This window comes from Pinus tabuliformis, chromosome 4_2 (genome assembly GCF_031772625.1).
Source record: "Pinus tabuliformis cultivar Carrire ecotype Pingquan chromosome 4_2, CPIR1, whole genome shotgun sequence".
NCBI lineage: Eukaryota > Viridiplantae > Streptophyta > Pinopsida > Pinales > Pinaceae > Pinus > Pinus tabuliformis.
In genome coordinates this window covers 1,162,150,477-1,162,222,565 of record NC_142304.1, presented here as the reverse complement: position 1 = coordinate 1,162,222,565, position 72,089 = coordinate 1,162,150,477, and the positions used below count along the sequence as shown (strand labels likewise).

At 38.7% G+C, this 72,089-nt stretch overlaps 2 protein-coding genes across 6 annotated transcripts; both read right to left on the bottom strand.

The window, feature by feature from the left end:
- Positions 1 to 27,692: 27,692 nt before the first annotated feature.
- Positions 27,693 to 41,830, bottom strand: LOC149173796 (uncharacterized). 5 transcript variants are annotated; one of them, XR_016259156.1, is made up of 6 exons: positions 41,132 to 41,830; positions 40,904 to 40,948; positions 40,367 to 40,462; positions 39,973 to 40,069; positions 30,670 to 30,827; positions 27,693 to 30,549 (listed from the first exon to the last, which is right to left on the bottom strand). XR_016259156.1 is itself a non-coding variant. In XM_089424743.1 (3 exons), the coding sequence occupies exon 1, from the start codon at positions 33,733 to 33,735 to the stop codon at positions 30,997 to 30,999; it is 2,739 nt and encodes a 912-aa protein (XP_089280869.1). In that variant the 3' UTR covers positions 27,693 to 30,549; positions 30,670 to 30,830; positions 30,985 to 30,996. The 5 variants fall into 5 exon arrangements, 2 of the variants coding, with proteins under 2 accessions (XP_089280869.1, XP_089280870.1); XR_016259158.1 differs by lacking the exons at positions 39,973 to 40,069; positions 40,367 to 40,462; positions 40,904 to 40,948 and having other exon boundaries at positions 41,132 to 41,819; XR_016259157.1 differs by lacking the exons at positions 39,973 to 40,069; positions 40,367 to 40,462; positions 40,904 to 40,948 and having other exon boundaries at positions 30,670 to 30,830; positions 41,132 to 41,815.
- An 11,257-nt stretch (positions 41,831 to 53,087) lies between these two features.
- Positions 53,088 to 56,332, bottom strand: LOC149173795 (heat shock protein 81-1). The gene is made up of 4 exons (XM_089424742.1): positions 55,983 to 56,332; positions 55,455 to 55,596; positions 55,039 to 55,319; positions 53,088 to 54,844 (listed from the first exon to the last, which is right to left on the bottom strand). The coding sequence occupies exons 1-4, from the start codon at positions 56,112 to 56,114 to the stop codon at positions 53,282 to 53,284; spliced, it is 2,118 nt and encodes a 705-aa protein (XP_089280868.1). The 5' UTR covers positions 56,115 to 56,332; the 3' UTR covers positions 53,088 to 53,281.
- Positions 56,333 to 72,089: the final 15,757 nt, after the last annotated feature.

Below are 72,089 nucleotides of genomic sequence, written 5' to 3'. Positions count from 1 at the left end.
TCATCCAATATGAATGTATTTTGATTATGGAATTATTATCAAGCCGACCTGCAACTTATGTAGGCTCAGGAAGCCCAAACGTCATGTCTATTCAACCTATATTTTTTTGGTATAAATAGAAGAGTATTTGATGTCATTTGGAACACACCTCATGAGTAGTCTCCTCTCCACGTCCAGGTTTTTGGTGAAGGAGAGAGACACCATGAGTGATACGCTGGTCTTCAATTGATGCCCTAGCTACTGTACGTTACCCTAGCCGCAGGGATCTAGCCGTAGTAAACGAGCCCTCATACGCAGCTAAAGGAAAGGCCCTATCCGCATTAAGGAGACTCTAATACGCTGAAATTCCCAGCAATATATGCACAGGAGGGAAACTTTACGCAATTAGACATCCACGCAGTATACGCTGTCATGAAGACAATGTATGCACAGTTTTGGAAAACCTATACGCTGAGCAGGCAATGTAGATATCTATGTTGTTCTTTACGCAGGGCTGAAAGATTCATACGTAGTCATGGTGACATTTACTATGTTGTTCATATACGCTGACACATATACGCTGTTCATATGACACTTATACGCAGAGCACAGGGTCATGATAATGAAGCCGCAGTAAGTAACGAAGTTGCTGTCAAGGTAAAGGAATCCGCAGTAGTGTATGGTGCAGTCATGGCACGCAGAAATCACTGACACTCTCGATGTATGCGGATCTGGCAGTGTAGATCATATGAAGGGATCCGCAGTAGGGTATGGTGCAGTCATGGCATGCAACAATTGTTGACACTCTCGATGTATGTGGATCTGGCAGCATAGATCTGGGCACAGAGACTCTAGTCATGCAGTTTCATGAAGACTTATTCATGGAGACAGTTAGCAGTCAATGGAGACTCTACACGATGCGGGTCATGGAGACATCAAAGCATTGTCATGGATATACACAGTGATGGAAATATCCATACGTTGTCATGGAGACATAACAGTCTCAGGCATACTTGTGAAGACAAGAGTCTGTGACACTCTTTGTCTCGGCCTACAGTCATAGTCCCGTCATAATCATGATGAGAAGGATTCCAGTAATCCCACAGAAATGCATGGCATAGTGATCTCAGTCATAATAAAGGATGGCTAGAATGAACGGTCTAATATCATGATGATACACATCTATAAGGGCAGCAGCATAATGATGATGCACATCTACAAGGGCAGCATCATGATGATGGATAAGATCATGGACATGGGCAGCATGATGATAATCATGATTAGTACAGCATGGTGCAGTATGAAATGGTGTAGCAAGAGGATCATATGCAGCACAATGATAGGTGAAGGAGTCACCTTGGAGAATCAGTTGAAGCAGAATGTTTTCAACTGATCTAATCGTTATACGAAATGATCTATGCTAGATCTAGATAAGTCAAAGTGTTGACTTCTGTTGTAAATGTACTATCTTTCTCTCTCTCTTTCTCTGTTGAACTTTGAAGAACATAAAAGAAGAATTGAACAAGGGTTTCCCCACATTGTGGGGTTTGTCCCTGGTTGGCGCCACATCTTGTGTCCTCTTGTCTTGGCTTGTCTTCTGCGATTTATATTTATGTTCTATCTACAGTTTATCTTTAATGCTAATGTGATTGCTAACTGTGAAAATTTAAATAAATTGCTCTAGCATAGAACATACCTAAAACTAACATTTATTCTATCCAAATTTGAAATAATCTCTCCATTAAGCCCCATATACTTGATTCTATTTTTCCATTCCCCTATTTTTTATTATTTGTGGTAGTATTTTTATCTCTGAATTTCAACCATTGACTTCTTGATTTCAGTCTCTAGATGTCCTCTTCTTCCTTTAATTTCCTATGCAATTTTTCAAAGGATTTTCTCTCTTTAGCAAGAAAATCCTTAGTGACCAGAGCCTCTTCCATTTCCAAAAGGATTCCCTCCATATTAGATTTGATCTGCCCCACTTTCCTTTTCTAAGATTTGGACCTTTCCTTCACCCACTTTTTTATTTCCTCTTTTAAGCCCTTGATTTTATACTCTCATATGAAGATAAGAGAACCAATAACCCACCTTGACATTGCTTAATGCACTAATGGCTTAAAATATTTATCATCCATAAACAGAGGGTTAAAACAAAATGGGATGGGACCCTTTAAATCTTTCAACTCTAAAAGAGGTTTAACCATATGATGGTGGGAACCACCCTAGGCCAAGTGAAAGGAAGAGGGAGAAATTTTTTGAACCAAAAGATCACTCCCTACTAGGAATCAATCCAATCTTATAGCATTGTGTCCAAGGCCAACCCCTTTGTTGCTCCAAGTAAATTTTGAGAGTTTAGACTTGATATCCACCAAGTCTAATTGGGAAATCAAATCCTCCATCTTTTCCTGAAACTGATTTCTTACAATATTGCCACTTTTCTTCTCCACTAGTTGTTGGAAATAATACTGAGAGGGGGGTGAATCAGTATTAGAAAATCAATAATTTTTCATTTCCATAATTAGATTCATATACGCTACTTCAGTTAAGGGAACTCGCGTGTACACGCAACTGTGTTTAATGCAACTAGCGTATATCCAGCAAACTTATGATTCAGTTAATTCATCACATGAGGATCTTTAATCAGTGCATCAGAAAAACAATAACCATGTGCAGTAAAAACAAAACAGATCATCACACATAAGAAACACACATGAACACCAAGATTTAAGGTGGAAACCCAATGTGGGTGAAAACCACCTGTTGTTGTCGTCTCTGTCTTCTTTTAATAATAAGGAAATTTGTTTACAACATTGTACTGGTGCAGAGTCATACTAGTACGTAGGCTTCTACCTACAAAATGCTACAACCTTTTCTCGTTCTCCAGCTTCTACTGGAAGGGAGCTACAACCCCCTAGCTCTTGTACTAACTGATATGTTTACTAGTACGTAGGCACTGACCTATAGAAAGCTACAACCTTCTCTCTTCCTCCAGGGACCACGTTTCATAAATTTTCAGATTAGATGCTCCTAGTACACAACAATACACATGAAGGCCTCATTTCATCCAATTTTCATACTCGACCCATCAACAACATTGAAGCTCAAAATCAATCACCACTGCAATACAACTATCAAATATATATGCATCAACCAATCACTGAAACTCAATCATTACTTTCTAAATCAACCAAACACAATCAATCACTGACAACCTCTGAACCTCTGAATCAACCATTCATTCATACTTAATCAACTTCAACAAATCTAATGGAACAGATAGATCATTGTAACCAGTACACAGATCTGAACCCAGAATACTGCATCATCATTCAGAACCAGTTGTGACCTCAAAAACATGCATCAAAGTGTATACGCAACTTGGAACAGTCGAACCAGCGTGTATACGCAACTTCATCAAAGTGAACCAGCGTATAGATCTGCAAATACTTACTTAAAACTTCGCTGCACTTCCCGACTTCAGACATACCCAGATCATCACATATAAAGGATAATACATGTGTTAGCAACCAGATCTAGCCCATCAGATCACATAATGATAAGTCATTATGATCCTGATCCATTATTAGATCACATCCATCATCACTGAAGCAAATCACAATCATTCAATTTGGACATTGTTACCAGAATGCAGTCACCCAAACATAAAGCAAAACCCAAAACTCTACATCAACAACCAGAACCAATTGTAACTTCAAACATCATAGTTCACAAGGTATACGCTATTTTGATGTGTCAAACCTGCGTGTATACGCGCTTTTACCAAAGTCAACCAGCGTATACATCTGTAAATATTCATTCATAATTTTGCAGCTATTCCAGACTTCAGTAATACCCAAATCATAATATTTACAGAACGACACATGCATCAGTATACAGATCTAGAATAAACATGATCAAACCATATAAAGATAATTCATTCCAAGCCTTAAGATCCCGATCCATCATTAGATCTTGTCCTCCATCAACCGCTAAGGTTCCTCCTTGGCTCAGATCAAGCAAAGCATCATAAACCCATAACCTGCATACCGAATCTCACACTTTGTCAAATATTCGATGCTTATCTTCCTTGGCCTAATGATCTTCTCCTCCTTATATAGTTTTAGGTCTTTGTCAATACCATGGACCAAAACCACTTAGGACCAATACCTTGGATCAAATACCTAGGGTCATTACCTCATATCAGAATACCTTGGACCAATACCATGGATCAGAATACCATGGACCAAATACCTTGGACCAAAACTTATTTTTCCAACATGTACGTGCTTTCCCTCTTGTGAAAGTGCGTGTGTACGTTATACGCTCCTTTTGTTCTGTTAACCCGCGTGTATACACTCCTTGGTCAATGGTGAACCTGCATATACCTCTCTTTCTTCATTTTGTGAAGATTGATCTGTACTTCTTTGTTGTTTACCTGCTATACTGTGATCTTTCATCTAAGTGAGTTGCCTTCCAAACTGATTCCTTGAAGATGCCCTGCATTTCATCACATCTATAAATACCACTTCCATGCATTCTGTCACATCTGATATCTCTTCTATAGATTCATCTAGTTACCATGTACAAGTGATTTGTTCTGCTACAAGTGGGTTGCCATCAAGTACAACACATGCATCATAATGCCAACAATCTCCCCCTTTGGACTTGATGGCAACAACAACACCAAGTCACTCTCCCCCTTTGACATCAAGGGAAAAGGGAGGACCAAGATATTCTCCCCCTTTGATATCAAGAGAAAAGGGCGGACCAAAATTAAGCCTTTCATATCAGAATAGCTGAGTATTAATCATGGTCCCCCTAGGCACATGCTGAATTCTCTGATTCAACTCCCCCTTTGTTCATGTTGAGACGTACTGTATCATCCATGCTCCCCCTGAGCACATGCAAAGTCTGCAAATATTTTCAAGAAAAATAACATGACTCTATAACTCAACTATGTGAGTTTGACCTTCCTATCACCAATGACTCATACATACATCCATTCTGCCAACCAAGTGGGGATATACTAAACTTGACTCATCCACCCAACCAAGTGGAGATGTACCAATTATTTATAGATAACTGAAATATAGCAATTATTACATCATCCTTCCCATGCATAGTGGGGGTACAAATTACATCATAAGACCAAAAGGGACTCATCAAAATACTACACAGACAGAGACAAATTATTACATCATGGGTCTTGATATGACCTTTACATTGAATGATATACATGACATTTATAATAGAGACCAAATATCTAAACAAGACCATGATAGTCATTAGCAACTATCATACACCATGTATGATATGCTCCATAAGCATCTGTCAACAGCATTCAGACCAGTAACCTATATATGTCCATCATTAGTTCCCAAGATATGACAGTGTAATATCATCAACCTGTTACAAAGTATGTCTACATATAGATATCAATTCATCCTTTTGATCTCAGCAAGATCAACTTGTTTCGTTTCCTCTGTAGAAAGAGCCTTTTCATATCCTTCCATGAATCAACTCAGCATATGTCATATCTCCAAGCAGTAGCACATCATCATATGTATGTGAAAACACCATAGTCATCATCTATGATCATAACATCATCATCAAGAACTGCATGATCATTCCACAAGAACCTTCAATATATCAATCATGTATCATCACTAGGGAACATCCCACATTTGATAAGCATCAACCATGATAATCATATGTGAGTATCAACCTATCATTATGTTAATAAACCATCATCATTATGTGGTTAAGTAAGCCATGTCTTCAAATAGCTATGTCTTCATGCGACCTGCAATAACACCATTCTCTTGGCCAACCAACAATATGCAACTTAAGTAATCATCCATGTATCCATCATATTGTATATCCATCAAGAAAATCATGAGCTCATGGTCATTTGTCAAGATTTCTTGATATCATCAACAGCAACACTCCTCATCCATGTGAGAGCCAAGAACTATAGGAATCATGCATCATAACTGCACCATATGAACTTTATGCATCTTTGAAGGCATGATGACAGTAGCATAAAGGAAATGAGTGGCTCATCATCAAATAATGAAGTTGTGTACTCAAGCTTTGTACTTCTCCTTGTCCTTGTGAAGATCACCATGTAAGAAACATATATGTACTGTATACATCATCAAAAAGTCATCCACAATCATCCATAAATATGATCTGAATAACAACTATGTAACCCCAATCAATACAAGTATCATCTGAGATTTCATCATGGGAAACTTATAATCGTCACATAGCAAGATGTATCAATTTAAACACTTTAGCCACATAAGCATCATCATCATTGAAAAGACTTCTAAACGTAATGCCAACAATGCTTTGTTAGAAGCATAGCATGTTCTCCCCCTTAACATGTTCCACCTGTTCACTGTCAGATTTGATCATTGCATATATCAATAAGAAGTATCAATGAATCATCATCAATTAGATATACATCAAGTTATCAACAACTTGTTAGGATCAAGACACTTCTACAGACTGTAGTCATCTACGACATAAAAGATAACTGATAATTTTCTTAATCATATCACATCAGTTTTTCTGAGAATGTCCCACAGCATTTTTCTTCAAACTACATATACGCGACTGTGCGGCTTAGAACTCGCGTATATACGTGACTTGTCTTCATGAAACTTGCGTATGAGATTTAGAACATTGAAGTTTCATACTTTTAGCTTCCCTTGAGTCTATCATGTCTGTACATTGTGCTATGCCACATTTTTCTGACTGTACTTCCTTCTTCTTCCATATCTTCGAGTGTGATGATGTTTTCTCCTTTTGGTATGGTGCCCGAAATTTTCTCCTGCATTCCTTTGCTATATGTCCAAACTTGTTACATGCATAACATCTTACATGTTTCATATTTCTTCTATAGCAGTTAATGGCTTTGTGACCAAACATATTGCAAGAAAAACAATATCCCTTAAAGTACCTATAAGTTGATGATCTTTCTGTGTGATGGTCTTGAACCATTCTACTTCCGCATCTTGCTGCAGCATGTCCAATATTATGACATATAAAACATTCAACCTTATTCATCTGAGGAAATAACCGACTGTCGCTTCCACATTTAGGAGTAAAATATTTTCTTTGAAGAATTTCTTTCCTTGGTTTTTGATGGGGTTGACCTCTGATCTTCTTGTTGAGCATTTCAGGTTTTACATTAGAGTTCCTTGCCTTAGCTTGTGAGCTAGATTCACCTTCAACAGATTCATGGAAACCAAGACCATATTTGATGGCAGGAGACCTTTGACTACTAAGAATATCATCCAAAATCTTAGTACTATCTTGAAATCGTAAGAGCTTATCCTTTTCTTCTAATTTACCTTTTAGTATATTTACCTCAACCTGATATTTCTCTTCCTTTTCAAGATACTGCTTCTTCATGATTTCTTTAGTTTTTCTTCCTTCTTCCATCTGTTGCCTTAATTCAAGAACTTCGTTTTCTTGTTTTTCAAGAGCTTGGAGTATTTCTTCATTCTGCTTATTTGATTTTTCAAGATCTTCTTTTAGAGAGAGGATCTTAGCTTCAAGACTTTCATAGTAACTAGATCTATCTTTGAGTTTCTTGATTGTTGTGCTCCTTTCATTTACTTCAATTCTTAATGATGTCACTTCATCTTGCAGCTTTTGACATTGATCTTCCTTTTCCTTGAATTGTTTCCTTACCTTGTTTCCTTCTTCTAGTTGAGCTTTTAGTTTGGTAGCTTCTTATTTGAAGGCACACTCCCTTTTTTCCAATAGATCTTGTTGATCTCTGATTTTGTTTGTGAGCCTTTTAAATTTTGCCTCTATTTGATACCTTTCTTTGTCACCCATAAGAGCAAAGTCAATTGTTTCGCTATCACTTTCATCATCTTCTAATGGACAGAGAAATGCATCACCAGAGGATAACAAATTCATACCTGATAGTTCATTTGCTTGTTCATATTCATTCAGGTGATTCTGAATCTGAAGAGTTGCTTCCACATAATCCCTAATCGACTCTCCCACTGTCATAGTTCTTTTGAGATGTCTTTTTCTTCTGAGACGCTTTCTTATTTAGCTTCTTTCCCATTGTTCTACGGATCTCCTTCAAGCGATCAAGCTTCTACCAAAGGACCTGCTCTGATACCAATTGTTGGAAATAATACTGAGAGGGGAGGTGAATCAGTATTAGCAAATCAATAATTTTTCATTTCCATAATCAGATTCATATACGCTACTTCAGTTAAGGGAACTCGCGTGTACACACAACTGTGTTCAATGCAACTAGCGTATATCTAGCAAACTTATGCTTTAGTTAATTCATCACATGAGGATCTTTAATCGGTGCATCAGAAAAATAGTAACCATGTGCAGTAAAAACAGAACAGATCATCACACATAAGAAACACACATGAACGCCAAGATTTAAGGTGGAAACCCAATGTGGGTGAAAACCACCTGCTGTTGTTGTCTCTGTATTCTTTTAATAATGAGAAAATCTGTTTACAACATTGTACTGGTGCAAACTCATACCAGTACGCAGGCTTCTACCTGCAGAAGGCTACAACCTTCTCTCGTTCTCCAGCTTCTATTGGAAGAGAGCTAAAACCACCTAGCTCTTGCACTAGCCGATATGTTTACTAGTACGTAGGCGCCGACCTACAAAAATCTACAACCTTCTCTCTTCCTCCAGGGACCACGTTTCATAAATTTTCAGACTGGATGCTCCTAGTACACAACAATACACATGAAGGCCTCGTTTCATCAAATTTTCATATTGGACCCATCAACAACATTGAATCTCAAAATCAATCACCACTGCAATACAACTATCAAATATATCTGCATCAACCAATCACTGAAACTCAATCATTACTTTCTAAATCAACCAAACACAATCAATCACTGACAACCTCTGACACAACTGAATCAACCATTCATTCATACTTAATCAACTTCAACAAATCTAATGGAATAGATATATCACTGTAACCAGTACACAGATTGAACCCAGAATACTGCATCATCATTCAGAACCAGTTGTGACCTCAAAAACATGCATCAGAGTGTATACGCAACTTGGAACAGCTGAACCAGCGTGTATACGCAACTTCATCAAAGCAAACCAGCGTATAGATCTACAAATACTTACTTAAAACTTCGTTGCACTTCCCGACTTCAGACATACCCAGATCATCACATATAAAGGATAATACATGTGTTAGCAACCAGATCTAGCCCATCAGATCACATAATGATAAGTCATTATGATCCTGATCCATTATTAGATCACATCCATCATCACTGAAGCAAATCACAATCATTCAATCTGAACATTGTTACCAGAATGCAGTCACCAGAACATAAAGCAAAACCCAGAACTCTGCATCAACAACCAGAACCAATTGTAACTTCAAACATCATAGTTCACAAGGTATACACTATTTCGATGTGTCGAACCTGCGTGTATACGCGCTTTTACCAAAGTCAACCAACGTATACATCTGTAAATATTCATTCATAATTTTGCAACTATTCCAGACTTCAGTAATACCCAGATCATAATATTTACAGAACGACACATGCATCAGTATACAGATCTAGAATAAACATGATCAAACCATATAAAGATAATTCATTCCAAGCCTTAAGATCCTGATCCATCATTAGATCTTGTCCTCCATCAACCGCTAAGGTTCCTCCTTGGCTCAAATCAAGAAAAGCATCATAAACCCATAACCTGCATATTGGATCTCACACTTTGTCAAATGTTCGATGCTTATCTTCCTTGACCTAATGATATTCTCCTCCTTATATATTCTTAGGTCTTTCTCAATACCATGGACCAATACCTTGGATCAAATACCTAGGGTCATTACCTCAGATAAGAATACCTTGGACCAATACCATGGATCAGAATACCATGGACCAAATACCTTGGACCAAAACTTATTTTTCCAACATGTATGCACTTTCCCTCTTGAGAAAGTGTTGTCTACGTTATATGCCCCTTTTGTTACATTAACCCTTGTATATACGCTCCTTGGTCAATGGTGAACCTGCGTATACCTCTCTTTCTTCATTTTGTGAAGATTGATTTGTACTTCTTTGTTGTTTACCTGCTATATTGTGATTTGTCATCTGAGTGAGTTGCCTTCTTAACTGATTCCTTGAAGCTGCCATGCATTTTATCAAATCTATAAATACTACTGCCATGCATTCTGTCACATCTGATATCTCTTCTGTAGATTCATCTAGTTACCATGTACAAGTGAGTTGTTCTGCTACAAGTGGGTTGCCATCAAGTACAACACATGCATCATAATTCCAACACTAGTGAATTGTAACATTAAATTCCCATCCTAAAATGTATTTGGGATTGAGAAGAGTTTCCATTTGTCCTAAAAAAGAATTCCAACATTATACCTTGTCATGATACATATTTGGCATGTAAATGTTTACTATGTTACAAATTTTCCCATATGGGAGATGAATTTATTTGGATTGGATCATTATATTGTTTTTCATCCATCTTGATGTATTTGGAATGGAAAAAGTGGAGGAATCAGCTCATGGGACGGTTTTTACCAACGGGACCCAATTTGGGAAAACGGGGTCTAAAACTTTCCAAGGGCGTTTTGAGGCATTAAATGACATTTTTTGGGGTAAAATTTTACTATTTAGGTGTATCGCCTTTTCATGTTCTACACACAGAGATATTTCCAACAGCCTAAGAAGTGCGTCAATCGAAATTTGTATTCAAAAGTTATGCCACTCCAAAGTTGACCTTCTTGTTTTCACACCTATAATTCGGTAGGATGTTGTGTCAACCCCCATTATTCATGGAAAAGGGGCTAGCCATGTTTTTTTTATGTAAAATACTCTAGAAGAGTCTATATCGTAACTAGTTAAGAGTTGATGTAGTCAAAATTAATCACTAGTAGGCTATCGGGTTGTTTTATAACTGGGCCACTAGGAGGAAGAGGCATTCCATTCTTTCGAGAGCATTCTGTTCCATAGTTGAGCAAAGATATCTAGGAGAGAAAGGAGGTAGAGCACACAGAGAAGATATGTGCACTGTAGCAGCCCACGGGCCACATGCATTACTTCTTTGTACCTGCAACCATATTTCCAGATAGAGAAAGAGAGTGAAGCAGCCTCACCTTCTAGTTTGGTTTTCTCCCGAAAGGGTTTCCTAGAGAGAATATCTTGTTTCTTATGCATCCGTGTGTGATTATTTTTTCGTTCTCTACTTTTCTGCATAATTTCCATTCGCATGCATGCACTAATTATAGTTAAATCTACAAATCTAGAATTTTAATAAAACTATAATATTGTAAAAAATCAGTATTTTAATATATTATTATTAGATATGTTGTGATGAAATATCCAATGGAATATCCACGGCAGTTTACAGATCATTTGGTATTAGACCAAGTTTATTTGGGTATTTTGTGGAAATTGCAAGGATCTAGATTGGCGGGGCTGAAAATCGAAAACCCTAATCATGGTCGACAAATCTATAAATGAACCTCGTGATGTTGCAGAGGTGAGGTTTACGCAACTGGAACAACAAGTCGCGGATATCAACTACAATGTAAACCTCCTCATGGAGGCCTCGAATAGAAATTTGGCATATTTGGAGTAGATAGGAGTAGGAATGTATAGGACAAGTCAGAACGGGGATCAGAAGATTGAGGAGAAACGGAGAACCAGTCAAAGAAAGAATTCGGAAAAGATTAATCTGGTTCAAGTGTCATGAACCAGTCCCTGTTTAAAATGGAAGTAAAAGTCGACATGAATTTATACCATGGTGAAATCGACACTCTGAATTTGAACCACTGGTTGTAGTAACTGGAATTTTATTTCAGCATCCATCAGATCGAGGAAGGGAAAAATATCTCATTCGCGTTGCTAAAATTAGAGGGCCATGCAATGACTTGGTGGGAGGGCTACATGAAAACCCTGAGGTTGGAGGGAGAACCTCCAGTGACGAAGTGGGAATATTTCAAAAACCTCATTAAGTCACAGTTTTATCCCATTGGGTACGTGGAAGACCAGTGGATCTAGTGGCATTACTTCAGGAAAAATTCAGGCCAAAGCGTGTAGGAGTACACCATGGAATTCAGAAATATGGCGATAATGTTGGGTATCTCTCCAAAGAACGCAGTTGTACTCCTCAAGTATTTGGAGGGTCTGCACTGCCATTTGTGTGAGCAAGTGATGTTTTTCAAGCCAAAATTGGTGGACGAGGTTTGTGTACAGGCACAGTACCTGGGGAACATAGGCCTGAAGAGAACACAATCAAGTGGATCAAAGCAGAAGGAACAACATGACACTTCTAAGGAGGGGAAGTAGAAGCAAAAAGGAGGAAATGATAAGAAGATGGAAACCACAACACACCAGTGCAAAGATCCTAGCAACCACTGCAACATCGATGGCCATATAGAGGAAAATGTTTGAAGTTGCATCCACAGTTAAATTCAAAGAACAAGAAGAAGGATAATAAGAAGAAGAATCTCATGGCCACTAATTCGAGCAACCAAGTTGAAAGCAACTCAGATGTGGATGAGAATATCGTATGTACGTCGGTGTAGAAGGCGGTGCATCTGAGTAGCCTTCAACAAATAGGAAGATAAAGAATTGACCAAACTCTTCCATATAAAGATACAGGTCAAGAAGACAAATATTCATGCTTTGTTTGACTCAGGATCACAAGAGAATCTCATTACAACAGAGCTAGTCAAGAAGTTGGGGTTGGAAGCTTGTGATCATTCAAACCCATATCCACTGGGATGGGTAAATAAAGATGCAGAGATGAAGGTAACAAAACAGTGTAAAATTAGATTTTCTATCAGTGTTGATTTTATAGATGAAGTATATCTAGATGTGGTTCCCCTTAATGTATGTGGAGTCATGTTTGGGAGACTTCCATACATGTACATGCGTGATGAAATATTCATGAGGAGAGCCAACCAATACCGGCTCGTCAAGGATGGAAGATTGTTTATCATCAACACGCACAAAGGTAAGTCAAAAATTTCACTCGTAAGTGCCAACCAAGTCAAGAACTTGATTAGTTCCAGCAATAAGTATGTTTTATTGTTTTTAAGAGAAAGTCAGTACATAGAGGGGTTAATAAGAGGCAATGCATACCTGGAGGGGTGTACGAAGAAACAAAAACAAAAATTAGAGGAGTTGTTACAGGCATACAGGGATGTGTTCTGAGAGCCTAAAAGGTTACCACCTAAGAGAGAAGTGGAGCACGAGATCTAGCTATTGTCAGCTCCCCATTACCAAATATAGGTTTGTGCAGGTAGTCTATTATAGAAGCGAATGAGGTGAAGAAACGATTGCAGCAGCTACTGGAACAGGGTGTCATTCAACCGAGTACATCACCATTTGGGTCACCCATCATCATTGTGCGGAAGAAGGATGAGACTTGGCGGATGTTATAGATTATAGGGCGTTAAATAAAATCACGCTCAAGAATAAATACCCCTTGCACAGGATAGATGATTTGTTGGATTAGTTATAGTAAGAAAAAAACTTCACCAAACTGGACTTGAAGTCTGGATATCACCAGGTTTGATTCAAAGAAGAAGATACCTGGAAGACCGCCTTAAAAACCAAGCAAGGTTTGTTTGAGTGGTTAGTCATGTCATTTTTCCTATGTAATGCACCAGCTACATTTATGATAATAATGAATGATATACTGCGCCATTTTATAGATTCATTTGTTATTGTCTATTTGGATGATATACCTATACTGTATAGTGCTACCTGGGAGGAGCACATGTCACATTTGACATAGGTGCTGGAAACATTAAAGAAGCACCAGTTACTAGAAAATCTCAAGAAGTTTGAGTTTGTGCAACAATATTTGGTGTATCTGGGGTATGTGAACGGTGAAGGAGAGCTAAAGATAAATCCTTCCAAGATGGAGGCCATCATGAAATGGTTGGTGCCTAATAATGTTTCTGAGGTCAGGAGTTTCAATGGGGAAACACAGTACCTAAGGAAACTCATAGCCTCATTTTCAACAGTAGCAGCACCAGTCCATGCCATAACAGCAAGTGGTAAGAGTTTTAAGCGGGGAAAAGGTCAGCAGAGGGATTTCAAGGAGCTAAAGAAGAAGATCAATCAAGCACCAATTCTGGCATTACCAAACTTTCAGCGACCCTTTGAAGAGGAGACAAATGTGAGTGGGTATGTTATGAGAGCTATCTTGATGCATGGAGGAAGGCATGTATGTTACCATTCTGAACTGTTTCACGGGGCAGTCCTTAACTACCCTACCTATGACAAAGAGCTCTATGCCATGGTGAAAACTGTGAAGAAGTGGAAGCACTATCTAATGGGAAAGGAGATAGTAATCCACACAGATAACTAGCCATTACAGTACTTATAGGCCCAGAGTAAGCTACAACAAACCAGGCATTACAATTGGATGAGGTTTTTACAAGAATTTCATTTGGTGATAAAATATAAGAAGAGAAACAGAAATAAGTTGCACGACATGCTTTCAAGGCCACCCACATCAAAGATCACAACTTTAGGGACTCTTATGCACATGGAGCCATTCACCCATGATGCATGCATAGAAGCATATTCAGAGGATGAGGACTTCTAAGAGGTGTATCAGCAGTTGCAAAGTCAAAGTCATGTGCACGATGGTGACAAAATCGTTGACTACCATCTCCAAGATCGGTTACTCTACAAGCTAGATAAGTTGTGTTCCTAAAGGTGAGCAACTACAGTTGATTAGACAGGCTCACACCTCCAAGGTTGCAGGGCACCTTGGTGTAGGGAAGATTGTCTCTAACTTGCAGGGGTACGTGTATTGGCCCAAGATGCAAGAGAAGGTAGTTAGGTACATAAGAGGATGTATGCTTTGTCATACCAGCAAGCCTAGAAATAGGAAACAACATCTATATCATCCCTTACCTGTACCTACTCATCCTTAGGAAAGCATTTCCATGGACTTTGTGGGAGGTTTACTGAAAACCAGGAAGAAACATGACTACCTGTTTGTGGTGGTTGACAGGTTCAACAATATGTGTGTTTTAATTCCCTGTAAAAATACCATCAGTGGGAAAGAAGCAACAAACTTGCTCTTTGGACAGGTATGGGTGCACTTTGGGATACCAAGGAGCATTACTTTAGACAGGGATACAAGATTTCTCAGTGCATTTTGGACTACATTGTGGGAGAAGATAGACACAAAGTTGAATATAACTACAGCATCCATCCACAGACAGATGAACAAACAGAAGTAGTCAACGGGACTTTGGTGTAGCTTCTGAGGGGATACAACCAGAAGCATCTAAAGAATTGGGATGAAAATCTGGTATATATACAAGATTCTTACAATAGAGCAGTCCATACTTCTACAATAAAGTCCCCATTTGAAACTTGTTTTGGATATTTTCAACCTTCACCTTTGAATATTGCATATGGGAAATAAGGAGGAATGAGGGAAGATCTTGCAGGAGATTCTTTGAGGGTTGAAAAAATTATATAAAAGATCAGGTAGATCCATCTACAAGTACTAGAAACACTGCAGAAGTCACAGAAGAAGTATAAGTCCAGGCATGATCAACACAAAATAGAAAAATCATTCAAGGTGGGCGACAGAGTATGGCTACAATTGAATAAGGACAGGTTGCAGGGGCCGAGTAAGAAAATTGAGGCTTTGAGGTATGGTCCCTTTGAGATACTGGAAAAGGTGGGTGATAATGCCTATTGACTCAATTTAACACCATATATGTGCATTTACTCAGTTGTGAATGTGGAGAATTTGGAACTCTATGAGCCTACCATGTTAGATCAAGAAGGAACATGTCCTACCTTCTATGGAGGATTTGGCACCAAACGTTCAGGCATAGTTCATAGAAGATACAATTTTGTAGAGGAGGTCCATAACTATAATACAGGGGCTACATGACCTTTGGCAGATTGGGTTGAAGGGACAACTTCTAGGAAAAGCTAAATGGTACACTAGAGAGAAGGTGGAGGAAAAATTCCCTCACCTCATTCAGTAAAAGATTTTAGGGACTAAAAGCCCCCCAAAATGGGGAGGTGTGATCAGGATTGGATAATTACATTATTTTTCATCCATATCGATGCATTTGGAGTGGAAAAAGTGGAGGAATCATATCAAGGGACCATTTTTACTGGCGGGACCCAGTTTGGTGAAACGAGGTCTTAAGCCTTCTAGGAGCATTTTTAGGCATCAAACAACATTTTTTTGGGGTAAAACTTTTCCTCTTTGGTGTAGCACCTTTTCATGTTGTTCTACACACAAAATCTTTCCAACTGCATAAGAAGCACGCCAATCAGAGTCTGTATGCAAAATTTATGCCACTCAAAAATTGACCTTCTTGTTTCACACATATAATTAGGGAGGATGTCGTGTCAACCCCCATTATTCATGGAAAATGGGATAGCCACATGTTTTTGATGTAAACTACTCTGGAATATTCTATATTATAACTCTTGTTAAGAGTTAATGTAGTCAAAATTAACCACTAGTAGGCTATCATGTTGTGTTATAATCGGGCCACTGAGAGGAAAAGGAATTCCATTCTTTCGGGAGAATTATGTTCCATAGTTAAGAAAAGATATACAAGAGAGATAGGAGGTAGAGAACACAAAGAGGATTCGTGCACTGAACCCATGGGCCACATGCATTACTTATTTGTACCTGCATCCATATTTCCAGAGAGATAAATAGAGCAAAGTGGCCTTACCTTCCAGCTAGGTTTTCTCCCGAAAGGGTTTCCCAAAGATCATATCTTGTGTCTTCTATGTGTGTGAGCTTATTTTTTTGTTATCTACTTTTCTGCATAATTTCTATTTGCATGCATGCATTAATTACAGTTAAATCTACATATCTAGAATTTTAATAAAATTGTAATAGTGTAAAAATTTGGTATTTTAGTATATTATTATTAGATTTGTTGTGAGAAACTGTCCAATGGAATATCCACAGTAGTTTACGTATCGTGAATCAATCTAGTAGTGATCCAAGATTGAGTTTTTTCTTCTTTTAGAAGATTGAAGGATGAGGTTGCCAATAGAGTGCAAATTCCACCTGAAGCACCCCTTAATCTTACAACCACTGATTTACTCTCTTTCCAAATTATTCATTTTGCTAGAGCTTCACGCTCCCCTAATTTCATCTCCTAGAGGAGGAGGACATGTGGATTCTCTAATCTAATGAAGCTTTTTATTTTAGATCCCCTTTTCTCACTTCCCATCCCCCTACAATTCCAAGAAATGGTATTCATTATTTTCTATAAGTTTTAGAGCCCCCACGAAGATGAGGGCCAAAGGAACTAGATTTCTTTTGATTTTTAGGGAATTTGAAGGAAGGAACATTAAGGAAGGAACATTAATCATCGATTAAGTTCCCTTTCCTTTATCGCTTTTCGCATGCGCTGACTAGAGCTCTTGATTAGATTTTCTACCAACTTGTAGAATTTGGGAAATCTAAACTCCTTTCCATTTCATTTTCCATTTTTTCATCAGCTAAGGGAAATAATCAAGTTGAGATTTCTCTACTTGTAGAGATTCAAAATCTTCTTTGTTTTTTGAACCTGCATCTTCCACGAGACATTTTGCACAAGGTAATCTTCTAGTTCTAAGCCTTTATTCCATCATGGGTTTCACCATCTCCCTTTTCTCCGTAAGTCTACTCTGATTCTTCAACTCCCTGAGATTCTCCTTCATCCTTTTCATTTTCTAATAAAATGAACTAATTTCCATGTTGATAAATATTCTTCCCAACTCCTATAGATGAATCTTTCCCCACATTTTGAGGACTTGGTGGAGGAGGGCCCATTTGGGGGGGTATCTTGGCTCCTTTGGGGATTTTTGCGTGTTTTTCCTCTTCTCTTCTAGATTTTCCATTGACACCCATCCTCCTATTACTTGAAGGCATCCTCATTTTTGGGGAAATTCTTGGCAAGTTCCCACACTCATGACATTATTTACACTTGAAAGGGATATGGTCATAATCCACCTAATGAATGAAAGGCCAATTATCTAATGTGAGCTTAATTGCTTCCGAAGGGCCTTTCTCAAGGTCTACTCATGCGTAGATATTATCACATCCATACATCGAATATCTTGGTTTACTCTATCTATGTATCTTCCCAACACATTTCAGATGTTTCTCAAAGTATCCTCATCCCAGTAGTGAAGAGGTAAGACAGACAATTTTACCCATAGTGGAACTATTAATGGAAAATCATTCTCACGATTGAGATTCAGGGTCCAACAATCTAAGTAAAGACTCTGAGCACCCATAAAGTAAGGGTTTCTATTAAATATAAGATCCTATTATTCTTTAAGTTCAAATAAAAAGGTGAAAAAACCTTTGCCACAAAAGGCACACTCAATATAGCTGGTTTTCAAAGACTTAATACCAATTTTTACAAGCTCATTGAAAGAAATGGCCATTGGAGATGACATCCAGGAGAAACAAGGAGGCGATGGGTTTGATCCCCCCGCAGTGGAAACCATTTTTGAAATTGTTGTATCAGCTGCAACACCCTCCAAAATTTTGGCCTACATCCAATTTTGGAGCCTTCCTTGGTTTTTTTCCTTGCTATTTGCAAACACTCAGGCTCATCCAATGAGCTGGTGTCGAGTCTTGACACCCTTTTTGCTTGACCGTTCTTCGGTCACCTTTTAGCATGTTTGTTGCAATTTCATGCTTGCAATCATGTTCTAGCTATGTTGAAGGTGTGTCTTCATGTGTACAAGTTGTATTCACTATATAAGCATTTGTCGCACTCACACACGAAGTTGTATGCAATGTCGCGCAAGTGTCGTCGCGGTCGTTCAACGATCCATCTCAAGTGTCGCACTTGTCACTCGCACCCATTGGTCAGTCACACTGAGCATGTTGTCTTGTTGGTTCGAGGTGTCTTGTCATTAAGTCATGTTGAGTATGTGTTCAAAAGGTCATGTATACACAAGTTCACTCACTCACACACTTAGTCATTTTACCAAAAATCTATCGACCGAACCACCCTCCATCAGTCGGACCTCCATTGAGCTTCACTGTGCAGTCTCAGCGCTCAGTGACCAAGTAAGGCTACCTAGAATTGCGTAGAGCTTGAGGCTGCCTCTCAGGCAGTCTGCACTACGCGATCCTGGAATTGACCTGGCTGACTATCACCCAGAACAGGGCAGAATCTTCCCAAGAAGCCATCTCAATTCACACTGCCCGCAAGCCAATCCATCAAGCCTCCCGCTAGTCAACTGGAGAGTTTCACCGAACAGTGACCCTATGCTTCACTCCTCCAAAAAATTGCGCAGAAGCTGTTAGCATGCTTGCCTCCGCTGATTGGAGAAATTGTGCAGACAAGAGGGACAGGCACCCACTTCTTGTCATTGCACTGTCTCTGAAAATTTCACAGTTCGTTCAGTCAGTCCCCCTACCAGCTGGCATGTTGCTCCTTCTGAAAATTGTGCAATTTTCTTGGACTGTCCACCAGCTGCCCAACACCCGCTCAACCCAGAAACTACGCAGACATGTCCTGCATGCCTGCCTCCCAGTTCTATGTAGTTTTGGCCAACAAGCTCCCACATCCCACTCCCAACCTCCCCTAAGAATCTACGCAGTTTTCATCACCAGTGTCCTCTACTGCCCGCACTACCTTCCCTGAAAAAATTACACAATTCTGCCTCCCATCTGAGCCAAATCCCGCAAAATTTCATTTTTATTCTAGACTACTCATCCCAGCCTCCAAGTGACCTCTATGCATTTTTTCTTGACAGTGCCCTGAAGCCCCATCCCGACCTGAAATGTGCTCTACACAGTTTCAGAGCCTTGTCCTCTCTCCCGATCACCTGCACCCAAAAATGAAAGATGATGCATCATGGTAGACCAGGGGATTTCTGGATTTGATTTCATCTCGTCATGAGTGACTACAGATACAAGTACATGGATGAGACTTGGCGAGACAACAAACGGGATGAACAAGGAGCGCATGCTAGGAGACTTGTTCGTGAGCAGATGAACACATGAAGCATGACGAATACCAACGAATGGGGATACATGCATGTGGAGTTGAAGCTATGTGGTGGTCAAGCGAACACTAAGACCATCGAAGACTTCGCACACCTTTCCATCTGGAGGTGAAGCTATGTTACACCAAGAGCGCACTCATCATTCAAAATCATTACAGCTCGACATGGACACCATCATCAGCATGAACATACCATCACTGTCATGTCGAGTCATGTCATGATTCATCTCGACCACATCACTATTGTGGGTCATACTGTTGTAATCAATGTAATCTAACGTGGAAGTCCAACAGACCCACATACGAAGTTGAAGAGTCGTGTCAGTTGAAGAGTCATGTAAGTCAAATAGTCATGAGGGAAGTCGAAGAGTCACAAGGGTCCAGTTCACCCTTAACTATATATAGCCTTCATTTGTACATACAAAGTACTTTTCACCTTGGCTCCTCCCACATAGCCTTGAGAGTTTGTAATATTTTCTTTAAGGAGCAAGCAGTGGCTCCAACACCCCGTTATCGGGGCTAGTGATGTAATGGTGTACGGATGTATCTTGGAACTTTCGCTTAATTCAAAAGCTTGTTAACAGAGCAGCACGTTTTCACACGTATTGTATTTGTTTGTAAGACTATTCTTTGGATGCTTGTAATGCATGTTGCTTTAACCTGTATTAAGAAAGTTGAACTATTTCGATTGTTTTAGTACATATGTTGGAAATGTGTTGTATCAGTTGTTAACGTTGTCTCACCCGTGTGGAATATTCTGTCAGACACTTGAAAATTTCATTCTCGTAAACTTGTTATAACAACCGTCGCACTTGTGTGGACTACTCCATTGGGTGTTGTATGTGCTATCTGTTCACCTTTGTGTTTGTGACTGTCGCATCGGTGTGGACTACTCCACCGAAAGTTGCGCATATCCTGTTGTGTTGTGCGTCTCTAACAGATTTGGGACTATTCCCTTTTGACTTGAGACTCACTCTCATTCTCTCCCTCAACAGTGAAAGAACTTTGACACAAGCGACACTAAACACTCAACAGGCACCCGAACCTCTTTGTTTAAATACTAAGTATACCACTCTCATGTGTTGAAAAGCAAGAGCTAAGGCATATCTTTAAGATAATGGAAGTTGGTCCATCATACCAGATGGGACTCCTACACCAAACGGTGTGAGGTCTAGTTGGGACTTCATATCAGGGAGATCCCCTTAATGTTGGCGAATCCGGCACCATCAACATTTATGGCGCTAGAAGGGCCAGATGAAAAGCTAAGCCCATTACACCTTGTTTGAATCTCTTACCAAATGGATCATACACAATTCGTGCTCCCGGGGTGTTTCTCTCATTTCTCCCTTAATCAATGATCAAGCACGGATGAGCTTCTCGATCACTTGTCCTTGTTAAAGCTTGACAGTGAGGATAGAACGTCCGTAACCAAGCACATTTCTGATTTTCTTCATTTCTGTGAATCTCGTGAAATCGATAGTGAAGAGCTTATTTGTGTACTTTTCTTCCTCACCCTTGAATGTCGTGCTAATCGGTGGTGTCATACCCTACCACCTTCTGTCCATTCCCTTCTCACTCTCCTCAAGGAGCTCCATCAAGCCTTCAATAAGTGTAACCACCAAGATGTCTATGAAAGAATCTCTTGTTTAAGAATGAAGCTTGGTGAATCAGTTGAGGAATTTGCTACCCGCTTCCTTCACCTTTGTCACGAAATTCCTGAACGGTTTGTGGACCTTGACTTCATGAGCCAAGAGTTGAAACACTTGGTTCATGTTTCCCGACATGGTGAACCTCCTGATTTCCCTTCTCCCTCGACTCTTGCAGACCATGAGGACCCTCAGTTTGCAGAGGAGGAGCCCAAAAGCCTATTTGTTCATTGTCCTCCTCCCTTTTCGGACTCAAAGCAGGCGCCCCCTCGTAGTGGTCACAAAGCTAAGAAACTTGCATAGCGGTCGCAAAGCTGAGAAATCTACGTGGCATGTTCCCAACTCATCTTCTTAGTCGTCTCCTGCTCCAATGGAGGAAATTCCAAAATGGCTTAAAAAGATTATGGAAAAGACTCATTCCTCCATTCCGCAAGAGGACATCACCATTCATAACTTAAGTCTCGAATATGATCTGCATCTCTACCATCCCCCATCATCTACAAGCCATGACTCCTTGTGCCATGAATCGCTTGATCAATCCGCTTCATAAGATAGTTGTGCGCATTCTCTTGATTCTCAAGCTGCTGGCTCAAATTATGGTCATGTGCAAGGCAGTCTCATTACACAGGCAAAGGAGCAGGAAGGTGAAGACACAATCAATTCCTCTTCTATGTTTCAAAATGGTTCACATCAAGACAATGAGCTTCCATTCTTGATCGATTCTCAATCCGCTAATCTTGGTGAAACATCATGCACAATTAATTCTTTCAATCAACCTCCAGTCTTGGGCTGTCATCACTCCCATGCTTCTGTATGTGGTGATGAATGCCCAAACACATCATGTGATATGTTGTTCTCTCATGTACGCTCTAACTCAGATCTGGAATGTGCATTGGTCAAAGAAGACATCCATATCGAAACTTCCTCTTCACCCCACTTTCATGTGTGTTGTACTATCCACAGCACATTGACATGCATCGAAAACTTTGCATTCTCTTGTTTCTTCATCCGATGAGTTATCTCCTTGGTCAACACAAGGAAGTGAGGTTGTCCATGATGAAAACAGTCTCAACGCACAGGACTCTTCACACTCATCGTCATCTTGTATGTTGCATGAAGAAAACTCGTCAAGGCATCTTGCTAAAGATGAAAATTTTGATGAAGCCTGTGACAGAGATGGTTTCCATCCTAAGAGCAGTTTTGAAATCAGCAACAATAGCCATCCTCAAGCCATGCATGATCTGGTTCACATCTCAAAATTCCATTTTTCAATTCTAGAAAGTTTCGGGAGGTTCCAGGGAGTCTAGGCACTTCAACGTTCATTGATGGGTATGTCAGGACCTCGCAACTCTGGTATGCCCCTCAAACCGAATCAAATATGGTTTCTCAGACACAATCTGTCTATCTGCATGGTTGCACTCGATGTGGATCCCCGTGTAAAAAAATGTTTACTATTCCGGGTGTGATATTTCAAAATTTCAAATTTTCACTAATGACCTAATCCACGAGTCTATTACAATGTGTCTGTCTTCATGCACTTCTCTTACATCCAATTTGGGTTGGGAGTGTCTGCCTCTCATGCAATCATGGAACTATGAAGTTGATTATCTCAAAGACTGTCTTTGTTTGGAATCATACTTTATAGTTGTTCTCTCTCGTGATCAACTCCTTGGTCTTCTTGCGAATCTTGCCCGTCAAATATGCCCGCTTATCACACTAGAAATCTCCCCATGTGATGATGAGCGCACAATCTACCACACGAATCAAGTTCCTCTCATTTCACCACACCCCAACTGAGTTCACACATTTACAATGTCGGCATCCTTTCTACATTTTTGGGATGACCATGATGCCTGCACAATTTTTCACCAGTTACAGGTGGGTGTTCTATCATATCTAGCACACAACGAACTTGGTTCCATCATTCAGAGCATTCGCAAGATTGTTCAAAAAATTTATTTGTTCATGTCAAACTGGGAATCTGGCATCTCGACCAACTGATTTGATATTTCTTCTATGGATATTAGAGATTGAGTAGATATTAGTGGGGTTAAATTATTGTTTGATTTTATGATATAAAAATCATATATATATAATTCAAAAATAATAAGGAAAGTGAAAATTTAGGGTTATGTACCACTTTTATTACATATTTATTAGGTAAAAAAAATTGTTAATTTTAGTTATGATGGCATTGAAGAACTAGCATATTTATCAACTTTGGGAAGGCTACAAATCACCACGTGGAATTTTATGCTTAGGGTATAACCTTTGTCTTGATTTTCTCTCCCCTAAATTATTGGTTGTGGGTGACTGCAAAATTATAATCAACATTTTGGAACCCCACTCAAACCCCAAATTGAACTCCATTTCTAGGGACATTTGGTATGAGTTGAGTTCCCTTTGGAGGGCATTTATGTTCCATTAAGGCATAACAATAAAATGGGAAATTAGATGGCTAAGTCTACAATCTATGAGGGAACTGTTGAGCTTAACCTTGTGTCATCTTGATCATTGTAGGGTCACATCGAGGTTCAAGTTATCATCTTTTGTTCGGAGTCTTTTAAATAAATCCATCATCATTTCAAATGGTTTGTTTTTCCTTTTGTCGTTCAAGGAAATGTACACTCCATATGATGTTAATTCGTGGTTGAATCCATTGGCTCTTGTTTGGAAATTATATGCACTTCACATTGTCGTCATGGATGATGGATGAAGAGTCAAGAGCACGACACTTTTCTTGTCGGAATCCAGTGTAAAACAATTCGAAAAATTAGAATGTTGGAGTGTTTGAATCATTTTTTTGATGGTGGAAATGGATTCAACACCAACAAAAACCCTTGGGGCACCCAAAATCCTTAAGTTTGACCGTTGTAACCAAGATTTTCAAAATTTTCTGCTGAATTGTCATAATCATGCATGAATTACCATTATTTTTTAAGCTAATTTGTGGGCTTCTTAGACTACGCTTACATAAATTGGTTCATACAAATCGTTTGTATGCTTCAAGGACTATTGTATCTAGTATGTGGCAAGAATGGCAATGCAGTGAAAGAAGATCAACACTCTCTCAATCGGCAATGCCAAGGATCTACAAGAGAGCATAATCCATCTCCAACTCAACACTAAGAAGCTCTTCATGCATATGGATTTAGTAATGGAGATCCTTAGACAATAGACAATTTCATATGTAAAAGAAGAAATTGATAATTTGCATAATTATATTGAGAGATCCATCTCCAACTCAGCACTTGGAAGCTCTTCATGCATATGGCTTTAGTGATGGAGATCCTTAGACAAGAGACAATTTCAGACGTAAAAGAAGAAATTGAAATTTGCATAATTAGATTGATAAATTCCAATTTCTTTCTCTAGGTCATTGGATTATTTGATTTTTGGTGAGATGAAATAATGTGTAATTTAGCTTGTAATTTTTTTAAATTTGGAAAACCCTTAAATCTTATCATAACTTAGAATTACAATTTTCCAATTTTTCACCCAACTTCAAACAAAAGTGATCCAAAACATCTATATATATAAAAAATGAAAAAGAAAAATGTGGGAGGCAAGCAAAGACCTTAATCTTAAAATAGATCACATGAAATGAAAATGTTTCTTAGGTGGTCTAGATCATGTAGATCTAGATTTTTTGGGGGTTAGTGAAGGATAGAAGCTTAAAAAACAAAACAAATCTAGATCATATAGATCTAGAATTTTTGGGGGTTAGTGAAGGGTAGAAGCTTTAAAAAAAGCCAAAAAAGGAACCTGTTGTACTCTATTTGGGTTGGCCAAGAAAGTAGAGTTGTTGCTTAAAGGAACTTGTTGTACTCTATTTGGGTTGGCCGGGAAAGTAGAAATTATCGCTTTTATGTAGATATAGAATGAGCAATGTCGTGTGCAGGGGATCTTATTTCATTTGTACCTACTAGAGCTGCACCATTAGGGAAGGAAATCGGTGTGTTGGATGATCTCAAACAGATGGTCGCTGTGCCAATCAATAACTCTTTCAATGTTCACTGGTTAGAAAATCAAAGTAATTCATTCTTGTTATTTTTTATGCTGCAAAATGCATTAAATAGAGAATCAAAATAATTCGTTCTTGTCATTTCTTATACTGCAAAATATATATTTGTATACAACTTATTCCCTAAATTCAATAACAGACAACATTATTGGAAACACATTTCAATCTTACTTTTATAAAGTTAAAATTTTAATTATATGTATTAAAAATTAAAACACCAAACATAATAACAATAAATTTTTTTATTTTTTTTTCTTTTATCCTCAATTCTTATAATACCGAAGAAAAAAAAAATTACATAATTTTTTTTTCGTTTTCTCAAGTATCTAGCTCATTTCTAGCTCATTTCTAATGATCCAAAAATACCCAAGTTTCTTTTGACTAGATCACAGAATTTTTTTCATTTTCCCAAATATCCAGCTCATTTCTAATGGTCCAAAAAGTGGATCTCCGCGATTTTATTACCTCATATATGATTTGTTTACCATTATTGTTTTGCATTTGGACTTTTCATTAAAAACCCATTGGAAACTCTATACTGTTGAAAAGCTATTGGAAATTTTTACTATTGAGTTTGAAATTGTTTATGATGGTCATCAGTGTCGACTAAACTAATTATATTATAGGAATGTTTATTTTTTTAGGTAGAAAAACACAAAATTTATTTAAAAACAAAAGAGGTTACATATATCTGAGTTCATACTGCTCTTGTTACAACAGAAGAAAATAAAGCTTCAAGATGACCAAGGATGATCGATAGCTAGAAAAACCCAGAGGAAAGTCTCCCTCTAGAATCGAGTAAGACCACAATAAAATGCCCAAGCAAAACCATCAAAAAATCGGATCAGACAGAGGGGAAGTCGAGAAAAAGAGAACGGCCTCCAGAAACAGAGAAAACAAGGATCGACAAGCAAAAATAAAACATAAAACACGGGGAGGAGACGACGAGAAAGAAAGGCAAAAGGACCATCGTGAGAGAACAAATGAGCCAGAACTGGTGGCCAAGCCCTGAACTAGGCATTCAAAAAGGATCAGACCAGATGAAGCAGAGACACCAAGTTTGGAAAGCTAATTAGCCAAAATATTCTGCTCCCGAAAGATGTGACACACTGATATAGAGGAAGAACATGCCTTCAAGGATGAAATCTGCTCCAGCCAATGGATTAAGGAAGGCACCAAAAGAGAGATGCCCAACCGCCCAAACAATGGCCACCTTCAAATAGCCAGCAATGTGGATCTCGTCCAACGCTAGCCATAAGGCACAGCACAACACAAGAGTCCCGATAAGGTTAAAACCTCCACTTTCATATTGGTGTCTCTGCCACCGGACCAATAAAAGTGGATTAAAGCCAGCGACAGATCAAGGAAGATGATGGCGCCACATCGGCACAAACCACCCACTGAAGCACCATCGAAGAACCTATAAGAAGTGTGTAGTGTGGCGGTTTATAAGACCAACTACGCCTGTTGAAAAAAGATTTCCGAGGGCCGATTTCCATCGAATCTGCCACGGCTCTCAAATCCGAGACAGTTTTCAAAATTCAATCATCCTCGTAGCGCCAGATGTCCCAAAAGATATTAAAGACAAAAGTTGTCTTTAGTAAGATTTTTTGGATTTTGGATTTTCTACCAGATGTCTCAAAAGATATCAAAATTGTTTTTAGTTAGATTTTTTGGATTTTGGATTTTCTAGAGATGGAATCTGGCAGAAAATTTGAAGTGAAATCTTAATTTGCGTTATTTACACTGGTTTTTTTTACTGTATATATGGATTCAGCATCATGAAAAATCCCTTCACTCATCAAACTTGTGATTTCAATAAATTACTATAAGATTTTAGAAAAGATAGATCAGAAAACTCACCGAAAAAACTTCCAAAAAATCACACTAATAACAACTCAAAAAATATATAAGAGAGCTTTGTATTCCAACTGTCTAGCAGACCAGCAACAAAGACAAAAAGTAATGGATGCTCTGTCCAAGTGTAAAGGGATCTAAAGGAAAGTAGTAACCTCCTCCCAAATGGAAATAGCAAAATTACAGAGCATAAATATGTGCACGGTGTCCTCACTAGCCGATCTGCATAAAGGACAAATACCGAGTCCCCGGAAGTCTCTCTTGGCAAGGTTGTCCCAAGTAAAGATACAGTTAGTGAACAAGCCAAAGGAAGCATTTGAGCTTCGTTGGAGCCTCCCAGTTCCACATGCAGGCCAGCCAAATGGTGGTAGAATCTTGTTGATGTTGATCCGAAATATAATTTTATGTTGCCTTCGCAGTGATATCACCGCCCTCTGACAAACAACCCCAAATGAGCCAATCCTCATTATCAGTGAATAGAAGAATTATCACTCGAAAGAAAAAGCACTAGGCAGATCCAACTCTTCAACACTCCAATGAAACCACCAGGCAATGGGATGTCCATGTGCTCCAAAGTAAAAAAGCCTCAACTGTTAAGACGCTGGATAATTGGGAGGGATAGGAAGTGGGTACCCCTATCTCAATGATTGTGTCAAGCACAGCGATAATGTGACTACCCCTAATGAACCATTCAATGAAGGTTTCCACATGGTCAATTTCTTGATTTCATCATGTTGCGTTAGATATGGGAGGACTCTTTTGATCTTATAAAATTTTAAGTTAAACATATAAAAAAATATGTAACACAATTTTTAATTATAAAAGTTCTCCCATTTTATTATAGGACTCTCTTGATCTCATCAAATTCCAAGTTAAACATATACAAAACATGTAACACAATTTTTAACCATGAAAGTTTACTCTCACTTTATTATAGTCACAATAAGCTTTGTTACAATACCATCGCTAAAAACCTACCACCCATTTCATGACAATGTTTATATGATTTCTTTTAATTAATGAATCTAATTAAAAGAGGAAAATGAAAATATTTTGGAGATAAATTAAATTTTTTGTTTGTAAATATATTATTAAAAATATTTTAGAATATTCTATGTAAGTTAAATTCTACCACTCACTTAAATAGTGTCATGTGAAATGAATTATAAGTTTTTAAGCATATGGTATTGTAACAAAGCTATTGTTGCCATAATTAAGTGGGAATGACCTTTCATAGTTTAAAATGTGTTACATGTTTTTTTATATGTATATATGTTTAACTTATATATTAATTTTTTTATCATTAATAATAATAATAATAATCATTTTAAATAAAGTTAAACTTTGGTTAAATTTATGATTTTTTCAAGGAATGTGGGATGTATGATGAATAACATTCATTTTATATAAAATTGAACTTTAATAAATCTTTGTGATTTTTTAAGAATGTAAAATGTGATGAAGTGTGTGTTTTAATGCTTATTATGGGCTGATCTCTATAGGCATTTACCAACCATTTAACTTACGGCTTCAAAGAAACTTGTGTCTATATTTAACTTGAGGCATGAGATTAGAGAAAAATCCTATGAAATTTCCAATGGTTCAGATTTAAAGGAAAAACCTAAGACATTTCCAATGGTTTGGAGCCTACGAACAAATGATTTTTCCGGTGCAATGCCACCAATGGAGGGTATAAAATTGGGGTACTTCATTGGACATATCAATAGTTGGGTGGGAAATGGAAAGTAGGATTAACTGAGAAACTCGACATAACTAGTGGTTAGGTTTGGAACCTATAAATGAGTTCACTATAAATTTGTTTGTACATTTGTGAACAAGAAATTGTCTGAAAGTAAATACAAAATTGCATGATTTGAAAAATGTTTAAATTTTTAAAATGTGATTCAAATGAAATTAGCACACTCTAATAGAGGGACTTGGAAACTCAACATAACTAGTGGTTAGGTTTGGAACCTATAAATAAGTTCACTACAAATTTGTTTGTATATTTGTGAACAAACTTGTAAAAATGGAAATACTAGCATTTGCATCTGGCGTTGCAAAGGAAACGCCGTAAGGCATAGTGTGTGGAAGAGTATTGAAACGTGAATAGGCTTTTGCGGGCTTTTTTGGAAGCAAGGGTCGATGAATTTGAGCTTTAATTTGAGGGAGTGATGCCTAAAACCGCTGAAAAGGAATGCAAGCAGCGATAAATATGTATTGAACCTGTTTAGAGACCTTTGTTTGTTGTTGGGAAAAATTGTGGAGTTAAAGGTGAAGATAAATGAATGAATCCATGCGAACGACAACTGGGCATCCATATTGATTTGGAAAGGGCTATTTAAGAAATCATTATTCAAATGGGAAATTAAATTAATATGCGAACAACAACCGGGCAACCATATTGATTTGGAAAGGGCTATTTAAGAAACCATTATTCAAATTGAAAATCAAATCAATATGAAGATATATTGAAAACATGAATTATAATCACTAAAGTCAATTGATTTTGTAAACCAAATGTGTTAAAAACCATTGACAATGAAATTGTTGTGAGGACATAAACTATCAAAATGGCATTGATCTCAAAACATCCCTTTTTAAGTTTGAAACGGGAAACACAAATAGTTGTGAGGACATGAACTATCAAAATGGTATTTGATGTTGAAACATACTTTTTTAAGCGTGAAATGGAAAATACAAATAGTGTATTGTAACATCCTTTTTAAAGTTTGAAATGGAAAATACAAAGTGTGTTGTAACATCCTTTTTAAAGATTGAAATGGAAAACAAAAAAAGTTGTGAGGAAACAAACAATGAAAACGGTACTTGATCTTGAAACATCCTTTTTCAAGTTTGACATGGAAAATACAAAAAGTGAATTGTAACAAAAGAGGTTTGAGAAGGAATATAATAGTCTAAAGAACATTGTGCTTGTCATTCCATATTTGAAGTCGTACAAAAACATGGTGGAGGCAGCGAAGCAGCAATGGACCTGCAAAATTTATATTATGTTAGAATCAGTAATATGTAAATCAGCTGCAGAAATTTATTAGTAATACTCTGCAGGTGAGTTGTGTTAAAATGAATCTGGAATGAATGGCAATGAAGTTACCTTTGCTATGGGGATCCATATATTGCTAGTGGAAGATGCATGGTGAATAACGGCATATTGAACACCATTGGAGGTCAATGCACAGCTGGAGATGCCGTTTTTTTGCTTGCCAATCTACATGTAGTTGTGCAGGTATGTTATTTCTGAGCCCATGTGGCCTGCTGCAAAAGAAAGAAAAGGTTAGAATGAGATGTACAGACAATATAAAGACATTCTAGTATTTGTTTTTTTACTAATATTGATTAAAGTTTGTTGTTGTTGAAAGATATGAAAAGTATGTCATGAAATAGAATGAGTTAAATAAATGGAGGAAACCTTTTGGTGATGTCAAAGTACGGGTTGGAGCAGATTATCTGGAGGCGGCATTGAACGGAGAATTTCTTCTGCGTGTTTTCTGCGAGCAATGTTTTTGTTGTCCTTCATTTTACTGTAACGATCGAAACTGAATGCGGGGTTAATCCGGAGATCTTGTAGAGAAGGCACTCTTGAAATAGATGTGAATGTGAGACCTTGACGTTCTGTTTTTCCAATGTCAATTGTTGCTTTTGGAAGGGTCATACCTTGAGATTTATGTATGGTTAAAGCCCAAGCCATCTTCAGTGGAATTTGTGCACGACCATTTCTTTTTACTGCTGGAATAGGCAAGTGAGTGGGGTTTCTTTCATCCCAAGGAGGCCCAATGTACTTGGGGAAATCTACGACAACAAATGTTGGAATTTGTGGTGGTGCAGTTGATTCTTTATAAAAGATGGTTACAATTTTTCCAAGGGAACCATTAACAAGACCGGCTGAAACCCAAAGGTTGGAAGTGAACATAACTTTTTCGCCATTGCATAGCAATACAATTCGCTCAAGTTGCTCATCTTCAGAGGAAAGACTGGAATATGTGTTGTCATCTTCAGCAATGGATCGTGCAATAGGAGTGTTTAGAGATTTCATCATTTGCTTATTATGGACCGTTGTTTGAGCATTTGTTGGAAATAGATGCATGGAATCATGGAATGAACATATTTCTTCTTCCGATAAATAGGAATCTGTGCGCGACATGAGTACGTTGTAGTCGTCGATTGTTGGATTTGCATCTCTAATGTTCTGGAGAATGTTCCTGAAAGTAACCTGGGCGATGTCGTCGCCTTGTTGACGAAATATTGTGTCTAATGTGATGACTGTGTTGAAGGTGTTCCACAGTGCGCTTCCGTGGCTCGTCCCTGCATATAGAGGTATGTCTTTGACGGGCGGTAGCTGACCGAGATCACCAACCAATATTATGGAACAACAACCGAAAGGAGTGTTTCTTTGGTGGGGAAATGCCTCGCGAAGACGTTCATCAATATGGCTGAGAAGCTTTGGCCCAATGAAGCTCATTTCATCGATTAGTATGTATCTTATATGCCTGAGTTCTTCTTGGAATTTTGCAAGAGCACTACCTTCTAACGGCATAAGATCCTTTATAGGAAGGTGCAAAGCAGAATGGATTGTCGATGCTTGTATGTTGAAGGCAGCAACCCCAGTAGGGGCGAGGAACATGATCGGTGAAGGTCCCAGGCTTGCAAGGCCTATGAGCATATCTTTGATGCAATTAATAAGGAGGGATTTTCCCGTACCAGCAGTGCCTTGTATTATCATTCTGAGAGCGGGCAAATAATCCTTCCTAGCAAAATGATTAAGAATAATATTTAGAGCTTTTTTTTGCATTGGAGATAATGTAGTAAGGGTCGGCAGGGTATGGTGATGTGTTTGAAGAATGCGGTGGATGGAGCGGCTATTCTCAATGAATTGTATTGCATTATTTTGTAGATCCAACGGGATAGTGGTATGATTCCAGTTATGGGTGTCATCAAAGCCACGGAGACCAATCATGTCAAGGTCGTTTATGAGAAGCTCATTTGTAGGGTGTAATTGGGAAAGTAATTCCCATTCATTTGTTTCCATGGTGTCTGTTGGATTGGCTTCATCCATAGTTGAGGTATCATTTGTGACAGATTCAATATCAGATAGTGTGCGGCGTTGATGCCAAGGATTGTAGAATGGGCGAAATGCTTGCCAATTTGCGATGAATTCTGCAGCAGAATCACCTATATCTTGTACGATACGGCGAAAAGGTTTGTATAGCATAAGTTCAACCCTGCAAAAGTCAGCGTAGCAAGGTTCTGTTGTGGATGGTATGGAGGAGTAACATGGTATGACCCGAACAGTTGCTTTTGTAGGCCTTTGTTTCCATTTGTTTGTTCTGCAACGAGGGTCATACGACCAGGATCTTGCCAACTCTATTAGTGATGTGGACTCCAGGGAAGAAGGGTGCTGGATATATGTATCTATGAAGTGCGGGGATGTAGTGGAGGTGGTGTCCGTTTGTGGAAGGCGCATAAGAATTTTTTGGTTTACATTTAAAGAAATGAATGGCCGACTACATAAGGTTAACGGTAATTTTTGCAGCATATGGCAAGTTTCTTGTGCTCCAATGTCACGATCAACAAGGGTTTCTGCAAGAAATTTTCGAAATGCGGATGTTGCTGGGTCAGCAATGGGTGAAGCCAGGACAATTCTACGTAGCATGTCGTGGAAGCTTTCAGATTTTTTTTCTGCTTTGGATGCATATTTGGCGATATATTTTTGTACAGCGTGTATGGAGAGTACTGGTTGGCAGTCAACATTTGCACGCCAAATATATAGGATGGTAGGGTTATGGCTATTGAGTCGATCGTCGTTCCGAGCAGGGGTGTATGTTTTTTGGCCATTGGAATCAATGAATAAGGCCGATTTTGGATGCAATTCCCATGGTGCTTTATAACGACATTGGAGTGAGGATCTAGTTTTTCTTAGGCACGTGCTTTCTGAGCATTTTGTGTGACGCTCAACACAATTGACGAGCTGTTCATAGTCACTGAAAGGATTGGTTCTGAAGATTTGCGGTGTGGACAACAGGCAAGGGTCTTCGGGATTTGTCCAAGCATTTGGTTGGTTTGAATTCGAAGGAGCACGAGGGTTCCAAGCGGAAATATATTTGTCGAAGAACTGCCTTGCAATATCGACTGCTTCTGTGTCCTCCCAGTTGAGATTCTCCATATCAGGTGCATTTTCTATCCAAAGAAAACCATGGATGTGCGCAGATCCCCTATGTTGCCATTCATACCTAACAAGTATGCGTTTTTGTAAGATAATTTTGCAATAGGTAAGGAATGTTGTTTAGAGTTCTTGGAGGAAAAAGAATGCGGTAGAATGCGTACCTGTACCAGTAATCTTTTGTATTCAAGTGTTTCTCCAAGATAATCTCACGAAATGCTGTGAATCTATGGTGCATATATAGTGATGTTAAATGTGGGTTAGAGATAATGTTATCATTTCTCCACTTTTGTTGTTTTCCAATATCAGTAGGAAGACACCCGGGCATGACTGCATGAAGATCAGGCCATTTTGTATCAGCTGCACTCAATGTGAAGAAGAACGTCGGGCAACCGAGTTGAGATATCATGTCCATTAGTTCATTTTTAGCTTTGTGCCAAAATGACCTTGTTCCACGCAAAGAGCTACCGAATCGCATGACTTGCTCTGCCAATTGCTCATCTGGAAATTGTTCTAATCGAATGTTCAGATCATGAATAGATATTGGAAAGTTATCCGTGATGTTTTTTTTCACAAAAATCGACGCTGTTGCTTGACTGCGATGCCGCATCATGAGATTATATATGTAATAACGAAAGCGTGGGTGGCTTCCAAATCTGTTATCGTAGTAACGTATGAGATGAAGTGCATATTCATGTAACTGCACAGCTTTCATTCTTGGCTGATTTGGCATTGCAGCGCCTGTCGGGAAAAGGGCAGGGAAAGCCATAGAGAGTAGACCTTCTGTGTTGTATTCATTGACTGGCGATAAACCAATTGTTGGCCACTCAATTGTAGTATCAGATTGGTGGTTGTAAGCATGCAAATAATGGCGGATTTCTTGGATTTCTGTATTTGTATTGGGTATGATGGGTACGAACGATGATGTTTGGCCAGCGGATGGGTCTGCAAAATCTTCGGTGAGCTCATGGGGTGGTTCAAGTGGAAGGCGAACAGTGGTTTCTGCAGTATTGGAATGGCGAAGGGAGGAGGAGACATCGGTGGGGATTGCTGGTAAGGACGCCAATGCGTTGGAATCAATACGAACATTCTTATAGTATGGGTCATTAGCCAATTTGTATTCCAATGCAGCGAGAACGCGATGTCTACTGACAATGAAATCATAAGCCTTATGGTCATTACTATGACGCGTGACAATTAGGATGTCCAAGTGCTCAACACGTCGTGGCAACATGTTTGCAATTTTTGTTATGTCTTGAGGAAAGCAAATTGTGTGGCCACTGTATTTATACTGGCCACCGCGTGCATGTGTTACTTGCAGTATAGGATTAACCCTAGCAATGAGCATTTCTTCTATTTGTGAAAGAGACGTAAGGGCAGCTGGTTGAGGGCCAGGGTCCATGTTGTTTGATAATGAGAAGCGATGACCCTTTGTTTCAGAGGCGCATCTGGAGCAGCAAGACATGTGGTTGGAATTGCGGATATGTATTCCAGGATATGATTCAAGACAAATGGAGCATGGGCATTTAGGTGGAAGTTTATCAAGCTTTGAACGGAAATCTCGATGTGCTTGATCAGTATAAACATTGCTGAAAGCATGTGCAAAGGAGGGGTTAGGGCAATGAGGCATGGATGTATTTGTTTGAGAGGTTTGCTGAGAAGATAAAGAGTCTGATAATTGCAAGGGAGGATTGTTTTCAGGGTGGGCCGTTTCAGACGAGGAAGGTTGGTCACCCTTTTGTTTTTTGTGTTTTTGACATTCTATGATGTTTTTTTTTGCTTGGTAAAGCTCACGGCGCCGTGCATTTATTCGTTCTTTATTTGTTGCATAGTATGTTCGAGCACGTTCATTATTAGAAGAAGAAGCCATTCGCAAAATTTATGGTACCTGTAAGCAAGGGAGGGGAAAAGAAGAATGTTATTTGGAGACAACAACCACGTTATTGTATGAAAGCGAAAGAACGGTAAAAAATGCAAGCGAAAGCGAAAGAAGGGGAAAAAAATCTAAGTTCTGAACAATGCCATGTGGATTTTTTTTATTTGAGAAATGTTTTTGAAAGAACGTATTAGTATTTTTTCTGCATACATGTAGGTAGTTTCATGTGTAAAGCTGATAAAAAGGAAAAAAATGTGATTTTGTCTACTAACATAATGCTAGATACAATGGAGAACAAATAATTATTTCAATGGTATATAAGAAAATTTCATAAGACATGCAACAATATATCTTGTAAAGTTGTATTTATAAAATTGGACAATAGGAATTGCCAAATAGCAAGGAACACATTCTGCAATATTTATCTACAATGTCGAGATGCTCTGAATTTCTCGAAGGATGTTTTTGCATTCTGTCGTGAAATGTAGTTTTTCTTCTTTTATGATAACACATTTCAATCGTGGGACTTCTTTAAAAGTTTATGTCTTCACTGATAGTGTGAAGATATGATCTGTCCATAGAGCTCTAGAGACAATTTCCTTGATTAGTTCTGGATCTGAAGATAATAGATAGAAGTCTTTGGCATTATTTCCAAGAATTGTAGAGCCCGCGTCTTCGAAAGCAACAGTTGAAGCCAATTCACCAGTGTGATCTTGTATGTCGATTTTCAATAGGTATATGTAATCACAGTCGCTTACTTCAGCGTTGCATTTTGGACAGAACCACATCCCTGTATTTTGTGGAATAAGTTTTTTCATGCATTTTTTCCCACCAACAATCGACGGGCAAGAAATGTAGTAAAAACTATCCATACCAATTTTTGTTATTGTGCCCTTTAATTGGAAAAATGTTGGTTTCTCTAAGGAATCCATACTGTAAATGTCAGCAATTGTTATTTTCTTTTGTTGGTGGCAGAAAGGAGAGCTTGTTGTCAAAGATGTAGAAGCAGCAGTCGAGCCTTCTTTTTTAAACCACGACTTTAGCGCATGGGCCTCTTCAATGTCAGGATCTACAAGAACAATGGATCTCGTTGTAGTGCCGATATTTTTTCCATTAAATTCCCCAACACGGGCAGATTTGATTGCAATGATGGGGTTATTTCCTGTAGCACATAGGGAGGAGATTTCCTGTGAAACGGCATGAAAATTATCTCCCCAAAAGATTGCATCTATGTTATACCCTGACATGTCTCGAAGTTGTATTGTTTGTTTATTGACTTCAGAGCCATCTTTTCTACGTATAGTGCATACACTGGAAATGTCTGTGACAACACCAAGAATATCAACAATGGAGTTGACGTTTGTTGTTCTGATATCATCAATTGATTTTATACTGAATCGCACTGTTGGATTATGTTTTTTTTCACTGACAACATGTTCTATGGTAGATGTTGCATTCAACAAAATTTCCCAGTCATTGTTCAAGTGGTTGTATTGCTTATTAGCCATTTTCACATTCCCTTTAGAAACAATGTAGGCATTTCCATTTTGGATTTTGTCGTAAAAAAAATCTGCGACATTGTTGAAACATGTAATATGTATTTCTCCACCCTCTGTATCGAACAGGTCAAAACCAAACACTTTACCCGGTCCGTATTGATTCTGAAACTGTCGAAGCGCTGTTTTCCTTTGGACGTATCCTTTTATGCACCAGTTTGAGTGGTAATGGTTTAACGATTTGATGGGAATCTGAACCAGTTGAACGAACGGGGTTGGAGTAGTTGGAAGAGGGCAGTGTCTTTTTGATGGAGGATGTGGATCCGATGAGGATGGAGAGTTTTCATCAGATGTGATGGGGACACTCATAGTTTTTGGATTGCCAATTAAGGGTGCATATGAAGCAGATATTTCAAAGTCTACTAGCTTTATAGACCTACACGACAAATGAGAGTCAAAGGAATAATTGTTAGAAGCGGTTGTGTTATAAGTAAAAAAATGTTAAATTTGAAATAAGAAACTTATAACAAACTTACGTTGAAGAACCAATAGCTGAGGTAGTCCAAATTTTAACATTTATAATAGAACCCTTTTGTAGCAACCTGTTGCTACGAGATCATTGAAATTTTTTGGAAGCATGATGTGTTTCTTATGTGTTCCGTCTGAAATTGCAGTACGATATCGTGGAGTTGAATTTGTCATTGATTGTATTGGCTCAAGTTCAGCAATTTGTAGGTATGGTTGAATATGAGTTGATCCAGATAACATTGAGGAAATTGCATTTTCAGTGAGGTTTGATGTCATTTTCTGGTACAAAACAAAACACAAAAATGTTGAAAGAAGCATGTTCAGTTTTTTTCTAAATGAGTGGGCATCTAAGCTTGTAAAAATAATGAAGAAAAATATTTATTACAACAACTTTTATACGTTCATTTTTTTTTTCAAGCATACTTCCACGAAGCGCAGAGGAAGGAGAGGGAGAAACAAATGAAATAGAAGGTTTGGGGGTAACTCTAGTATCATCTGGTTGCTGATTTGATTGCCCAAAAATCATGGTGTTTTGAACGACAGAGGTCGAGAAAAGCCATACCAACAAGCGAAGTGTAAGCCATGGAAGGGACAATGTAGCCATATGAGGTACACCAACATCTCCCCTAGAGGAAAAGGGAGCAGGACTCCATTTTGTGGACTCCATTTCGAGTGAGCAGTGATGTTATTCCGATTTGAATAAATTGTATGACACTTTGACACAACTTGCTTATTCAATTTTTAAGAGACGAGAAAAAGCTAAAGACGATTCTAGTCGCCTTCGATTTGGGCAACTCTAGTATCATCTGGTTGCTGAGTTGATTGCTCAAGAATCACGGTGTTTTGAACGGCAGAGGTCGAGAAAAAGCATATTGGCAGGCCAATTGCAAGCCCTGGAAGGGTCAATGTAGCCATATGAGGTGCACCAACATCTCCCCTAGAGGAAAAGGGAGCAGGATTCCTCCATGGGGAAATCCTTGATTGGTGGACTCCATTTTCCTACCCTAAGACCAACGAGGGAACAGTGAGGTTATTCCGATTTAAATAAATTTTATGACACTTTGACACAATTTGCTTTTTCATTTTTTAAGAGTCGAGAAAAAGCTAAAGATGACTCTAGTCGCCTTCGATTTTTAACGAGCCTGAAGTGACAAGTGCTCAGATGGTCTAGGTTATTCCGATTTAAATAAATTTTATGACACTTTGACACAATTTGCTTTTTCATTTTTTAAGAGTCGAGAAAAAGCTAAAGATGACTCTAGTCGCCTTCGATTTTTAACGAGCTTGAAGTGACAAGTGCTCAGATGGTCCTTTTCTTTTAAGGAGTCTGAAAAGGAACGAAAGTGACTACTCTGGATATCTAGACAGGAGGATTACCAAACCAATCGCAAAACTGCAGAATACTCTTTATGGTACGGCAGTGAATCTTCCCAAATGCTGTGTTCAGTGCATTGCGATCGAAAGGGCGGCAGACACGGCTTCCTAAGGATAAAAGATATAGCCTACTGTGGTCTCCCAATATATACTCGACGGCACGTGGGAGCACAAGTCCGTACTGGCACTTGTCATTTCAAAGAGGAGGAATCACCCAACCTACGATGAAAGTGATAGTTACCAGGCTTTACGACGCCGGAACACGTCTCTAGCCTAGACTTCTAAATGGTGTGCGTTAGGTTCCAAAGCGTTTTTATGTTTATTGAAATGTATTTTACAGTTGATCTTTCTTAAGAAGTTTGCCTTTAAGGTTGATCGCGCGATGTACATAAACAATTCCTAAATATGCAATCTAAGATGATAAACAATCGTTTACTTTCTTTTTTTGCAGTGAAAATCCTAGCTACTAAGGAAAGAGAAGCGAAACTGTTTGAACATAGAGCAGAGAGCACACGCAAAGTCCTAAATCAATCTCCGCATGCATTCTAAATGTAAATGTACTTGCATGTATTTGTTTTCCGCTTTCTTAATGTGTGGATGACAAAAAAAATGCCAAGTGGAATATAATATCAATAAAGGGATATGACTATTCAAGAATTCTGACAGACATAAGCAAAGCTATTGAAGTTTGTATCTAAGATTTTCCAGAGTTTGTTCACTAGAAACAAGAGAGGCACGATGGCACCACTTTGCATTAGTTTAACAGAAAGGAATAAAGTTTAAATTATCAAGAAAGCATATATATAACTAAATCATTTCAATTAGGAAATAATTTTGAATCAAATCTATAAGACTTTGTGGCTGCTTAGTGGCCAATGTACAATTGATGGAAAAGGATTTTCTATCATGGTCCATGGATGAAATAGAAATGAAGCAAAAATTCAAAAAGGAGATTAAGGTTGTTACCGGAGACGAAGAAACACAAGAAACGTCCAGAAAATGTCCTTCAATGCTGAAAGTTGAATGGCCCAGTGAGAAAATACGATAGGCAAAGCCAAAGTATCTGTATTTAACATTACTGTGTCAGTAACCAACATAAGTTGCACAGTGCTATGCAAATTAATAGTCTTTGCGGGAAGAAAACCCAACATAATCCACACAAAGGAATAAAGTTTAAATTATCAAGAAAGCATATATATAACTGAATCATTTCAATTGGGAAATAATTTTGAATGAAATTTATAAGACTCTATAGTTGCTCAGTGGCTAATGTACAATTGATGGAAGAAGATTTTGTATCATGGTCCATGGATGAAATAGAAATGAAGCAAAAACTCGGAAAGGAGATGAAGGCTGTTACCGGAGATGAAGCAATACAGAAAACGCCCAGAAATGTCCCTCAATGCTTAAAGTTGAATTGCCCAGTGACAAAACAGAGTAGGCCAAGGCAAAGTATCTGTATTTAACATTGCTATGTGAGTAACCAACATAAGCTGCACAGTGCTATGCAAATTAATAGTCTTTGCGGGAAGAAAACCCAACATAATCCACACAATCTAATCCTCAAGAGGAAGGTTTTGCAGGAATTTAAAGGTTTTCTTATGTTATAAAATCCTAGGCAAATGTGGGTGCCCCAGCAAATAAAAATGTATACCATAATACCCACTTACTATTAAGCATTGTCTCCAAAGGAACTTGAACAATATGATAAAAGATTCGTCTTTTACTTCTATAATATACATAATGTTAAATACATGAAAAACACTTTCTGCTTTCAAGTAAGACTCTATAGTTGCTCAGCGGCTAATGTACAATTGATGGAAGATGCTTTTCTATCATGGTCCATGGATGAAATAGAAATGAAGCAAAAAGTCGGAAAGGAGATTAAGGTTGTTACCATAGATGAAGCAATACAGAGAACGTCCAGATATGTCCTTCAACGCTGAAAGTTGAACAGCAACTACAAATTAGTTAATATCATATTTAGCTTGCAATTGCTCGACACATAGTAAAAAATGGATATTGTGAGATAAAGGTAGGGAGAAACAACTGCAAATTCAATAACAGAACAGAGATTAAACTACATGCAGGATGATCAGAGAACAAGTAGTAAAGAAAAAATTACCACCACTTTCTCCAAGGTGCGTAGATATCGAATTCAGCTGTGCCCTGTTCTCATAAAGGCACTTAATAGCTTGCCTCGATCTTACAATTTCTTTTGCCAAATTCTGCCCAAGAAAATATTGACTCATTAAAGATAAAATCAAAGCCTGTATAATGATATTTCTACTTTAAAAGAACAAACATTTTGCCTAATAAAAAACCTGGGAAAAGAAGATCTGAAATAAAAGTAACCCTCAACACAAAAATTTCATCAATACAATAGGCACCAAATCCTAGTTCATCACATAGCAGAATTCAACTTGCTTAGACAGATCTGTTGTTAGTTCTTTAGAAAGAAGTTCGTTTGCTGCCCTTGCTCCCCTGAGGACTTAGGACACACACTACTAAGGAACAGAATTTGTTTCCATTTGAAAGGAATTTTGATTTTGATTTTGAGCTAGCAAAGCTCATGGCTCAAGCCTCATATGCAATTCCATGCTCATTAGGCAAGCCATATTCTCACCGTACCTTAGGAGGTCCACACAAAGATATCTTCATGCTTATACTTGTTCCACAAGGGAGAAAGCTCTTCAATCCCCTAAGAGGGCGAGTGATTACTCCACTAATGCCATGAAAATTTATTTTCACCAATAATTCTTAACAATAACGTGCATAGTACAGCATAATACATTTTTCCTTCCGCAAAGCGCAGAGACTTGAATCTTAGAAACATGTAAATATTACCAAAACAAGAATAAGGGGAAGACAAATGATAACAAAATCTGAAGACTAATATATCTCCTTCCAGGCAAATATCTAGTTATTAGAGGCATACCTCATATGACATGTCAATAGTGCCTTGGTTACTATATGATTAAATGTAAATGAAAAACTCTGAACGTGTTAGATGTTGAAATTTAGAGAAATTTGTCAATGTCTTTTGATGTCACATTCATAATTTAAAGTGATTACACAAAACTTTTGGCAATTTACTTTGAGGAGCAATGAACGAAATTTTTTGTTTATGGATAGAACAACACATGATTACAAGAAGATCACAAAGAAGCAGAGATCGTTAAATCTGAAGCCCTGCAAAAAATACACAACTACCTGCGTATTACATGAATGCCAGAAAATATCGCGTTGTAACAACTTTAGAGTCCACTCTCCTAAACAGAGGCAAATACACAAGATAGAGCAACATGTCATTACATAAGAACTGTTAACAGCAGCTTGGCTATATGTGAGAACTGCCAACAAAATGGAAAGTGTTGGCATTAATCCAGGGAGCTGGTAAGATCATGATTCAGATTTGTGTGAGGTGAATCAGGTGGACAGGCTGGAATGAACAAACAAAAAAGACCACTATTGACATTGTCTGGAATTTCATTCTCTCGAGTCTCAATAACCTTGGATGGATCTTTCAGTTCTTGGAGACCTAGCATCCCAGTTGGCAAGTTGTAAAAGTATGGTTGAGGATATTGATTTCGGATTAACTACATACAACTAAGAGGCAACTATATTTCTACAATATGTATGTTTTGGGTTGATTATTATGGTTTGGCAATTATGTAGGAAGGAAAATGGGTTGTCTATTTGTTATTTCTTTTGAGATGCTTGTAACTATTACTTATATTGAACGGATAATATAATGTTCTTTTTTGTCTCCTAAAATGCGCTTGGTTGTATGAATTGGTCACTCCATATTAACTTACAGAATTTCAATTCTCATTCTTGGTTGTTTGAATTGGTTACATGCACATTAACTTACAACAATTTGTCTGGGAATATTCCTATCACACAGACATTGATATTGTCAAGTCTGTACATTTTATCTTATGGGAGGACGGACTTCTATATGGGTGTCTGAAGGAACTACATAAGATACTACCATTCCTCCTACATGCTGCAATGCATAGTGTATATCAGGTATACATACACAAGTTTCAGTTCTTTATTGTCCATAGCGTAAAGCAATTACAGTTATATCAACTCGTAGTTATTCATACTGGAAACGATGGCAGCACATCAATGATACAACCCTGGCTTCACTAAAATACTAACTTGACAATATATATAAGCTCTATCAGACATAGTAATGACAGCTCAATAGCAATAGTGTATTTATGCAAGGAACCCAACACATTCTTGAAATCAGAAATATCAACTCAACCATATTTCAACACTTGAACTATAACCTATAGCTTAAATATTTGGAATAATGGATCATGAGACTCCAGAAAATAGGCTTTATTTAATTGCCCATTATTTTCATTAGTATCCTTCATGCTTATAAAAAGTATGTTATTGTTTTGAGATCTGAAAACACCTCCCAGGTATTGTTTCTGATAGGGGAAGAAATTTACAACCACACATTTTTTAAGTTCCTTAAGAAAAGTACTTGAGGAGCTGCATCACAAAGCACAGACTTCCTTAGACTCTTGTGCGAGGTCTGACCTATAGTTTTTCCAGCAATTATCACCAAGGACTTGCACTGTGCCTCGTGTCCTTCAAACTCCATTTGCAAAAAGAAAGCTCCCGAAAGGTCTTATCTAAGCAGAGCTCTGGTCTTAGAAGGACTATACCAGGTTGGTGTTAAAGGGTCTTTCCTAAGCTTTCCAAAAATAAACTTCCCTTTGCCAAAAGAAACGCCCTGAAAGGTCCTATGTAAGTAGAACTTCAGGTCCTTAAAGGTTTTATATAAGTAGAGCTAAGCTTAGCCCTTAGTAGATCTCTGGTCCTAAAAGGCCAGCCTGCTAAGGGATGTCCCAAAAAGACCTTACGCATTCTACCTGCACTATGCTGCACTAAACAAGGATCCTGCACTATGCTGCAATGCATAGTGTATATCAGGTATACATACACAAGTTTCAGTTCTTTATTGTCCATAGCGTAAAGCAATTACAGTTATATCAACTCGTAGTTATTCATACTGGAAACGATGGCAGCACATCAATGATACAACCCTGGCTTCACTAAAATATTAACTTGACAACATATATAAGCTCTATCAGACATAGTAATGACAGCTCAATAGCAATAGTGTATTTATGGAAGGAACCCAACACATTCTTGAAATCAGAAATATCAACTCAACCATATTTCAACACTTGAACTATAACCTATAGCTTAAATATTTGGAATAATGGATCATGAGACTGCAGAAAATAGGCTTTATTTAATTGCCAATTATTTTCATTAGTATCCTTCATGCTTATAAAAAGTATGTTATTGTTTTGAGATCTGAAAACACCTCCCAGGTATTGTTTCTGATAGGGGAAGAAATTTACAACCACACATTTTTAAGTTCCTTAAGAAAAATACTTGAGGAGCTGCATCACAAAGCACAGACTTCCTTAGACTCTTGTGTCAGGTCTGACCTATAGTTTTTCCAGCAATTATCACCAAGGACTTGCACTGTGCCTCGTCTCCTTCAAACTCCGTTTGCAAAAAGAAAGCTCCCGAAAGGTCTTATCTAAGCAGAGCTCTGGTCTTAGAAGGACTATACCAGGTTGGTGTTAAAGGGTCTTTCCTGAGCTTTCCAAAAATAAACTTCCCTTTGCCAAAAGAAATGCCCTGAAAGGTCCTATGTAAGTAGAACTTCAGGTCCTTAAAGGTTTTATATAGTAGAGCTTCAATCATATAAGCTTAGCCCTCAGTAGATCTCTGGTCCTAAAAGGCCAGCCTGCTAAGTCATGTCCCAAAAAGACCTTACCAGGTCTTAGTAGCACATCAATGATACAACCATGGCTTCACTAAAATACTAACTTGACAATATATATAAGCTCTATCAGACATAGTAATGACAACTCAATAGCAATAGTGTATTTATGCAAGGAACCCAACACATTCTTGAAATCAGAAATATCAACTCAACCATATTTCAACACTTGAACTATAACCTATAGCTTAAATATTTGGAATAATGGATCATGAGACTCCAGAAAATAGGCTTTATTTAATTGCCAATTATTTTCATTAGTATCCTTCATGCTTATAAAAAGTATGTTATTGTTTTGAGATCTGAAAACACCTCCCAGGCATTGTTTCTGATAGGGGAAGAAATTTACAACCAGACATTTTTAAGTTCCTTAAGAAAAATACTTGAGGAGCTGCATCACAAAGCACAGACTTCCTTAGACTCTTCTGTCAGATCTGACTTATAGTTTTTCCAGCAATTATCACCAAGGACTTGCAGCCTGCTAAGTCATGTCCCAAAAAGACCTTACCAGGTCTTACTTGAGCATGGCAAAGAGTTAGTCCTAAATGGTCTGAACAGCAAGCCTCAATTTTTTTTAAATTACCAATCATATTGAAATACCGCAAGAGAAATCATGAAGATTATATAGCCAAAATGACCCCTTATTAAAATTGCCAATAGTGGAGCGTTTACTTGGAGTTCTTAGGTGAAAAAATAAAAACTATGAACAGGAAAAATCATATTAAAGATTTATCTGGCATAATCTTAGAAAATGTTTTTACAGACAAATTCAGTGCATGTGTCATTTTAATAGGGATTTTGGCCCTGTTTCCTCCATGACCTCACGTGCAGCACACTCCTCCCAAGTCTCCCCTGCACATATGTGCGAATAAACAAGGATTTTGCATTCTACCCATTAATGAGTACAAGGGAAAACAATAAATTTGCAAGAGAGAAAGAACAAACAAAAAAGACCACTATTGACATTGTGGATGCAACATTCACTAGGCTTTGTAATTTGTATATGGATAAGTCCCTGAATCTATGTTAAGTTTGCAACTTAAAGCATGACCAAAAGCAGCACATTGGTAGAATTAAAGCTATTTTGCCACAATAGTTGCAGGGCACAAAAGCCTCTAAAGACACCAATGCAATGATTTTGAACCAGGTTTGATTTGGACATGGAAGGCTCCATTAAAGATATCCTTGTAAGGAGCTATGTTTGAAGCTCTCAACAGGCTTGATCTGTTTGGCCCCCTCTTGTGAACAGCACTGTTGGATCCATTGAGCGGAGGCAATTTGAAGAGTGCCCAAGGACCCAGGTCACTTCGACTGCCATGAACAAAATTATAAATGGATGCCGTACTCAGTAGGCATTGTCTATGGGCAGACCCTAACCCTGGTTTATATATGTTGTGACAGAAAGCAACACAGTTAAGTCCCTGAATCTATGTTAAGTTTGCAACTTAAAGCATGACCAAAAGCAGCACATTGGTAGAATTAAAGCTATTTTGCCACAATAGTTGCAGGGCACAAAAGCCTCTAAAGACACCAATGCAATGATTTTAAATCAGGTTTGATTTGGACATGGAAGGCTCCATTAAAGATATCCTTGTAAGGAGCTATGATTGAAGCTCTCAACAGGCTTGATCTGTTTGGCCCCCTCCTCTTGTGAACAGCAATGTTGGATCCATTGAGCGGAGGCAATTTGAAGAGTGCCCAAGGACCCAGGTCACTTCGAATGCCATGAACAAAATTATAAATGGATGCCGTACTCATTAGGCATTGTCTATGGGCAGACCCTAACCCTGGGTTATATATGTTGTGACAGAAAGTAACACAGTTATACAAAATTAGAGCTATTTTGATGCAAAACTTGCAAGGTGCACCAGCCTATAAAGATACCAATGGCCTGATTTTGAATCGATTTAATTTGGACAAGGAAAGATTCATTTGGGATAAGCTTGCAAGGAAAGTGTGATGCTGTTAACATGATAGTATTTATCAAAACGCTTTGACAAATGAAAGGAGAGTGTGATGCTGTAAGCCCTGTTTCCTCCATGACCTCACGTGCAGCACACTCCTCCCAAGTCTCTCCTGGACATATGTGCCAATAAACAAGGATTATGCATTCTACCCATTAATGAGTACAAGGGAAAACAATAAATTTGCAAGAGAGAAAGAACAAACAAAAAAGACCACTATTGACATTGTGGATGCAACATTCACTAGGCTTTGTAATTTGTGTATGGATAAGTCCCTGAATCTATGTTAAGTTTGCAACTTAAAGCATGACCAAAAGCAGCACATTGGTAGAATTAAAGCTATTTTGCCACAATAGTTGCAGGGCACAAAAGCCTCTAAAGACACCAATGCAATGATTTTGAATCAGGTTTGATTTGGACATGGAAGGCTCCATTAAAGATATCCTTCTAAGGAGCTATGTTTGAAGCTCTCAACAGGCTTGATCTGTTTGGCCCCCTCCTCTTGTGAACAGCACTGTTGGATCCATTGAGCGGAGGCAATTTGAAGAGTGCCCAAGGACCCAGGTCACTTCGACTGCCATGAACAAAATTATAAATGGATGCCGCACTCATTAGGCATTGTCTATGGGCAGACCCTAACCCTGGGTTATATATGTTGTGACAGAAAGCAACACAGTTATACAAAATTAGAGCTATTTTGATGCAAAACTTGCCAGGTGCACCAGCCTATAAAGATACCAATGGCCTGATTTTGAATCGATTTAATTTGGATAAGGAAAGATTCATTTGGGATAAGCTTGCAAGGAAAGTGTGATGCTGTTAACATGATAGTATTTATCAAAACGCTTTCACAAATGAAAGGAGAGTGTGATGCTGTAAAGATGCTAGTATTTATCAAAACCCATTTGAAACATGAGTCCATTTATCAAAACCCATGGACAAATGAATTCATGTATTAGTTGGCCTGCACACAAATATGTATAAAACCATATGACATAAAAGAAGCCCTCTGCTAAAATAGATTCAGTGAAGGTTACTCCCTATAGAAAACCAATATTGGATAACTTGTGTCCGGAAGGGAGTTTGACATGCACTTTACACAGTTTAGCAAACCAATATTGGATAACTTTGTGTCCGGAAGGGAGTTTGACATGCACTTTACACAGTTTCTTCCCAAGGAGAAAGTAAAATAAAGGATGATACCAATGGGATCATGGTTCAGCAGTGAGATCGTTGGTGTGTTGGCCAGCCACCAAGATTCAATTCTTTGAGAGGCACACATCAATATATTCTCTATTTATCTATTGGGGTTCTGATGTGTGATGCTGTTAACATGATAGTATTTATCAAAACGCTTTGACAAATGAAAGGAGAGTGTGATGCTGTAAGCCCTGTTTCCTCCATGACCTCACGTGCAGCACACTCCTCCCAAGTCTCTCCTGCACATATGTGCGAATAAACAAGGATTTTGCATTCTACCCATTAATGAGTACAAGGGAAAACAATAAATTTGCAAGAGAGAAAGAACAAACAAAAAAGACCACTATTGACATTGTGGATGCAACATTCACTAGGCTGTGTAATTTGTATATGGATAAGTCCCTGAATCTATGTTAAGTTTGCAACTTAAAGCATGACCAAAAGCAGCACATTGGTAGAAATAAAGCTATTTTGCCACAATAGTTGCAGGGCACAAAAGTCTCTAAAGACACCAATGCAATGATTTTGAATCAGGTTTGATTTGGACATGGAAGGCTCCATTAAAGATATCCTTGTAAGGAGCTATGTTTGAAGCTCTCAACAGGCTTGATCTGTTTGGCCCCCTCCTCTCAATGCCCCAATCTCATTTTTTGACACTTCATTAATGTGCAAGTAAGCAGTGCAACTAAGAAGGAAGTGGTCTTCTGTTTCAATTTCATAGTTCCCACATATCTTACTCAACCTCTCCTCTCATAATTCCTTGGGTTTCTTCTATTTTCCTATTTCACAAGATAGCATGCAGGAGCTAGTTCTTAGCTACCCATCATATATTTTTACATCATGATGTGTTTAGCTTCAAATGTTCTGAAATTTTAATTTCCTTTGCAAGTTAGTTTTCCATTCAGTTTTGCTAATTTAGACATTTCAATCTTCATTCACGAACCAAATGCATTGGAAAGTTTCTACTTCATTTTGGATACCAATGTTTTTTTAACAATCTGTAAATTTTTTAAGACATTCTTAAGCTAGTGAGGATTGGAACTAAAAACAAGACTTCAGCTTGTCTTTGATGTTGGTAAAATTCATTTTCCTGACATCTTTATAACAATTTTTTCTTTTGCTTAAAAAACAATTTAAGTCTAACATGCTGAAATTAAATATAGATCTGTTTTGCAGACATTGTTAATCAATACTCATATCATATTTAACTTACTAAACCATGCTCTGATCCAATCTAATTTGAATAAGGATAAATGAACTACGTGTCCATCTAGTTCTTAATATGGTCCTGACTTTTGCTAAAAACACAATGTAGATTTTTCCGATACAATCAAAATGGGAAACTTTCCATCTAATAAATTTAACTATTTATAGAGAAAACAATAATTTTCTCCACTTCAAATTGAGACAAAATAAAAAAGTTGCTGAGATCTTGCTGAGGAGATTTACTTCCTTTTCCAAGCTGTTGCTCATGCCTAATGCTTGTCTCAATGAACAAATCCTGGACATTGCATTATATGGCTTCATTTCGGAGAAATCTAAAATCCCAAATTGAAAGTAAACTAAAATATAAATCTTGTTATGGGGAATTTACATCTATTTTCCGAGACAAACTCTCTGCTACCACTGCCCTACTGCCTACAAATCATTGAACAAGTATGTATTGCCTAAAGAATGTTGCAAAGAATTGCTACACTACTCAGATTTCAAAATGCAAGCTAAAGGTAATGAGAATCACAAGATTGAGTTTGAACTGCCATGATTAACAGCAAGACCCTGTTATGTCAGTTTAATGTACCTATAGGGCAAATTGTGCCCTTGTAATACAAATACCAGGATCATGATATTGGTCATGTATTAATATTCTGAATTCTCAATGCCCAATTTGGGATAAGCTTGCAAGAAAAGTGTGATGCTGTTAACATGATAGTATTTATCAAAACGCTTTCACAAATGGAAGGAGAGTGTGATGCTGTAAAGATGCTAGTATTTATCAAAACCCATTTGAAACATGAGTCCATTTATCAAAACCCATGGACAAATGAATTCATGTATTAGTTGGCCTGCACACAAATATGTATAAAACCATAAGACATAAAAGAAGCCCTCTGCTAAAATAGATTCAGTGAAGGTTACTCCCTATAGAAAACCAATATTGGATAACTTGTGTCCGGAAGGGAGTTTGACATGCACTTTACACAGTTTAGCAAACCAATATTGGATAACTTTGTGTCCGGAAGGGAGTTTGACATGCACTTTACACAGTTTCTTCCCAAGGAGAAAGTAAAATAAAGGATGATACCAATGGGATCATGGTTCAGCAGTGAGATCGTTGGTGTGTTGGCCAGCCACCAAGATTCAATTCTTTGAGAGGCACACATCAATATATTCTCTATTTATCTATTGGGGTTCTGATGTGTGATGCTGTTAACATGATAGTATTTATCAAAACGCTTTGACAAATGAAAGGAGAGTGTAATGCTGTAAGCCCTGTTTCCTCCATGACCTCACGTGCAGCACACTCCTCCCAAGTCTCTCCTGCACATATGTGCGAATAAACAAGGATTTTGCATTCTACCCATTAATGAGTACAAGGGAAAACAATAAATTCGCAAGAGAGAAAGAAACAAACAAAAAAGACCACTATTGACATTGTGGATGCAACATTCACTAGGCTGTGTAATTTGTATATGGATAAGTCCCTGAATCTATGTTAAGTTTGCAACTTAAAGCATGACCAAAAGCAGCACATTGGTAGAAATAAAGCTATTTTGCCACAATAGTTGCAGGGCACAAAAGTCTCTAAAAACACCAATGCAATGATTTTGAATCAGGTTTGATTTGGACATGGAAGGCTCCATTAAAGATATCCTTGTAAGGAGCTATGTTTGAAGCTCTCAACAGGCTTGATCTGTTTGGCCCCCTCCTCTCAATGCCCCAATCTCATTTTTTGACACTTCATTAATGTGCAAGTAAGCAGTGCAACTAAGAACGAAGTGGTCTTCTGTTTCAATTTCATAGTTCCCACATATCTTACTCAACCTCTCCTCGCATAATTCATTGGGTTTCTTCTATTTTCCTATTTCACAAGATAGCATGCAGGAGCTAGTTCTTAGCTACCCATCATATATTTTTACACCATGATGTGTTTAGCTTCAAATGTTCTGAAATTTTAATTTCCTTTGCAAGTTAGTTTTCCATTCAGTTTTGCTAATTTAGACATTTCAATCTTCATTCACGAACCAAATGCATTGCAAAGTTTCTACTTCATTTTGGATACCAATGTTTTTTTAACAATCTGTAAATTTTTTAAAACATTCTTAAGCTAGTGAGGATTGGAACTAAAAACAAGACTTCAGTTTGTCTTTGATGTTGGTAAAATTCATTTTCCTGACATCTTTATAACAATTTTTTCTTTTGCTTAAAAAACAATTTAAGTCTAACATGCTGAAATTAAATATAGATCTGTTTTGCAGACATTGTTAATCAATACTCATATCATATTTAACTTACTAAACCATGCTCTGATCCAATCTAATTTGAATAAGGATAAATGAACTACGTGTCCATCTAGTTCTTAATATGGTCCTGACTTTTGCTAAAAACACAATGTAGATTTTTCCGATACAATCAAAATGGGAAACTTTCCATCTAATAAATTTAACTATTTATAGAGAAAACAATAATTTTCTCCACTTCAAATTGAGACAAAATAAAAAAGTTGCTGAGATCTTGCTGAGGAGATTTACTTCCTTTTCCAAGCTGTTGCTCATGCCTAATGCTTGTCTCAATGAACAAATCCTGGGCATTGCATTATATGGCTTCATTTCGGAGAAATCTAAAATCCCAAATTGAAAGTAAACTAAAATATAAATCTTATTATGGGGAATTTACATCTATTTTCCGAGACAAACTCTCTGCTACCACTGCCCTACTGCCTACAAATCATTGAACAAGTATGTATGTATTATGTATTGCCTAAAGAATGTTGCAAAGAATTGCTACCATGGGTGGGTGTTTGGAACAACAGAGATGTGGCTCTATCTTCCCGTGGAGCTTAAGCATATGCCATTTTTTACTTTGACCTATGATGCTTCTAGTTTTCATGATTCAATCTAGGAGAATGCGTTCACCTGCTCATATCTAGTATTTGACTCTAATACAGCTCAAGTAGAGTATTTGACTCTATTATAGCTGAAGTAGAGAAATCGATACTATAACAGTAATTTCCAGCCTCTTCCAAACAAATCCCTCAACCACCGTATTGAGAAATACCATATATATCGAAAAATATCCCTGTAAAAGCTTCTCGATAAAAATTCCGATAAATGCACATCTGGGAACAATGTCCTCTGCTCTATCTACCTTTGTATATCTATCAAATGTGAAAAAGGACAGAAGCATTAACAGTAACTCCAATAGGCTTTTTAATGAACTATTTATTAATAGAGCCAACATGGCTTCTGTTATATCATATAACTTGAAACAGTGGAAAAACAGTAGAAACGGTAACACTCTTCCAAAACTATCATCCATCAGTAACAGTGTAAAGAAAAACAAAATAGATTCAGATCATTTAACCCATAAATCACTAACAGTGTAAAACTAGTGTATTTTACAACACCTAAGTTATCTTGCGAACAAATCCACTAAGTAATTCGAAGATCTTATCAGAGAAGGGAACCTTGAAACATTAGTATATAAAAGCCTGAAAATACTTTTACAGTAACATGTGACATTTCCAGTCTAGGAAACTCCCATTACCACAGCAGTAGCAACAGCCTAACACCCCCACTCCATAACACAATCCATACTACTACACATCTAAAAGGAGAACAACAATATAATTAAATGAAACCTCAAATGGCGCTACTCAACATACAATTAAAACACAGAGATTGGAAAATGCAGACAAGCAGAACTCTGGCGGGAGGGAGAGGGGGATTATTCATGTACTACAAATCCCAACATATCTAATCGATTACCAAAAGAGAGTCCTTTGGAACAAAATCAAGAATCAATCATGACATCAATATACCTTCATATATACGCACCCACATTCCCACACATCTTACTTAAACTGCAAATAAAAATTGCTATGAAAAAATATGACGCTTAAATTATAATTGCGAAGCTTGCATCACTTCAATTTCTGATGCATTCTGTTGGACTTAAATCCAAAAACCAGTTTTTAAAGGCAAAAAAGCTCAGAAAAAACATCCGAAATTACCACTACAAAATCTGATCCAATGTAACTATTTAAACAAAATGCTAATAAAACACTAAATTAATCCACCTCCTCCATTTTGCTGCCCTCTGCGTCAGCAGCCTCTTCAAGAGGAGGCATTTCAGCATCAGTGTCAGGAAGACTTTCATCCTCATCAATACTTAGACCCAGCTTCATCATCCTGTGAATCCTGTTACCAAAAGTATTAGGATCATCAAGGCTAAACCCTGATGTCAACAAAGCAGTTTCGTACATTAATAGAACTAAATCCTTGACAGACTTGTCATTTTTGTCTGCTTCAGCCCTCTTTCTAAGCTCATCCATGATAGGATTCTCGGGATTAATTTCCATGGTCTTCTTGCTTGACATGTAGCTTGACATGCTACTGTCTCTCAAAGCCTGGGCCTTCATGATTCTTTCCATGTTAGCAGTCCATCCGTACTCTCCAGTAACCAAACAGCAAGGAGAATCCACAACACGGTCAGAGACGACAACTTTCTCCACCTTGTCCCCAAGAATATCCTTGATAACTTTGCAGAGACCATCAAATAGAGACTTTAACTCTTCCTTTTTCTTCTTCTCATCTTCACTTTCCTCTAATTTCAACCCCTCCTTTGTGGCAGACACCAATTTTTTGCCTTCGTATTCCTTCAATTGCCCAATGGCATATTCATCAATAGCCTCAACCATGAAAAGAACTTCATAACCCTTCTTCTTCAGACGCTCCAAGAATGGAGAGTTCTCAACAGCCTTCTTGCTTTCACCAGTTATGTAATAGATATCCTTTTGACCCTCCTTCATTCTCGTCACATAATCCTTCAAGCTGGTCATCTCATCTCCACTCTTAGTAGAGTGGTACCTGAGCAAGTCAGCAATCTTGGATCTGTTCTGGCTATCCTCGTGAATCCCAAGCTTAAGGTTCTTTGAAAATGCCTCATAGAATTTATTGTAATCCTCCTTGTTTTCAGCAATTTCAAAGAACAACTCCACACACTTCTTGACAAGATTCTTCCTAATAACTTTTAATATTTTGTTTTGTTGGAGAGTTTCGCGAGAAATATTCAGAGGAAGGTCTTCAGAGTCCACGACACCCTTTACAAAGCTAAGGTATTCCGGGATCAACTCTTCACAGTTGTCCATGATGAATACACGCCTGACATAGAGCTTGATGTTATTTAACTTCTTCTTGGTATCAAAGAGATCAAACGGTGCCCTCTTGGGAACAAAAAGGACGGCCTTGAACTCAAGCTGTCCCTCAACAGAGAAGTGTTTCACTGCCAAGTGTTCTTCCCAGTCATTTGTCAGACTCTTGTAAAATGCCGCATATTCTTCCTTCGTAATATCCTCCGGTTTTCTCATCCAGATAGGCTTCTGTTTGTTCACAAGACTCCATTCATGTGAAACTTCCTTGATTTTCTTCTTCTTCTTCTCTTCCTTCTCCTTTTCTTCATCCACTTCCTCAACAGTGCCTTCTTCCTCTTTCTTTTCCTTTTCCTCCTCCTCCTCATCATCTGAAACTTCCTTCTCTGTAGTCTTCTCAGTCCAGAGAGATATAGGATAGCTGATGAACTCTGAATGCTTCTTAACAAGGTCCTTCAGACGCCTCTCCTCGAGGTATTCCAGCTGTCACAATAAAGATATAATGTAAATTTAACAATATACAAAAACCTAACGCACAACGCTACCAAAAAATCTAAGAGTCTCCAACTATCATAAAATATACAGTTCCTACGAGCATCTACGAAGTGATCAGTCCATTCAAATTTACTAGAATCTATTGTGTAACAATATGCAAAGTACCAAAAGGGAAGGGCAACCTGATCATCTTTGAGCAACATTGTGATTTTGGTTCCTCTACCAAGAACCTCCCCACTGGTATCTCTGGTGACAGTAAACGATCCGCCGGCCTGCGATTCCCAAATATATTGCTCATCGTCATTGTGTTTGGTGGTAACAACCACCTTCTCAGCAACCAAATACGCAGAGTAGAAACCCACACCAAACTGACCAATCATGCTAACATCAGCACCAGCTGCAAGAGCTTCCATAAACTCTTTCGTGCCAGATCGTGCAATGGTTCCCAGGTTGTTCACGAGATCTACAGAAATCCCATTTAAATACTTAAAGATCACAACGCAGTGGGTTATCAAAACATGTTTATACGAAGTATAATACATTCCACTGCGCGCCATAAATACTTGAAACAGAAGGGCTCGTGGGTAGGAAAACTTACCAGATTTGGTCATGCCAATACCACTGTCGATAATAGTCAACGAATTGTTTGTCTTGTCTGGGATAATGTGAATAAACAGTTCTGGTTGTGCATCCAGCTTACTCTTGTCCGTGAGACTCTCAAACCGGATCTTGTCCAAAGCCTGCGCAAAAAAGAATCTCGTCATTAAACTTTCTGCAATCACGCTTAAACCCCCGAACACATCTGCTTCATAAACCGACATAAAAACCTCTAAAGCTACCTACAGCATTCAAGCCACTTAAAACCCTTAAAAACTTTCAGGCACAAACCCTTGGATAAATAGCTCAAGACCTACACTCCATTAACAGGAAAGACGATCACAGATCTAGTCAACGCTTAAATAGAAATATAGACCTTAAGACAAAAACCCCACAAAAATCCCACTAAGTAGGACTTCCATCGAAGACGAACATACATCGGAAACCACTACCGGCACAAAAAGCCATTGATTTTCAGCTGCTTACAGACGAAAACATTTAAAAGATTACTATGGTAGCGGCCACTTACATCTGAGGAATTGCTGATGATCTCTCTAAGAAAAATTTCCTTGTTGCTGTAAAAAGTGTTGATAATAAGACTCAAAAGCTGGTTGATCTCAGCCTGGAACGCAAAGGTCTCAACTTCACCACCTTCCGCCATGATTTCTCCTCGAAAGCTTAACGCAAACACAGACCAGAAATCGCCGAAACTAGCCTTCAAGGCTTACGAAAACGCAGACCAGCAAAACGCCGAAGCTAGCCTTCAAGGCTTACGAAAACGCAGACCAGCAAAACGCCGAAACTACCCTTCAAACCCTTGAAGAGAAAAGACGGCTTCCGGGCGAAGGATTTAGGGTGAAAGAAAACCTAAGGTGGAGCATTATTGAGTTTGGAGCTTCTTTTAAGGGTTTCAAAAGGGTTTCTAGAGACTTCTTGGCTACCGGCCAAGTCGGTATACAGTTGCCACTAAACGGTTATTTTTTTTAATTGTGAATTTTTTTTTAAATAAAAAGAGTGAAAATGGTATTTTTACGAGGTTAGGGCTTCCTTTTGCTTCAAGAAAGGTATCTTTCTAGTTTTTTAATTAATGGACTTGTTGGTTTTCGCTTTTTGGGAGGCTTGTATACAGGTTTAAATATATTATTAGTATTATTTTAATGTTAGAGTGTAGGGAGAGGTGTTAATGATTTAATTAACCAATTAAGTGATTGATTTAATGTGAGTTTGTTAATTTATTTATTATTTTTTTTTTTTATTAATGTGGTGTTGTTTATGACTTTAAAATTGGAGTGTAGAGAGAGGTGTTAATGATTTAATTAACCACTTAAGTGATTGATTTAATGTGAGTTTGTTAATTTATTTATTATTTTTTTATATAATTAATGTAGTGTTGTTTATGACTTTAAAATTGGATAATAATAATAATATAAATTATATATTTGTTGAGAATAAATAGCTTATATAGTGATTTTGTTAATTTATTTTTATTTTTTCCCTATTTCTTATACACGAATATGGTGGCTCAAGTTATTAGAAATTTTTCTAATAGGGAAGGAGAAACAAACATTCGGGTTGACAACATGCAAGATATAAAAAGCAAAGAAAGACAAAATAGAGCAGCAAACATAATTATTAAAGGAGTGAAAAACTATGGGAAAAATGAGTGTGCTCTTGACCTTGCAAGGGACTTCTTGAAAGACAAGTTGCTATGGCAAGGACAAATATATGCCAAGCATGGAGGGTGGGTAAGTTTAACGGTGAGAGGTCCAGACCCATAAAAGTCATCATGCATAGCTTGCATGATAAATATATCATTCTAAGCAAGAAGCATCTCTTGAGAGGTTCTCGCTTTTTTCTAGAAGAAGATTTAACTATAAGACAATAGGAGGAAAGAAGGGAGGAAATGTTAGAGGTTAGGCCAGCAAGAGAGCGTCGATTTATAAAGGTAAATTTGTGATAGCGTAATTTGGTCCTCCTTCCAAAACAAAGCAGCAAGATGGTAATAAAGAAGAGGTAACAAACTCTTCAACAGGGAATCAGGATACAATGTCAGTATGGGAAAGCAGGGACAAAGACTCAATTGTGAGTCTTGCAAGTCAAAATAAATAGCAATCAAGCCATACCCAAGTTTCCTTAAGATTAGTTTATTGGAACTACAGAAGTTACCCATGGAGACGATGACTTGGGTTAGGGCCTATTGCGGAAGATAGAGACATAAGTTGCCTCATAAAACACATGAGCATGAAAGGTGCAAGATACCTTTGTTTGAAGGATACTGGAAGATGGAAGTGTGGAACAAAGCAGTGGGGAATGGCAAAGAACACGGGAGTATCATGGTGTTAGTGAGGTAAAAAGAAAGTCGTCTCATTCAGTTAGAAAAAGAAGACTCAAATAAACAATTTATTTGGTTTAAAATATTAGAAAATGGAAATTTGATTTGAACTTAAATAGGGATGCAACAACTTACAGATATAATCATAAACAAAGAGATGCAGTAGAAAAACACTTCATTTCATTAATAGAAAAATATTGAACTATGCTTAAAAATATAATGGAAATAAGATAGCTCGAGCGATGGTAACTTATCTCTGAGAAGAGATGTGGTGGTTACATGTCTCTGAACTCTGTTACAATGAGGCTCAAGGGCCTATTTATTATTGGAAAATATGAGAAAACCCTAAACAACCAAAACACTAACCCCAAGAGGTGTAACACCAAGAGTTTGTGAGCCTCGTTGGGGTTAGTTGGGCAACCAACTTCACGGGGTCATAACTTGGTCATATTATCTTCGTTTGGCACGTACAATACCTTGTTGGAAAGGTCTCCCCTAGTACTACAAGTTTTGCCGCATGCCCTTTCTTATGGCTATGGGCCTGCCACGAACCCCAAAAAATGTCATTTAGGGGATCAAACTGCTCCGGAAGTTCAGGACCCGAAAAAAACTGCTAAAAATAGTAAATGCTGAAATGAACAAGGAAACAGATGAAACTGGCTGGGGGGTCTAGGTGGAATAGGCGGGTGGCCACCAATATCCACCTGGATCATTCCTCCCCCCCTTAGGAAGCAATGGTCCCCATTGCGTGTAGAGCCTCCATGAGGTGAGGAAATTTTTGTTGAACCTAGTCCATGGTGAATCACTTGCCGTGGTGAAGGAGTTGGCATGCTTTGACAACTCGATATAGTTGTATCCTCTATTAGCAAGTGTTCTTGATCTGTGTGTCCATGATCTGATCAGTTGTGGCATGTTCCATGCAATCCGGGTTGAGCTTTGTTAGTGTGAGTTGTTCTGAAATGTCAGATGTGTCCAGCAATGGTGGAAAGTACGGTCGAAGGCGATTTACATTGAACATTAGGTGCAGACCAAGGAACAATGGGATGTTGAGCTCGAATGCATTGTCATCGACGACCTTGGTGATGGTGTATGGCCCATATCGAAGCGGGCTAAGCTTGTGGTGGGATCTAGCAAGGCGCTCCTTCTGCAAATGTAGCCAAACTTTGTCGCCCACTAGAACTTGTGTGACACTCGAGGTTGATCATGGCGCTGCTTGTACTTAACATTGGCTCTGTCCAATATATCATGGACCTGTTGGCGAATGCGTTGAATGCACTCAATGAAGCTGTTAACCCTTTCAACTTCGGACTGAACGTGAGCCGAATCTACCTGAGTGGTTGCAAATGGTACAGCCACATCAATGGGGCATAATGGTTGAAATCCCAGCCCTACCTGAAAAGGGTTATGGGCTGTTGAGTTGTGGAGAGCTCTATTGTAGTTGTGTTGTACATAGGGGAGACTTTCATCCCACGTGTGTGGATGCTTCGAGTTGTACATGCGCAGAATGTGTACAATCATCCTATTGATAACCTCTGTTTGGCCATTCGTTTGGGGATGGAAAGTCGTTGACTTAGTAAGTTTTGTATCCAGCATCAGCTAGAGACTTGACCAAAATGCACTCAGGAATCTGTTGTCCCGATTTGAGACAATGGATTGTGGGATCCCAAAGTGTAACCATACTCGCTCAAAGAAGAGCTTAACAGTGGCCTCTATTGTGATACTCTTCTTGCAGGTTGCCATGATGGCCATCTTAGAGAACCTGTACGACCATGAAAATGCAATCCTTGTCGTGCTTAGTAGAAGGAAGGCCCGACATGTAATCAATGGAGATAGATTCCCAAGGCTAGCTAGGAGTAGGTAGAGGAGTATACAAGCCTTGCTTCTTGATAGTTGGTTTGGCAATGGTGCAGGATCTAATGTACTTCCCAACATCCTGACAAAGTTTCAGTCAATAAAAATACTTTTGCAATACCGCCATTGTTTTCTCTACTCTGAAATGTCCAGCGACTCGAATGTAGTGCGCCTCCCAAATCATCTTGGCACGCTCACTTGAAGGAACACAGATGTGTCCTAGGTGGCATAATAGTGCATCTTGAAGGTGAAAATTTGGAACTTGCTTCCCTTCTAGGAGTGTCTGGTACATGTTGTCGAATTCTAGATCGCTCTTGTAAAGATGCGGCCACCCCGATGTCTCATGCCCAAAGGAGTCGAGCACAGTGATCAATGCCATGACCGGTGGTCGACCGAGGCAATCAACAACATTATTGATGTTGCCCTTCTTATACTTAATGTTAAAATTGACATGTTGCAAATAGGTGGACCATTTCTGATGGCGATCATTCTGCAACTTCCCTTGTGTCTGTATGAACTGTAGAGGTCAGTGGTCTATGTGGATGACCGTTTCCTTCCCCGGAATGTAATGCTTTCATTGACGGCAGACCTGCACAATGGAATGCATTTCTTTGTCTTAAGTGGGGTACTTTCGGACTGTGTTTGAAAGTGTATCATTATGGTAAGCCACTGGATGCCCATGCTGATAAGAACTGCACCAATAGCATAGTCGGAAGCATCTATCTCAATCTCAAATGGTTGTTGCGAGTATGGTAATGTGAGAACTGGTGCAGAACAGAGGCAATTCTTCAACCTGGAGAACGCTTGTTGTTGAGTTTCTGACCAAAAAAACTTTGCTTTCACTCTGCCCTTGGTGACTTGACTTAAAGGCCAAGTGATATGAGAGAACCCCAACACGAACCTACGATAGAAATTGGCAAGACCCAAAAAGTTGTGGAGCTCTGTTAGAGTGGTTGGGGCTAGCCAATCCCGAATGACTTGTATCTTGGATGGGTCCACATGTACACCATGTTCATCAATGATGTACCCTAGATATTAAACCTAGGTCAAGCCCAAAGGTGCATTTTTCCAAGTTAGCACACAACTTGTGTTGGCGTAAGGTTTGAAGGACCTGTCGAATATGGTGGAGGTGCTCTTCCCAACCCTGATTGAAGATCAAGATGTCATATAAATACACCACCACGAATGCATTGGTGAAGGGTCACAAGATGTCATCCATCAGTGTCATGAAGATTGCAGGGGGGTTCGTCAATCCAAATGGCATGACCAACCATTCGAAAAGGCCCTCCTTGGATTTGATGGTAGTCTTCCACACATCGAAGGGTTCGATAGGCACCTTGTGATAACCTGACTTCAATTCAATCTTGCTGAAATATTTGGCCCCCTTGAGCTGGTAAAAAAGGTCATCAATCCACATGATTGGGTACCTATTCCAGACAGTGATCTTGTTCAGCGCCTGATAGTCAATACAGAGCCTCCAGGTCCCATCCTTCATATGTACCAATACAATCGGACTCCCACAAGGTGATGAGCTTGGCCTAATGTGCCCTTTCTGCAATAGTTCCTGAATCTGCCTCTTGATCTCATCATTCTCCAGAACAGAGCGTCGATAGATCAGTGCATTAGGTAGCGGCGCGCCCGAGGTTAGATCGATGGAGTGCTTGACCTGACAGTGAAAAAGTACCCCTTGTAGGTGAGGCGAAAATATCCCTGTACTCCTCCACGACCTTGTCCATCTGTTGCTAGTGTGTAGAGGAGCCCTGCCCGGAAGTCATGACCACAACCTCCTTCTTTCCCTGGGGACAAATCATAAGGAAAACAAATTTCTTGGTCTGCGAAATGATCTTACTGCATTGCATTGCAGTGATCAAAGAGATGGCGGTAGGTGAGGCTATCTCTGGTATCCTGTACAACTTATTAGCCAAAGTAATAATCACAGAGCGAGGTCTAGACTCATATACGTCAAGTCGCTTCCATAAGTATGGTTGTCCTAACAATACATCACAAACTTCAAGAGGAGAAACGTCACACAGTACCTCATTTGTGAAGGGATTGATGTTGTAGGGAAGGTGACACTGCTAGCTGACACGAAGATCTCGTCCTTGGTGAAGCCACTCGATGGTGTACAACTGTGAATGTGTTGTAGTCTTTAGGCCTAGCAGCTTCACGACCTCTGCTGAAATGAGGTTATTTTGGCTCCCATTGTCAACAATGAATTGTAGCAGATAACCCTTCACCCACATCTGTGAGTGGAAGAGGCGTTCCCCCTCCTCTGGATCTTCAGGCTCAATCTTTTGGATCTTGGTGGTGGCCACGATGGCACTGGCCTCCACATCAATGATCTGCTTCCCTTTTTCAGTTCCCTTATCGAGTTCTAATTTAGAGTTGGAACCTGCATCTAATTCAGAAGCCTTTAGCTGAGCCACCAATGATTGCTTGGCTCGACACTCACTTGTATTGTGAGTGGAGCTCTTATGGAACTCACACCATTTTCCCATGTCCTTCTTCATCTTCGGGGTGTTGTTATTTACTTGCAGCTTCGGCGGGTTGCCCTGGGTAGCGCCGCCTTGGCTCGGTCCTTTGTTCTGTGGTTTGGGGACGCCTTTTCCTTGCTTTCGATTCATAGATCCAAAGTCCCACTTCTTCTGTTTAAACTTCTGCTCAATCTTGACAGTGTACCGATACGTCGTGTCGAGCGAGGAAATGTTTAGGAACTCCATCTCGTCCTAGATGTACTTATGTAGACTATCACGGTACTTGAGCACCAAATGTCGCTCAGTATCCTTGATACCCAACTTTGTGCGAAGGGTATGGAAAGTATTTATGAACTCTGACACTTCTTGGTCCCTTCCTTATCATAGCGTGGTCCACTTTATGTACTTGTCTTGATAGCTCCCAATAGGGTAATATTGTTCCTTGATGGCATCTCAAAAAGAATTCCAAGTGGGTGCGTCTAAAAACAATGAGGGTCCACTCTCGTCCTTTTGTTCACAGTAGGTTTCCCACCAATCCTTGACATGTGGAGCGACTTTAAGAAGTGCAAAAGTAATCTTTTCCCGATTGGAAAAGTCATGAATTGAAAAATATATTTCCAATAGATTTAACCATTTATCTACGGTGTTTGCATCTATCAGGCCTTCGAATATGGGAATATCGAATTTAAATTGTACCTTAAAAGGAATGGCACCCCCAGAGTGGCTACTGGATGAAGATGCATCGCCTGTGGGTAGTCGTCAAAGGATCTGGGCAAAGTTATCCATCATCGCGTGCCTCTGTTGCTCGAGAGCTTCCTTGAGCAACATTTTGAAAGTATCTCCTGCTCCCTCCTCTTTCTTTTCTTCCGCCATGGGAGGTCGTTAGGTTTTGCGAGGCTAATCTTGCAATGGTTCAACCAGATCAAGTCCTAACTCCTTATACCTTGACCTCGTTGGGGACATGCAAAGAAAAACAAAGAAAGAGCAAACCACTCTAATACCACAAATCCAAACTTAAACAGGAATGCAACAACTTACAAATATAATCATAAACATAGAGATGCAGCAAAAAAACACTTCATTTCATTAATAGAAAAATATTAAACTATGCTTACAAATAGAATGAAAACAAGATAGCTCGAGTGATGGTAGCTTATCTCTGAGAAGAGATGTGGTGCCTACATGCCTTTGAACTATATTACAATGAGGCTCAAGGGCCTATTTATTATTGGAAAACATGATAAAACCCTAAACAACCAAAACCCTAACCCCAGGAGATGTAACACTAAGAGTTTGTGGGCCCTGTTGGGTTTAGTTGGGCATCCAACTTCCCAGGGTCGTAACTTGGTCATATTATCTCTGTTTGGTGCATATGATACCTTGTTGGAAAGGTCTCGCCAAGTACTACAGGTGTCGCCGCAAGCCCCTACCTATGGCTATGCCTTGTTCCGAAGCCCCAAAAACGTCGTTTAGGGGGTCAAAACTGCTCTGGAAGTTCAGGACCCAAAAAAATTACTAAAAATAGTAAATGTTGGAATGAATAGGAAACATATGAAACTAACTGGGGGGTTTAGGTGGAATAGGCGGGTGGCCACCAATATCCACATGGATCAAAATCGCATCAGAATTGCGACATGTTATTTTGCGCCGCAAGTTTAAAAAATCTACAAAAGTAGAGGGCTTGACCACAACGATCCCTTTGCAACCTTAAAAGCAGATATTGCAACATATTCTCAGCTAGGTGAAGTCCTTATAGTGGGTTATTTCAATATTAGGACTGCAAGTGAGCAAGCTAGCATTCTCTGATGTAGAGAAGACTGCGACATTATTTGGCTTATAGAAGAGAGTAATCATCAGCGAGAAATAATTTCAGAGGACGAGGGCTGCAATTTCTTTGGTGAACAATTGCTTACTCTATGTGGCGCCTTCGATTTAGTCATTTCTAATGGCTTGACTAAATGGGCAAAGTTTGGTAATTTCACTTGCAATACTTATAATGGAGCAAGTATAGTAGATTATGTAATTTGCTCGCATGGTTTGTGTGAGAAAATGGAGGAAGTTTTGATTCGAGATCATCTTTGGGACTTAAAATCAAATCACAAGGCAATTTATTTAAGTTTCTCTTTGATTGGTAAAAAGCAATTAGAGTCAAAAACTCAGTGTGTTCAATGAAATCTCCCAAAGGGCGTAATTCTTTTTGACTCCAGAAAATTGTAATACCTTTAAAATGACGTTAGAGAGGCTCTTCAAGAAGAACAAAATCCCAATTCACGACCTTCATAGTCACGAATTAACAAATCTAATTCAAAGCGCACTTGCAAAGTGCAAGAGAACAAAAATTAAGAAGTCTGAAACAAATTGCTTTTTGGTTAATGCTTGGTTTGAGAGGAATGCAGAAAGGCAAGGAGAATGTGGAAAGAGTCAAACAAGGATAACATAAAGGTCAAAGCTTACAAGCAAATATTAAGAAAGAAAGAGGTCAATTTCATGGTTTCAAGGAGGGAAGAAATAATCTTCGTTGGGAAAAATAATCCCAAATTATTTTGGAAGGAGCTTCAACCGAGAAAGATGCAAATAGTATTACAACTTTGTTGTAGCGGCTACAACCACCCTCCAAAAATTTTCCTTAGCTTCATTTTGGAGCCTCCCTACCAACTATCCTTAACATCATCTCTTGTAAGGCCCGGTTACTTATGCTTTTAGTTGAGTTTCTCTGGCTTAACAACTTGTGTTCGCTAACTTGTTTGTCCTTCACCCACAAGCTGACCTCTTGTGACTTGGTCTGAAACCGATTCTTGTGCTGACTTGGAAAACTGCGCAGCACTAGAGGGCAACCCGCCTTGCTCTCCGGAGTTGTGTAATGTATCCTAGCAGCCAACACTACTCTCCATAATTGCGCAGAGCAAGCAGGTTTCCTTCCCCAATAAAATTGCGCAGAGTTGACAAGCTTCCTTCCCCAATAAAATTGCGCAAAGCAACCCATCATTGGGCTTTCTCTCAAAATCAGTTCTAACTAACAACCTTGGCTTCAGTCCAAAATTGCACAGAGCTTGAGAGGCATCCAGAGCCACTCATCCCAGAAACTATGCATAAGTCATTCCTTGGCTTGCTAACCGTTGCATATGCTCATAGGTTGATTGGCTCCCTCCAGGATTATGTAATCGTGCCTTGCATGCATGGGTAGTTTTTCCCAAAAAAAGAAGTAAAAAGCATCCCTAGATTTTAGGGATCTATTTTTGGCAGTTGGTAGTTACACGCAAAAGTTGTTTTAGAAACCTCCAGCCAAATGTTGCTTTTTCCTATATTTGTGGCATGCATGTCATAAACCTCGATCTTGTCAAAACTATTAATTCGACGCCTCAGAGCTCATTCTTCACTTTCGATCTCGGACCTCTTGCATTCCCAACACATGGAGGAACCTTCAACACACTCTTCGCAACTTTTTTCGGGTAAGTCCGCTTTTCATGTCTTTTGTTGCTTTTCTGCCACTTTTCGCATTTCAGTATGTGTGGGTGTTGTTTTCTTGGATTTATTGAACGCTTGTTGTCATTTTATTTCATGTTAGCTTGTAGAAGCATTGTTTCAAGTTTTGCATTGCATTTCCTTGCTATCGCATGCATGACACTGTTTCTCCACTAACAGTCGTCATTGTGATGACTCGCTTCACACTCTTCATTGTTTTCCCATCTTACTAAATTCTACACTTACTAATCACATGCATGTTCATTCACTCATGTTTGCACTAGCTTTGCACATGCATTCAATCCTTACTGTTTTTCAGTCGCCTTCGATAGGTTTGAGTTGCCTTGGCCTGGACCTCGCCTTGCATGGCTTGCACTACACATTTTTTGGATGGAAGGCCTTCCCTTGCTCCCAAGAATTGCGCAGAGCTTGCCTCACACTAGCCTCTCAAGTTGTGCTCTGCGCAGTTTTGAGAGGCAGTGTCTCAGTTGGCCCTGGGTTTGCGCAGTGCAATTTCCTGAGTAGCAGTCATGCTGATTGAAACTATGAATTTCGCAGTTCCAGTCCCCAGTAGGCCAAGCTGGATTGTGCTCTGTGTAGTTCCAGCAGTCAGTCAACTCACTGACAGCCTAGACTGTGCTCTGCACAGTTCCAACAGTCAGTCTCCTAGCCTCTCCTAGAGAAAACTTCATAATTTTCCCAGATAGTCAATCAGGTGTGTTGCATGCCAATCCTCAAGTTGCTTTTGGTTTTCAATAACATTTTTCTTGCCATGAGTATTGTTTTGTCTCCACATATCACAAGTGTTCATCGGTCTTTCAACAGTATAGGTACAATGGCTTCCAAGAGAGCAGGGTCAAAGGACACCATAGAGAGCACAACTAGAGGTGTGGTCAAGCAAGTGCCTGTGAGCTTGCCCATCTATGAAGATACTAAGTTGTTCATAGACAAGGATATCAAGATCACATGGCAGGACATCAATGACATCTTTTTAGGCACCTTTGAGGAGAATCTAGAGGACCGTAGAGTCTATGTCAACATACACAAGTCTGGCTTGTACTGGGTTGCATGCAAGTATCCTGTATTTCCATGCGTGGACATGATCCATTGGATTGTCTCACATACTGATCCAAAGACAATGGTACTGAGGAATGTCATTGGAACAAAACTTGCTACCTTCAGGGCAGAGAAATTTTAGGAAATGTATCACTTGTGCAATTAGTGAACAAAATGGATGCACTCTTCACCAATCCCAGCAATAGTGCAAACTCAAGAGACATCTTGAAGAGTTGGGTAAGAGAGTCGTCTAAGTTCAGGACAACACCCAACCAGGTATACAAGACAAAGACACTGCGGAAGGCTTATCAGTTCTTGGTCATCTTCGCATGTCGCTTATACAACCAAGAGAGTACAGAAACCTTCTCGTAGAGTTGGGTGATTGTGTTGGATCAGTTGGCGAACGAAGGAAGACCTTTCAATTGGTCCAACATGTTGGCTCTCTAGCTAAAGGGGAAAGTAACAAATCCCTGACATTTGCCCAATGGTCAATAGGCAAAGTTATTCATCTCTGCCTACATTCTTGATGTAATCTGTGTCCGTCAACAGTTCCCTGGCTTGGGTTGGGCATGGACACCTTTAGAAACCTCTGTGCACATCTATTGCAAGTTGTTCTCTAAGTGTAGTTTTTGTGGATTTATACTACAACTATCAGATCACTTTGTCACCCCGGTGTATAGGATGAACTTTGAGCAGGATTTGCCTTACATGTCACAGGCAATGATGGAGGCATTGGTTAACATAGCAGATTGGTATGCCTCACCCCTTGGCACCTTCATCCTGATATACAACGCGGAGAAGGCTCCACATGTGTTACTGAAGTTTGCGATGGACAATTTGGTCATGCAAGAGGTTGCATACCACATCTCGATAGGGTTGTCAGCGAGACTGCATTGGAAGAAGAAGGAACCTTGGCCCTCTCTTCCTTTGTGGATCGAGTTGTATGAGATCCAGAGTCTCAAGCATGCTGAGGTCGAGATGGAGGAATTCAAAAGGTTCACCTTTGACACCAGAAGTTTCAATCCATATGACATGCATTCTTTAGTGAAGGACCACTATGCGAGAGTGTATCATCCTTGGATCCATAGGGCATGTCATTGGCCTGAGGAAGACCCATGGAGATATTGCTACAATTGAGGCTCAATGAACTAGTCAGAATGGTTGTAGAATGGTTAGCAGTGCACAAGGCAGAAACATCTTAGACAACAACAACATCAGTAGAAGTAGAGGGTAGCAGACCTGTGCATGACAAAGGCAAAAGGAAGATTTCCGACAGCGCAGAGGCGAAGCAAAGCTACAAGTTCAAGAAAGATCCACTTGTAGTAAGAGCAACTTTGGAGATGCTAGAAAATTATATATTACAGAAATATAAACACATAAAACAAGAGAGACACAGATATACTTGGTTCACCCAATTTGGGCTACGTCCATGGAGAAACAGCCAGTCCTTCCTTTTATACTATCCAGCAAATTGAAGAGATACAACCTACAACAGATCTATTGTTATTCCCTCTTCGCTTTCACAAAATCTCCTCTCTCTTTTTCACTCATAATATAGATGTTCATAGACACAATACAATTCCCTCATATATAATGAGGGGTTACCTTCTAGGGCAAAAAGACCTAAACTAAACATAACTTCTATCGTTAGGTCTCCTTCTAATGAACAACCCAGATTGACTATGAAATTACAACATTTTACAAGGCAATTTTACATCTGTTTTTAGCTTCAGGGGCGCTGCCCCCGATCTGCTGCCCAGGGGGGGGGCTCCAAATAATCCTAGACCCCCTCTGGTCGTGTACATTTTACAAGCGGCGTTGCCGCCACATTACGAATTGGGGTCCAATGCGGTGATACCTCTTAATAAAGAAGATAATCGGGCTCCACACCCAACAATCTCCCACTTGGAGACTGATTATAGCAACTCCACTGTTGCTTCATTTGATGGACAATGACTCCACTTTGGACCTGGCTACTTCTCATCTTCTTCATCATATTTGAAGACCAACTGAAATTGAGTAGAATCTCAATTTCTCCCTGGTTACAACTTTTGTTAACATATCTGCAGGATTCTGGCTAGTGTGTATCTTTTCCAGCTTCAACTCTCCATCTTCCAATGTTGACCGTATGAAATGGTACTTGAGCTATATATGTTTAGTCTCAGAATGAAATGCATAGTTCTTTGTAAGATGTATGGCACTCTGGCTGTCATTGTATAACTTTCCCAAATCCTACTTCTTACCCAATTCATCTAGAAACCTTTGCAACCAAATCATTTCTTTACTAGCCTTTGTAGCAGCAGCAACATACTCTGCTTCCATTGTTGATAGTGAAACAACACTTTGCCATTTTGAAACCCAACTGACAATTGTTCCACCTAAGGTAAACACATACCCTGTTGTGCTCCTCCTGTTATCTCTATCACCCACCATATTTGCATCAACATGTCCCTGTAGAGCAATGTTTGAACCACCAAAGCATAATGTTTGATTTGTGGTACCTCTAAAATACATGAGAATCCACTTCACCGCCATCCAATGTTCTTTTCCTGGATTGTTCATGTACCTTCTTACAACTCCCACTACATGTGCAATATCATGCCTTATGCAGACCATTGCATACATTAAGCTTCCAACTGCTGATGCATATGGAACTTTAGACATATAAGCTATTTCTTCTTGAGTCTTGGGACACACCTCCTTACTTAGTTTGAAATGGCTAGCCAAAGGTATACTGACTGGTTTTGCATTCTGCATATTAAATCTTTTCAACACCTTTTCTATGTACTCACTCTGAGACAATGTTAATTTTCAATTCTTCCTATCTCTAGTTATTCTCATACCAGGGATTTGTTTTGTAACACCCAAATCCTTCATTGCAAATGAGTTTGCTAATTTTCTTTTGAGCACATTTATTTCCTGCATGGTGGAACCTTCAACAAGCATGTCATCTACATACAATAAAAATATAATATAGCTGCCATACTTTTGCCTTTTGAGAAAAGCACAATGATCAAAGTGACATCTAGTATAACCTTGTACAGACATAAACCTGTCAAATTTTAGATACCATTGCCTTGGAGCCTGTTTTAAGCCATACAAGCCCTTCTTCAACCTGCACACTAGTTTCTCCTTCCCTTTTACCTCATATCCTTGTGGCTGCTGCATATATATCTCTTCCTCCAAATCCCCATGGAGAAAGGTTGTCTTTACATCTAACTGCTCAAGATGCAAATCTTCAGCTACTAATAGACTTAAAATAGTTTTGATTGAAGTCATTTTAACAACAGGAGAAAAAATATCATCAAAGTCTATACCCTTTTTTTGTGCAAACCCCTTCACCACAAGTCTAGCTTTATACCTTTTTCTACCTCCATCTTCTTCCTTCAACCTGTAAACCCATTTATTCTGCAATGTTGTTTTACCTGTAGGCAATCTGACTAAGTCCCAAGCCTGGTTATGTGTTAACGAGTCCATCTCTTCTTTCATGACTTGCTCCCACTTCTTCCTGGTTTCTACTTGCACCGCTTCTTCATAACATTTTGGTTCACCAGAATCAACCAACAATAAATAATATAATGAAGGAGAGTATCATTCGAGGGTCTACTTATCCTGTTAGATCTTCTAACACCACTTTCAGGTGTTTGAGGTGCTTGTTGCTATTGTGGTTGTTGTTGTTCTGGCTGTTGATCATTATGATTTTCATGCACCTTCACTTTTTCTGTGATGTCATTAAGGATTGTGTATTCTTTTTTTCTTTTTCTTTTTTTCCTGCATCTGATCCTTATACAAAACCTTTTCATTGAATATGACATATTTGCTCCTAATGATTTTGTGTTTTCCATCATCATAAAAGCGATAACCAAAATCATTAACACCATATCCAATAAAGGTACATTTCTTTGATTTTACCTCAAGCTTTGTTCTGTTTTCTTTATTAATGTGGACAAAAGCTTCACAACTAAAAGTCTTTAAAAATGAGTAGTTTACCCTTTTACTTGTCCATGCCTCCTATGGAATACCACCATCCAAGGAACTTGAAGGCCCTCTGTTTATTAGATAAACAACAATATCTACAACATCTGCCCAAAATTGTAAAGGCAATCCTGCATGCAATCTCATGCACCTTGCACGCTCCATGATTGTCTTGTTCATTCTTTCTGACACCATTTGCTTGTGGTGTTCTTGGAACTGTCTTCGCTCTACGATTTCCATTCTCTGAACAGTACCTATTAAACTAGTTTCTGCAATATTCACCTCCATTGTCTAATCTGAGACACTTCAACAGTTTTCCTGTCTCATTTTCAATCAAAGCTTTCCATTTCTTGAAAGTATCAAATACATTAGATTTATTCTGAATACAATAAATCCAGGCTTTTCTAGTTGCATCATCAATAAAAGTAACATAATAACGAGAGCCACCAAGAGATGATACCTGAGCAGGTCCCCATACATCTATATGCATAAGCTCTAATTTTTTGCTCTTCTTTTATTTCCCAACTCTAAGGAATCTAACTCTCTTATGTTTTCCATAAGCACAATTATCACAGAATTTTAAATCAACATGCTTCAAACCTAGCAACAAATTTCTTGAGTGAAGAATTTGCATCCCCTTCTCACTCATGTGCCCAAGCCTATGATGCCACAATGTTGTATCTTCTCCTGTAGAGGTTAAAGCATTAACAAAATTAGAAATACCATTGCATAAATACAATGTACCAAACTTTCCTCGTTTTTCTATTACCAATGCTCCTTTCGTGACCTTCCAGGTTTCATCTATAAAAGTTGTTACACAACCTTCACCTCCCAACTGCCTTGTTGAATTAATATTTTTCTTTAGATCTGAAACATGCCTTACCTCCTTCAATAACCATTGATTTCCATTCTGTTGTTTTATGAAAACTGTACCTATTCCAATGATCTTATGGAGTTTATCATCACCCAATCGAACTTGACCAAAATCTCCTTGAACATAATCACGAAAATGTTTCCTATTAGGTGTGGCATGGAATGAGGCCCCTGAATCTACCACCCGGGCATCAATAACATTTTCTAATGAAAGAATTAAAGCATCTTGCAACACATCACCTGTCACATTCGCTTCATGATTGTTTTATTGATGCGCATCTCCTTCTTTTCCCTTCTAATACTTGCAGTCTTTCTTCAGGTGTCCTTTCTTCCCGCATTTACAGCACACTATCTCCGATCTAGATTTGGACCTTTCTTTCCTTGACTTGCTGCAATATCTTCTTTCCATTTTTCTTCCCCTAGTCTCTACAGTCAAAGCATTACTTGATGTCTCAACGGAGCTTTTCCGTCGCATTTCCTCGCTAAGGATTGCACCAACAACGTCATCAAACTTTTAAAGTACTGGATCCAGAGACAGAGTTACTAATTACCATAACTAAATGATTCCAACTTTCTGGCATGAGCACAAAAATAATAGAGCCCTAACTTCATC

Coding starts and splice junctions, on each gene's coding strand:
- LOC149173796 (XM_089424743.1), bottom strand. CDS start 33,735: ATGGAGAATCTCAACTGGGAGGACACAGAAGCAGTCGATATTGCAAGG.
- LOC149173795 (XM_089424742.1), bottom strand. CDS start 56,114: ATGGCGGAAGGTGGTGAAGTTGAGACCTTTGCGTTCCAGGCTGAGATC. Junction 55,597..55,982: donor TCATCAGCAATTCCTCAGAT/GTAAGTGGCCGC, acceptor TTTTTTGCGCAG/GCTTTGGACAAGATCCGGTT. Junction 54,845..55,038: donor TGTTGCTCAAAGATGATCAG/GTTGCCCTTCCC, acceptor TTATTGTGACAG/CTGGAATACCTCGAGGAGAG.